The 60948-nt window shown below is 41.9% G+C and overlaps 1 protein-coding gene across 1 annotated transcript; it reads right to left on the bottom strand.

Moving 5' to 3' along the window:
* Positions 1 to 6692: 6692 nt before the first annotated feature.
* Positions 6693 to 45791, bottom strand: insyn1 (inhibitory synaptic factor 1). Its single transcript, XM_029498961.1, has 2 exons — positions 45648 to 45791; positions 6693 to 7511 (listed from the first exon to the last, which is right to left on the bottom strand). The coding sequence occupies exons 1-2, from the start codon at positions 45789 to 45791 to the stop codon at positions 6693 to 6695; spliced, it is 963 nt and encodes a 320-aa protein (XP_029354821.1).
* Between the last annotated feature and the right edge of the window lie 15157 nt (positions 45792 to 60948).

Raw genomic sequence — 60948 nt, 5'->3', positions numbered from 1 at the left:
AACAGCATTTACTGTTATTTTTTTAGTGCATCATACTGCTGCCTAACTTCCACTCTGGTGGGGTCTGTTCGAGTCATGTGGATGTGCTATAATTATCCTCCAGTGCATTCAAATCAGATTTGGCTGTGCTCAGGTCTTCGTCTCTCGCTCTCTTTTTGATAATTAATTAATGGCCATCAGGTATGTTAAGGATTTCTGCTGCTCCAAAGAGTTGTCCCTTTGATGACCTCCGCTGCACACTATCCAAATAGTTATATTGACAGGAATCAGAGGAACACTAGGAGCAAAGAATTTAGAAATTGCTCTTACTCTGCCTTCCTTTATCAGTTTCCTGAAAATTGACAGTACTGGCAGGCTGATGGATGAAACATTATCGTTTGAAGAGTTTCAGAGCTCAAGGTAAGTTTGGGTGTTTGTCCTGATAAGTGCTGAAGGCCGCGGGTTTGGTTCCTGGGCCTGGGAGCTTTCTGTGTGGAGTTTGCATGTTCTCCACCTGCTTGCGTAGGTTTCCTCCCACCATCCAACGACATATTTAGGTTAAATGGTGACCCTAAATTGTCTGTAGGCCTGAGTGTTGGTTTGTGTCTTTCTGTGTGTTGGCCCTGTGATGGACTGGCTAGCTGTCCAGGGTGACCCCGCCCTCACCCAGTGTGAGCTGGGATTGACTCCAGAATCCCTCTCAACCCAGAAATGGATAAGCTGTAGGAGATGAATGAATGAATGAATGAACCAGTGAATTTGTCCCTCATCATTCATTGAAATCTACTGAACGTTGCATTTTGTCAAAAAATACGACGAAGATTGACTTCAACTGACATGATTGACTTTCAGCTCTGACTATGAAGTACAACTCATCTCTGATCGATATCTGAAACTGCTCATGGATATGATTTTGTCCTCTTTACCTAATTGTGGACTAAACTTAAGGGAAAGCACTGAAGTTTTAATTAATTTGTGTTTATTCCTCCTGCTTTTCAAGCACCTGACTTAATGAAATCCCACAGCTATTAATCTTTTGACATACCTCTGAGCTACTTTGTCAGCAAACCAGCGCGAAAGCGCAAACGGAGCCTGACATTTGACTAATTGCAGTCATTTGAGAATGATCACTGCTATAATGTATTGGAAATGCACAGCAGCGTAACACAACATTCAGGCACCCCTCTTCATCTGGTGACCCACTTTACAGTCAGAGTGAGGAGAAAAATATTTAATCACAAAAAAAAAAAAAACAATGATTTTTTTTTTTTTCCCAAGAAGACACTGAAGCAGTCTGTGGCACAATCAATCAGTGACTGCTGCTGCATAATCAAACTCCAACTTTTTCCTCTCCCTTCTGTTTCATTGTGCGGCTGCAGAGGAATGACTCTTACCTGTCCTTGGCACCATGCGAATTGCTGTGTGCTTGATGAAGACCTCAGTCACACCAGCCAGAGAGGGGATGGGGAGGAGGGGGGGCTGGCCATTATAGCCAGAGGAGACAAGTGCATAGGAATTAATGAAAAGAGGAGAACGTGTATGAGAGACAAGGAAAGAAAGAGAGGGAGAGAGAGAGTATGGCGAGAGTAGTAAATATGAGCGATGGGGAAAGCCCCTTGGAAGGTGAAATAAGGGGCACTTGGGGACTGGCCTTGTACATTGCACCTGTCTTATCACCATTTAACTCTTATTTGTTGGTCTTACTAAACTGTCAGCAGTTCTCTGCCTTCTTGGCCTTTAACTGTAAAATGCCATGGTAATGCTGACAGGCTGCCAAACTGGATCTGGAAAAGACTGCTGCGGTTTTTTTTTTTTTTTTTTTTTTACTTTTTCCATCTATTGTCAAAATTAAATGTACACACTGAGATCTGCACTTTGCTCCATTTACCTTCCACCGCCCACCATTTCTAATATAAATTCATTGAACAGCAGTTTTCTCTTAATAGACTCTTTTCTTTCAGCAACTCCGAGGAAACTTAGTAATTTATATTTTCTGATCACGCTGTTCATAGAAACATGTTCCACCTATTCTTGCAGTCGGTGTCAGTGATGTTTCCTGTAATTGTGTGTTTTTATGGATCGATTCAATTGTGTCTTGATGTATTCCTCGCTCAGCTGAGCACGTCATTACACACATCATTTGTGTGCTATTTTATGCGGAATGCAATAAGGTTATATTTCTGAGGTAGTTCAATTTGAGGACTCGGAAGCATTTCAGCTGCAACTGTTTCTCTATCTGTCTCTTTTTCACTTGCTCTTGGAAATTGCCTCAGCAATGATTCTGCACTCCTCTGCCTTGCTCAGTCATGCCACATTTTAAGTTCACATTGGGAGATATTCCAATTATCAGACAGTTAATGTGACCAAAAAACTTCCTCTCTTTTCCCTGTGCATGCTGATCTGTTGCATGATGATGTCTGATGATGATGTCTTATGACTGGTTGTTGTACTGATGAAGTTAGTTTCCTGAACTGAACTGTTACAATCATCCCCACCCAAGTTCTGGTACAAACATTAAAAATGATTTGGTAGCTTTATTTGATCTCGGCCTTGTGGTCGCATTCTCTTTGACCTATCATAGAATAATTCTCGCCTTCTATTACCTTTCTTTGTTTTGCTTGACACACTGTTCAATCACAATGCCACAGTTTATTTGAAAGTGACAGGCTTGTCATTAACTAATTATGGTGCCAAGTCATCAGAAGGCAGCGTTCTATCCCGGCTACTTCCCAGCCCCCCACTTGCAGCCACAGGATCCTGTCCTTCATCACCTGTGAAGGTCTAATCTTATCTGTGGCTGTTGTGCGGCTCCTCATTAATCACTCCCTCTTCCCAATCAAATGGTGACTAATAGTTGATGTGGCCTTGCACGGCCATACCTCAGATGTGGGGACTTGCTCTTTAGTTGGCTGGGGCAGAATAGTGGTACAGATCCCTTGTGGCAGACTGTCACTGGCGTCTGTATGTGCGTAAACATGATGGTGTCCTCTATGCAGGCTTCAACAGGCATGTTTGGCCATGTAACTGTGTGCCAACTGTCCTGTGCAGCTGAAGTCTGACACATTGTTCTGCTGCCTCTGACCTTGTATCATCAGGAGCTGTGAAGTCGAAGCCAGACTTTGATTCGCTCGAGTTCCAGTTGTGATCTTGGTGCTATATATTTACACTGGTCAGTGACTGAAAACTTTCTGTCTATGTGTCAAATGCTAAATTATTCTCCTATCTCTCAGTTAAGACCACTTGAAGATGTGCAGTGGCTGTAAAGCAATATTATGAATGGAAAAGTCTGTGTGTGGTGAAAGTGGGTTGCAAAGGGAGGTGGAAAAGAAATAGTTTGTTCTTGTAGCAACATGATATAAATGGCACAAAGATGAAACAAATCAACCTTAGGTAGCTGTGGCCTTTAGCCAATCCATAGTAATCAGCGAGGCTGCATTGAACTCTTCGCTTCATGGACCCTTACCAATCAGCTGCGAAAACAGATCTGTCATCTCTTTTCCTCCGCTCACTGATAGAGGCAAGGGGCAGTGAGAGTGAAGTGTGGTAATTATATATGAAGGCTGGCTAAAAGAGGATGTGGCAGTGTATGCCTCTGTGTTTTTAGTGTCATAATCACCTTTTTTTAAAGCAATAGTGCTACACACTATTTGTCAGTTATTCAAGAGCGTCCCACTGGCAGTAATTAGAGGATTGATTAGGGATGTGAACTAATCCAGACCTACCACTGATGGCAAAACACAGATGGCATGACTCACTTTGCAGCCTTCTAAAAGAGATTCTGTCCAATCTTGTCTTATGGACAAGTCTGGCCTAATGACTTACAGGGAGGGATGTGTGGTGTCAGTTTGTATTGATATTCATTAATTGCTGTGACAGTGAAATATGAAATTAAACACGAGGCGATGTATAATTCAGAAAATATGACTTATCTCCTCACACAGTATGGCTGCAGATATATAGACAAGAGACAAACACATATGCACACATACACAGACACACACAACAAATGTTATGCAGTGGCATCACAAAATGATCTTCCTGGTAGGCAGATGAGTTGCCACCGGTGTGCTCACGTTTTCATAACCTTTGGATGCCTCCCATCCTTGTCCTACAGAGAGCCGAGGACAAAGCTCTGCCCTATTAGAGATGAATAATGAGCCTGTTGGCAAAATAGACATTGCTAATGTTTTGTCCAAATATCTCAAATCTCTCCCCAATGATAATGTATTCTGCACCAGTTCCAAATAGCTCTATAAATTTGAAGAGGCGAGTTTTTTGATGATATGACTTCCATGAATCTTTAGACTGGAAAGGGAGGGTGGTCAAAATTCTCTCACATTGAAATGTCTGCTGGGTGTATAAGCATCATAATAAGAGCTTAGGTTGTTTTCCTGTAATTGATGCTCTGCCTGTGTGGCGCCATAGCTTTGTTTGTTTATGCTAATGGCTGTGATGACCTGTTGGTCCCCAATCTAGCAGGGAAATGGCAGCCAATGCTTTGGGGAGTGAGCCATTGATCTCTCTTCAGTGCCTCTTTCTTCACAGGTACTTGGGATTAACTGAGCCAGAGCGGGACAAAAGAAACCATTACAAAAGCAGCAAAAAATAAAAATCACCATATTTCTTCTGGTATATGCATGTATTGCATATCAGCTTCAGGGTAAATGATGCTTGTGCAGCTTCTACCAAGTGCTCCCTTTGCTTCCCTTATATTGGGCCAAAATAGTGCAGGCTGCAATTCCACTAAGCAGTGCACTCAACAACGGGCGTACACACAAACAAAAGCTAATAGGTGGGCTGTTAGCGGATCTGCTTTGACACCTGATCATCTGTGGTGCTGTGAAGTGGGCACATCCCATGGCTGACTGACAGTGTGCCCAGGCTACTGTGGCCGGTAGGCTGAAATTGCTTTGGTAATTCTCAGCAGATCATCAGTGTGATTAGTTCATCTATGGAAACCTACTACATTTACTTTAATTCACATTTTCAACAGCTATGGCTTTTTGAAGTTCCTCAAATTATCTGCTGTCATCCCACCACAAAATGGTCTCCAGCTTCCCCTTGTTCCATCTCTATAACGGGTATTTTAAATATGTTGTTGCAGAAGACTAGTTTTTGTTTCTGCTGACTGGTCTGCTGTAATAAGGAAGAGCCTGATTGTGTATGAAAATTACTGCACATTAAGATAAGAACATGTTCAATTACCTACATCACTGTGAAATCTAATTGACCAAACTCAGTCGCAAAACCTGGACGTGTCGAATATGTTAGTAGAAGGTTGTCAGGGAAGGTTGTCTTTCTATGTGAATTCATGAGATGCTTTGACTGCAGGAGCTTAAGTCCACATTAGGTGATCAGAGGCACAAAGGTGAACTTCACAGGAGCAAGGGTTTTTCCTCTTTGAGACTACAGCATTTTACTTTTCAAACTGGAAACACAATACGAGGAAAGTGAGGGTGAGCAGACCAGCGGAGGAGGCTCACAAAGCCGTTCCCCAGGGTACATTATTATTCAGAAAAAAGAAAAATAAAATCTTTGAACAGGAACTCTTTTCTTTCCAACATTAGCTCTCACTCCTGGACACACATTTTTTTTTTAAATGTCAGTTCTTCTGGGCCACAGTTCTAATTTTTGTTCCACTCAGTGTAAGTAAATAGGTCTGACTGTGAGTTTTTGTTCACTGTTCCCAGGAGAATGGCATGCACACTCAGCAGAGAGACCTCTCACTGCAACCTCCCTCTAACATATTGATCAGGAATGGCTATTGGCGTTAGCCTTGTGAATAAAATGCTGCTCTGCTGAGTTCACTTCCTGCTGGGCCACTGCACGGAGAGACAAAAACCTTTAACAGTATATTTTGTGGAGTGCTATTTAGCTGGGATCCTAAACCTAATGTCGTCACCGGTGGGCACAGAGGAAGACAGAGAAAATGGGAAATATCACTGTTGTCTGACTGCACATGTTCAAATGACTTTATGTATCTATCTGTCTGCCTGCCATTCTTTTGTTCCAGCCTCTGCAGCAGACCAATAAGAGATCACACTGAGATGATTTATAAAATCAAGGGCAAGTAAATAGTGTTTTCTGGTCCTTCACTCAGTCGTGCTTGTTGACATCAAAAACAGGGAAGAGGCTTGACGTGTGCATCTAGAATACATTTCCCCGCTGAGCGCAACAATAGCCTTGGACATTTGAAATAAGTTGAACATGAAAAAAGACAATGTTTATACAGATTCAGAGTACAGAATGTGCAGCGTTTTGTATCCACATTATAGGAACAAGCTTTTTTTTTTTTTTTTTTTTTTTTTTTTGGGTGACTTGTACTGTTGTATGAGGAGGGAAAAGGCCCTCTTCATACTCTTCACTTTCAATTTTGAACACTTAAAATGTTCTATTAAAAATAATTGCTTTTGTAATCTCGGTCATTGTTTCAAATGATTACACGTAGGGAATCCATCTAGTTTATCTTTAAACATTATAACAGGCACTAACCTTTTGGTCCACCGTTAACGTTCATCTTAATGATCTGCTTTGCTTCATTTCATTGTGTTTTCCCTGAGCCTCAGAATGACTTTAGGTAGTCGAGTGATTTCCCATATATCATTTATTTATTTAGTAATTAATTTATTTGTGTATTAATCTATGAGCTATGTATTTAATATTAAATAATGCACAGTCCTCTTCATGAGATTTATGATAAACTTAGGGCTTTCTCAGTGGTCCTTTGTTTTCTGTTTGGTTGGAATATAGGGCAGTACAGTTTGGGTGCTTTTGTCAGAGACAGTTTGTGTGCTGCTATTTCGTAACAGTTTTTTGCGGCAGCCGGGATTTAAGAGACCTTTCCTGGGTAGTGTGTGAGCTCCTGTCATCCCCTTCACTGGCGAGGAGACATATGAAGGGTCCAGACAGTTATGGAGGAGTGAGTGCTCAGAAGAAGAATGTTTGGGGGCGACCGAGCTGGCCAGAAGACTGGGCTCGGTGTCGCTTTCTGGCGTAGCACAGCCACTCTTGTCCTCCTGTAAATCGTCCTGCTCCTCCTCCTCATCATCATCACAGCACAAGGCATGGTACAGAATTTTGTCACTGAATCGCACTCTCTCTCTTGTGCCGGAGGTTCGGGAAGTCTTGTGGCTGTGCGTGGAGCTGCTGGCCTCCTCGCTGGATGAATCTGGAGTAATGATGCGGGGCCCGTTGGGGATTGGAAGCCCGCCATTCATCTGGGAGTAGACAGATGCCGTGGTGGGGGGCGGGGTGGGGGCCTGCGTCTGGGTGGGGATGGTCCCACGGCCCATCTCTGTTCGTAGATCTCCTGGTTGCTCGCCGGGTCGACGGGCAGCGGCGCCAGCAGCCTCCAGGTAGCTGCAGAACTCCCAGCTATCAGAAAGCACATCTGCATTGAGGAAGTCCAACCTAAAGGCCTCTCCCAAACCCCGCTCACTGCTGGACGTGCTGCTGGCTGTGGCCACCGTCCAGTCATCCGGCTCCAGGTCAAAGTCAAAGTCGGACGTTAGTTTATCGATCTGACCCACCACCTGCAGTACAGAGAGTGCAAAAGGGGGACACTTCATTAAATTATGAAGAGAAGCTAATTTTGGAGAGAATTAATTCAGATCCACACATCTGTTGTTTATTTTAAGCCCAGTTAACAGTTTGACTACAGATGGTGATGGTTTGTTCACCATTGGTCCAGCCTGACCAACCACAGTGTGATACTGGTACTGGATGGATGGTGAACAAAGCAAATTTAATGCCTGCACAACACGAGTATGTTCCAAATAGAGTCAATGCTGATGTCCGCAGCTACTTAGCTTCACAGCGATAGCACAGCTCATTTTTAAATGGCCAGGTATAGTTCTGAAGAACTGCATCAGAAGGTTTTTTTTTTTCTTCAAACACAAAAATACTGATGCAACTGAAAATATAATGCATGAATATACTAATATAACATAGAACACTTTAAAGACCAAAGGTTGACCAAAGTATGAAAGACACTTAACCAGAAGTATTAATTTTGAAACCAACTGTAATATAAATCACTGTGACAGTTTACCCTCCTGCCATAAAATTTCCAGATGCTTTATATCCCCCTGATTTACCCCCCACAGGCAGGTTTAACAAAAGCTGAGATTTATTCACAGCTGCTAATAGATCTGTGTTTGCCTTTACAACTTGCCATTGCAGTACTTTTCACCCATAAATCCTTAATTGTTTGCTCATGGTTTTAAAATTGTTTTTATTGCCTCCGAGGCCTCTTGTGGACAGGTGTAGTAAATTAGCTTTATACATGAAGACAAAATTAAATATCCATTGGAATGAGGTTGGAGCATTGAAGATGTGTCCTGACTCATCATAGAGGCATCTTCACCCCAGAGAGAGAGAGAGAGAGAGCGAGAGAGAGAGAGTGAGAGAGGTGGGGTGATGATGAACATCTGGGGGAAGAACTGAAGAAGCATTTTAGATGAGTGCTGAAAGCTGAACCAATGCAGTCTGCCTGATTCATTTTATCTTGATGTCGTTCTGTAGAGCTAACAGGATGAATAAGACAAACCTGCAAGTACATTGAAGTACATTTAATACTAGTGTTTTTGTTATGGGAATTTTAAATTGGAGAAATACACATGCACACCTGCTGCATGGAAATTTATTGCGATTCATCTATTGTTGCCTCAAATTTAACCTCACTGGTTCTGTCATCACCAGCCACAGTGTTGAGTGTTTGATGAATAGAGAGCACTTCAGCTGAAATCATACTGGTGCGCTGACAACACTTAAAAATCCAAGCCCTCTATACTTGACATTTTAGCACCTTCAATCAGCATGTTCTGCTATCAACACCAAGCTATGGCAAAATGAAAACACTCAGCATACATGCACTGTTCTTCTTATAAATTTTGTATTTCCCCAAACCATTAGGCAATTAAGCCTAGATGTTTTTTGAGTTTTATTTTTTATTATTTGATCATGCAAATATTAGTTCACAGTATAACTGCATCTTAATGTATGAGTTCATGAATTTTTGGGGGGAATTTTTTTTCTGCCTCTAAAATTATTTGCAGTGTTTAGTTATCAGACTACAAATTAATACGTTGATGTGTGTAGAGTTGTAGAATTGAACATGTAGAATTAAAACTCTTATTTCTTCATCCAGCTTTGCAACAGAAAGTATGAGTCTGAGTGAAAATGCAAACACGCTGATAAGGAGCTGCGTGCTGCCTTGCTCACTAAAAGCTCAGGTGCTCTACAAGGCAGGAAGAGCTTAATGATCTTCTGCAACTAAAACTGAAAGCTATTTGAATCAGATCCGATAAATGTGCTCACTAACTCATTGAATCAAAAAGAGCTCTGACTGTGCCAACAAATTTAAGATAAAAAAACAAAAGGAGAGCCAGCTTCTTTCCTCTCCTGCATTTTATTCATACAGCTCCTCAATCTTTAGCTTTTAGCAGTGATGATTTGTGCTGTTAAGACAAACAACCTGCATGTAAATCTTGGCTTCATATGTCTGTACGCATGGAAGTGGCTCATCTGTCAGTGAGCTTCTCTGCAGAGCTGCCAGTTGTGGCATCGTACACCCCATGAGCACCTGGACTGTGCTTCTCTATTGGCTCACTGCCTGGAGGGAATCGGGCTGTGTGAATCCTCTAATCCTTGAATTACTCCACCTGTTTGTTGTGTGATTTGCAGACTTTTTACTCATGGAGTTGTTAATGCGAGACGTATCTCAGACCCAGTTGAGGCTGAATGGATTTGTTTGCTTGACATGAATGAGGAACGTCATTAAACAAATTAGTTAAAAAATAAATAATTATGTAAAAAATGCTTCTGATTGATTTACAGTTATTTTAATGAACAAAAAACGCCTGTGTATGCAAGTCATTCTTATTTAGTTTGAATTCAGACATGACACTAGACTTCAACATTGTAAGCTTAAAGTTTCTGGTTTCTGATTGTCAACTAATTGTTGCCGTTCCTCTGCAGTGGATTGGGACTGCTTATTATCCATTTGAGAATGTATCCTGGTGTTAACGGTAGGCTGTGCGGGCTCCCACTGCTGGTTAGTCTGACCCCTGCCTGCAGTATGTAGGATAATTTAGTTTGATAACTGTCTCAGCTCTTAGGGTCTGCTGAATCTTTCTAGGTCACAATGCAGCACATGCTCAATGAAGCAACAATGAAACACTAGTCTTCGCTTTTTCTTCCAGCCTGAGAGCGTGTGATGAAGGGGCTCTGGAGTGAAATGGAAGGAGCAGATTGCTTTAGCACAAAGGATGAATGAACACATTAGGAACCAGTCATTAACAATACACACAATGTGTTTGAAATAGAAAACACATAATGAAAATCCACAAGAGTCTAACATGGAGGGCAAAAGTAATTAGGAGACTTTACAAGCAGACTTTTTTTTCTCAGGAACCCCATCATATCTGTACATCAGTAAAGACATCACGTCTTTCAGAGATTATCTGTAGCAGTTGCCTCTATGGAAAAATAAAATGACGTGAGAGGAATTGTTTCCTTGCTCATTCCCTGTGAATTGTGTTTACTGTACTAACACTTAATAATGCTGTTCACATAAGTCTTATCACATACAATAATTAAAAACACATTAGATGAAGGCGCATAAGGTAAACACTTTATCATAAGCATTTTTTCTTCTTTTACAATGTTGAATTGTCTGTATCCAACTTGAAGCTGTGATAGACCTCCGGAGGCTGGCTGTGTATCCCCCATGGACTTTATGGAGCTATCACTCCACAAAGTTTATGATGCAGTGATGACATATCCTTGTGACTGAAAAGACTCCATTTGCAACACAGTTAAGCAGTAATGTATAGTATAAGTGTGGGTATAAGTGCTGCGGATTTGAGTTTAACTTAAGTCCTTAATTTTCTCTCTGTGCCTCTGCTGACAACTTCACTTACTTTCTTAACTGTAAATGGTGTCTGGTGGAAGGTACTAAAGACTGTGTCGATGGCTATAACAATATCAATGATTCTCTGGGTGTGAATGATTAGCACAGAAATTATAGCCATAAACACATAATTAGTTTCTTTTTCAGGAATAATATAGAATATGGTCTATCTGTTGTCGAAGCAGGACTGCCAAACAAGCATCAAGCAGACCTGATCTTGTTTATACAAAGCAATGACTGGTGTACAGTTGTTTTTTTTTTTCTTCTTCTTCTTTGTCTTTGTCTATGTCGCTGCACGCTGTCAGCCTGCAGCCATGAGTCAACTGTAGTCGCAGCACCTGATCAACACGGGTTCAGTCATTTCGGTGTTGTCATGCTTTGAAAGAGAGGCTGTCTCCTCGGCAGCATCAGGCGAGGGTTTATTACTGTACCTCAACACTTGTCTGAGGTGGTTGAGCCAGGTAATTGAGGGTCAGGGTGAAAGAGGGCACTTGGAGCCTTGTCTGTGATAGAAAGGTACAGTGATGGAAAAGACAGCCAAGGATAATATAAGACAGAGGCACGGTCAGCAATGTAAAAACTCTCCTAAGAGCCTCTTCTCAGGTTGAAGGGGTGATTTGGGAAATAGATTCAGCACTGTCCACTATCATTATTAGAGTCCTTCTCTCTAATATCCAGCTCAACCTGACTGGTAGCGTGATTTATTTATTGTGAGTTGGTAGCTGCACGTCTTTGTATGAAAAGACTTCTGTTAACTGACTAGCTAACGGCTGCACATTGCCCCCATTACACGTCTTGAATATGTTACTGATCTAAATGTGTGTCTTTATATGTGTTTCTAATGATCCGAGCGGAGAGGGCGTTGTGTTTTTCCAACTCGTGCCACATTACTAATACAGGAAATTTATCATGGAAAAAAGCAGTCGTGAAACATGGAAATCTGTAGCAATGTAGTTTGTACATATGTAAAAAAAAAAAAGTACATAAAGAGTGAGTTACCAAAATAAATGAGATGTAACGTCTTCACTGGGTTCATTTGAAATGCACACTGTATAAGGGAATTTTCTGTGGGTCGCTTCATTACGCTGTGTTCAAGTGGCCTCTCTCCATCTGTTCCTGTGCCACTGGTTCTTTCAGGAGTCGTTTTCAGAGTAGACAGAGATGTTTGCAGTGCTTGTTTGTTAATTATGCAGCATCCAGCATCTACCATGGCTTTGCTTTCTTCAAGGGAAAAATCTGAAATGTGTTCAGTGGAGCCATTCAAACACATCTAAGTGTTATTTCTTTCTCAACATGTCACAATAGATTTCCAGCCTGCCCCCATGCAACACTTCCAGTGCTGGAAGCGGTTTGTGCCAGTTAGGAAGTCTCAGCAATTATAGAAATGGCCTTGCACGCTGTCTTCGTAAGTAAAACGTTTGCAAATATTGTTTTAATGCAGTTAGCTCCTGCAGTTTTGCTGTTTCTCTGCACTCTGCGCCACATGCTTACTTCCCCTCTGTTTAATTCTCCTCAAGATGTGAAGAGGGAGCATCCGAGCCACTCACATTGTAGTGATATGGTTTATCTTATCCCCCAGAAGCTAATGCATCACCCAGACTTACTCTGTAAGAACATAATTACTGGATTCACGAGAAAAATAGTGCAGTTACTCGTAAACCTGTGCGATCTCTTCCAGACATCTTATTCACACTATTAGATGAAACAGCATTTTAGGAACATTTTGTCCTTCTCGTCACGCATACAATATGACCCATGCAGAATGTTCCATATCTGTGCAGCACTGCTGGCCACACGAGTTGAAAGTCCAGGGCAGATTGCGGGGCAGAAGGTGGGCTGTCTGACTGAGTCGCACAAAATAGGAAATGCACATGCCTGCTTGCAATCTTAACAGGATTGTGTATGAAGACTGAGACAGAAGCAGAGTATTTTGAACCAATAAAATATATATATATATATATATATATATATATATATTAACGTTCAGGATAAATCGAACACAAAGATGGATGACAGAAAAATTAGGCTTCTCTACCAACATATTCATACTCTCTCCCGGTGCTATGAAAATTTCACTGGAATTGTAAAACCAGGGATTCCAGTAGGCCCTGTCCATTATGAGAAAGCACATGGAAAAAAAAATGCTGCCATATTTCAAGCTTGAGGGAAATGAGTGTTTAATTCCCAATGTTAGATGTTTCTTTACGATGTTAATATAAATTACCTGCACAATTGTTCAGCTGCACATCAAAATTCACACTGAAGTCGTGTCTTCAGCTACTCTTTCAAATATATTCATGAAAAAAAGGCCTGGCCTCTTCACTGACGTTGTGTAAAGTGTAAGTTGGATTGAAAAGATGATCCCTGAGGTGGGGAAAAGTCTGGACCTGTGTGCACGTCTGATGGCCTTGTTTTTGGACAGTTCAACATCCTCCTCTAAATCAAATCAAATCAAATCAGATTTATTCTTATAGTGCCAAATCATAACAAAGTTACATCAAGGCACTTTACATATAGAGCAGGTCTAGACCAAACTCTTTATAAATTTATTTAAAGAGACCCAACAGGTCCTCTGACTACACTTCTTGTTTAAACATTAACTGAAATGTCTGCAGGCTGACAAAACATCAGAAATCCAAGACAATGTGGCTCATTGAGTCTCATCTGTAAAATTTAAAATGCATTTCATCAGTTTCTTTTTATTTGTTTCCTGGATCAGCAGAACAATACGCTACCAAACATTAACTGTCAGCATTTAGGAACTCATGTGTTTGAATTGTTCTATAGTTGTGTTTTCCTCCCTACAGCTCATGTGACACCCTGTTATGTATTATGGGACTAGCTTGTCGATAAGTCCCAGCAAAGTCAGCAGCACTAATTCCCGCAGGCTTATTTTACTGGTATATTGAGTGTATTCAAATGTAGTTGACTCCGCAAAGGTCCAGAGAGTCTGTGGGCGGGCGACATCAGTGACAAGAGAAGGGGACCTGATTTAGGTCAGGCCATCTTGATTGGTGAGATGTGTTGCATGGTGTTGGCACAGGGATGAAGTGTCCTTTGAAGTGTTCGCTGGAAGCATTTGGTGTAATTATCCTGTCATGAGAGGGGCTATAAGCCTGAGACTTCATTAGGCACATGCCTCCTGCTTTTTCACCCCCCCCCCCCCAAAAAAAAAAGAAACACTCATCTTTATCGAGGTCTTAAAGTGCTAAACAACACCGTGATGAGTGTTGGGCCAATACCTCCTGACAACTCACTAATCAAAAGCATCGTTACAAACTTACCCGCAAAATGGGCCTCATTTATCCCTTTGGGGCTTCAGAAGAGGTGGGTTTCTGCAGTTCTCGAGGCTTGGGAAATCAACCCCTTCCTTAGCCTAATTCAAGTCATCAGACTCAGCCGACTCATCCGCCTGCTGTATGGCAAATTTGGAAGGTTTAATACCATCACCTTGGAGAGGTTATGGGTTGTGCAGTCGGTGAGGCAGCATGGGGACAGCAACAGTGAGGCAGAAGATGGAGCATGCGTCGGTGCCCGCAGAGCACACTCATTGCGTCTTTCTGTGTTGAGAAGCCTAGACCCGGTAATGAGCACAAAAAGATGGTAGTGCCACGCTACGGGGCTCCTCAGTACGCCTGCTTCTCTGAGATAGCACTCGGATTAGGCCTGAGCACTTTTTAGGTCACGCTGCACACCTACAAGGGGAAAAAGGTGCGTATATGAGCGCTACCAGGCCACGCTGACCTGTTTTAATGACCGGAGAGTTTTCATTCACTTGTTTTTTTGGTTGTTTGTTTGGGTTTTTTTTTTTCAGCTATGTGAGGTCAGGGAAGGTCTAAAGTTGTCTAAAGCAACAAACGTGTTGTGTGCCTATGTTGGGTCAGGGCGAACACAGTTGACCTGTACTGGGAAAAGGGGAGAATCTTTCTAGCAGGAGAGAACACATCTCTGCAGGAACCCGGTCAGCCCAATCCAGCAGTAAATCCTTCATCCTGCTATTTCACACTGCCAATTTATCTACATGTCAAACCAGTAAAAAGATAAGCTGCAACTCTAACCCTAAAAAAACAAAAAACAAAAAAGACAGCAAAAAAACTAAAACAGAAATACACAACTGTTTGAGGTCTAAAGGTGTGTAAAATAAAATGTTGCTGTAAATATGCTGTAAATATGTTTCTAAATAAAAATATCTCAGCGTAGTACGGTAACAAAATAATTTCTGAAGAGTCGAATCCTGTTAATATCTGTCACTAGGCAGAGTGACGCAAAAATAAACAAGTGAAGTTTGACTAATAAGAAACAAGTATAGAGTCACATTAGATCGTCTTGCAGCCCATAAGTGTTGGGATGAGTGGTACTAGTATAAATAGTCAAATAAGAAGATTTTTGCCGTTATCCCCCCCAAAAAAGAGGAACCAGGCCCATCTTTAAATTTAGTCAGTTTTTTGGGTTACTTTTGTTTTTGTAAACAAAAATTCATTTTAGAAACAGAAAAGTCAAGATTTTTGGCCCCATCAAATGACTCTTTGGTGCAAATACTGAAAGTTAGGCGCTGACGGAGGAGCCAGGCGAAAAGCCCTTAGTAAAAATAAGATTTTCACACACAGCTTGCGCATGGTTGTCAGTTGTAACAACTACCAATGATATTTCAGTGATATTAAAGAAGGAACCTAAGCCAGATGATGGATGGATGCTGAGAGAGGCAGAGGAATGATACGGAAAATTGTCTTCTTTCACTGAATCTTATTTTCACATTTAATTTACTGAGCTTTTTTGATCTCTTTGCCAACTTTGTTCCACTTTTGTATCTATGAAGAACATACTCATATCTGTGAAAATAAACTTCCTCACCGCATCAGACACACTCGCATTATCACTCACATACAGTCACACAAAGCAAGCAGCTATCACACTACTCACTTTATCATCCTTGAGGATGAAACAGCAGACAACTCATTCAGCAAAAATATTTAGCAGTGGCCAGTCCCTTCAGCTGACAAATTCTATTTATGGTCGTGTGTGGAGTGATCCATAGACTTAGAATGCAGAAGAAATCTCCTACTTTATTTTTATCATAAAAAAATCCATCTTTCCAGATTTGTGCTTTGGCTGCTATCGTTGTCCTTCCCAGGCTTGGGGATAGATGCTATTGCCTAATGACAGTTTCTAAGCAGCAGCACTGGGTGTTATTTCACAATTCCAGGGGTGTAAATGGATTTATACACCCTTCACAATCGGGAAAAACAAAAAAAAAAAAAGCAAAACTACCCCAAAGGCAAAGCTTTTTATATATATTTTATAAGAGGAGAACATGTTTTTACCGTTTTCTCAACAAGATTTGTTCGTCAGATCTCAAAGCTCAGTTGGTGGTAAGGAAAATAAGGAGAGGTGAATATACAGTCTCTCTGTAGAGGATCAAATATGTGGTTGTTTAAAGCCGGGCGACTCTGTTAATAACTCCGGGCAGCATTTATGACAGCTGCCAGACGGTCTCTAGTTGTTGACAACTACATGCATTTCAACAAGTTGCATTTTTCTACTAACGCTCAAACACACCAATTCAAAGTAAGTCAATGTGGAAGATGTTTTGTTGCCCTGAGTTTGTCATATCGCAGATGGTCTCTTTATTGATAGAATTTTTTCCCAAGTTCAGTGTCAGCGTAACACTGTCAACAGTCCGTGCTGTCATTATTTGTCTTAAGGAATCAGTGACCACAGTTGCGAAACGTGTCCGAGGCCACAGTTACCAGAGCTTCAAGTCGTTATAAGCCAGAAAACTTGTGAAGTCAGTCGAAGTCAGTAAAATCAAAGCTAAAACATCTCTTCGTTGAGAACTCAGTTCCTCCAAAGGCTCTCAAAGCTGAGTTTTGCACAAGTCCTTTTTCTAAACAGCAAACTTGATCATTTGTCAGTGCCTACACATATTACTACATATTTGTATTTTTAGAGGCCAACCAATGCTCCAGGCTTTGCTTAAAGAGATGAACACTGTTTTGGATATGAAACTCAGCACTTCCTGCTGGTAGGAGACTGGAATTTTCAGGTATCCCACCCAAAGTCTTTGTGAAAACGTTTTGCTGCTGTTGTAATAAGTTCTACTTTCGTTATCCAGAGGACAGTCATTACTTGGAAATTCTCAAAAGGTCACTCATCAGGAAAACATGGACGAAGGTTGTTTTAGGCGTTTGATCCGACACCTATGTTGGTTTCTTGGTGAGGTTTCTCCGTGTTACAAATTCAAAGCTTTCATTGAATGTAATAATAATTTGAACGCAAGTATTGACAAAGTGGCAAAAATACGCCGTGTTACACACTGACATTTTGCCTAAACTTCTCACCTTGCATCTGCAGCTCTGGTCCATACTAAGCCATAATGCATTACACAGATGGTGTTTTGAATTATGTAAACATGACCCTCATCTGAATTCTGCCGTGCCTGGACTTCACAGCACTGGCTCACTGTACAACATCTATATTCCTTACACACAGGAGTCGAATATCCTGATCAAGTAACTCGCATCCATCAACAACATGCCAACAACAGAAAAAATAATTCATACACTAAGATGTAAATGAACAGCCTGTGTAGAGCAGAAAGCAGCTCCGACCTATGGAAATCAGGAATGCTTACTACCATGCTCTGGGGCCTCTCTGGTTATTAGCATGCTCTTAGTTAATGATGCTAATTAGCTGGTACTGGGCAATATATATGTGATTATTGATCAGTAATCAATGTTAATAAGTAATCATCAAGCCTTTCACAAGTATTTCATTTTAGACTGTTTTCCGTTCTGTGAGTATAAACTGACTCTGTAACAGTGTAGTGTTAGTTTTTTTTTTTTTTTTTTTTTTCTTTTCCCTTGCCTGACACTCATCACACACAGCAGCAGGCCATGACCAGCATTAGCTACACAGCATTTTTAAGCAATTCAACAGCTTTTAAAACACCAATCGACACCGTTGGACCATGAACTAGCATTGAACTGCTGACTATGCAGGACTGTGCATTTCAATTCACTACAACTGTCTTTTGCACCATTTTTCACTTTGCTTAAACTTGGTGGTGAGTTTTCATTGCCACTCGTTGTTATCGGGCCACGGCTTTGGAAGAAATGTCCAGGCTGAGAGAGCAGCGGCTAACCTTACCATTAATACAGGGCATGCAATCAATATGCTGCTGGCATTTCTAGGTTTCCTTGGCCTGCAGCGGTTATCTTAATAGGAGAGTGCTCCCATTTTCTTTTATTGTGTGAGCCCATATATCATTGCCCACCAAATATAGCTGGATCTACCATGCTGAAGTGAAAACATTGGGGCTCAGAGGGAGAAAAAAAAACAAACTCCAAAAAATTTATGCAATTTATTTTTATTTTAACTATCTCTGCCACTTTATGGCGATGGCTGTAAACGTCAGGAATTCTTTTATAGATATTTGATTTCTGCTTCATCTTTTTTGTCTTTGCTTTGTACTTTCAGACAACTGGTTTTCTGTGGTTAATATGAGCAGGCCAATGTCTGCAGTGGTATTACTCCTCATGAGCAGTGCTATGTTAGGGTAGGATGGCGTGCTGTTTGCGAAGGACTTGACATAGGGGCAGAAGCAGGATTGGAGAGACACATCTTCACACCTGGAATGATCTTGAAACCAAACACACTCGGTCACGTGTCTTATTCTGCTGAAAAAGAGAGCATTGAAGAGATGCATCTGGCCAGCAGCAAGGCTATGCAGCACTGTTATTGATGAGATTCTCAACTTCTATTAAGACAGGTAATACAGTAAAGGCCAGTAAAATCAGTAATGTCACCTCCATCCTTTACTGACAGTGATGTTTCATCACTACGTCATAAAAACAATCCTGAGGTTGTTGCTGTTTCACCAATGGGATGACTTTGTGACCATGACGTCTAATCCTGCATTTAGGGAACACAAGATGAACCTTCTATGATTTTCTACAGTTGTAATGCTTCAGTGGCTTCATGATATGTTTATTCTTCTCACACTGTTGTTGCACTAAGCACTTACTTCTCGCCACTCATAGCTTGAACGGGTCTCCTCTGACCCCTCATCAACAAAGCATTTTCGCCCTCAGGCCTGTGACTGTGACTCACTGTCTGGAGGTGTGTGCTGTTTAAAATAAACACTCCATTTTACCATGCTGTGGCAAGAGATATGCTATGATAGGTTCCCATTTACAGTGACGCATTATTCCAAGTTGTTATGGACTGTTTCACTTGCCAGCATAAAGAAAAAACTGACTCATAAAGACACCATTTAATCTAAATATAAAAGGTAACCGTAAATGTGAGATCCCCCCCCAACAAGAGGGAAAAAAAAAACTTAACTTCCACAACCCTGCAATGTTTGACAAATTTAATCACAAGTCAGTGTCTTCTGTGGTACAGGTGAGAGAACAAGAGGGAATTTAAAGTAGTGAAGACTTCAGGAGATAAAAACTGCTATCGCTCTATTAAAAAAATAATTGGAGATCGAATTTGTGTACTCGTAAAATGTTTGTTTGAGCTTTTACACCCAAATGAGCTTTATTTGGTGTGGTGCTAGTAGTTACGAACCAGAAAATGTGCCCATATCTCCGTGAAATCACCCTGGCTTCTGCTACTGTGTTCACAGTGTCGTTCTTGCACTCACAGTGGAGCAGATCAGGGATTATTCTCTCGGTGACATAACAAAAGTCTTGACTTCTATTTTTTCTTTATACAATGGAATTGTTCATGGGCACACATACGTTCAGTAATTATCATCATAGAATCACAGTTAATGTTTGCACTTGGGAAAAGTAGATGCAATCAAACAACCTATGTACTTGGACAGGTCACTGGAAACATAATTTACTTTAATAACTACCTCTTCATATATTCCAAATATCTCTCTGATCCTCGGTCACTTGTGTCTTCAGGGAGAGCTCTGTTTGCGAAAAGGTCACAACATCGGCACATATGGCCACGGGAAGTGAAAACAAAGATCTTGAGTGATGGCTCACTCCCCTCCCTCCCTGCTGCCGCGCTGAAGTAGGCCACAGATATTGGCATGACTCTCTCTCCTACTTCTTTCTCAAAACAATTTGTCTTTGCTTCTAGGGTTGTGGCGTTTCTATCTGTGACAATCTGTAGGGCGGTCGCCTCAGAGAGTGACAAAACCTGTCACAGTGCGTCACTTTTACTCTCTCTCCGGTAAGTGGCAGGGCATCTTTGAGTCTGCAGCACCTTTATCAGATATGGCAGTTCCTAAAGCTCTGCCTATAACAGCAGGCAAGTTGGAGGAGAGGCGCCGGTGACTTTAGAGGGACCTATTTGCAAACAAAATCACTGGGAGACATTCCCCACAAGGCACCATCTGGCTGCCACACATACCTGCCTCCGTCACTCGCTCACCATCACCAGCTTCTCTATTTATAGACACTCTCCTGTCCACCCACCCGCACGCTGCATCTAGTAAAAACGGCAACCAAAATCTGAAGAAACTGAAGAATCTCCTTCAGGCAATCAATCATCAGGGCGACAGATGTCAACATCTCTCTGTAATGTGCGGAGAACGTCTTCCTAACAGTTTGCCATCACTAACAATAGAAATGAACAATCAGCTGGCTCCTTGCCAGACCTTGCGGAGATGGCGAGGCTGGCAATGACCTTCTTTGTCATAATCTGAACTTTTCTCCTATTTTTAGCAGGGCTGTGTTTGAGTGAACTGAGAGATGAGCTATGGAATAGAAAGAAACACTGAAGTGTGAGGTAGGAAGTAGGTGGCGGCAGATGGTGAGAGGGCATTGGGTGTGATCTAATCTTCATTCCTGGTTGAATAGAAAAGAATTTGCGATGATGTGCGATGTCAACCGTCAAACACCAGCAAGCTGTCAGAGTTATCAATAAAGCAATTTGTTTCTTATTCCTGAGGGGATAAACTTGAATTCTCATCATTGGTATTATGTTATTGAACACGCATTCCCCCCAGTGAGGGAACAATATTGAAAGAACGAACACAGGAGTGCACTTGTAAGCTAGTCAGACATTCATTGCATTTTGATAAGGTCCTCAGTGACTGTATTTTGAATGTCATAAGAAACCTCACTTTGGTGCACTACTTTGATTAAAATGCTGAAATGCCAGATATAATTAACTTGAAACAAAATACTGCCCCACAAATAGATGTTCTCCCTGCAGGTCCATTCAGTTGTGCATTTTAACATATCCTCTCACCATTTATGCTTAATCCGAGATTTTATCCTCCCAGAGCAAGAATACATTTTAACAAAACTCTCATGTAAAATGTAGTCTTTGAATGTGAAATTAGTCATCGCAATCCAGATGTGCCAATGCGGCTCCCCATTAAGAAGCTGCAACGGCCTCTCTGCTTTCTCTCTTGTTAGATTTCGTCAACGATCTCAGGGTGAGAACAATTAGTCAGTGTGCATGGATCAAAACTTTTAATTACAAATTGAAATATTATTCATCAACTGAAAAACATATTGATTACATGCCTGAAATCTGCAGAGAATACATATATGTTCCCCCCAGCATATTTTCCTCCCAAACAATTGTCTTGATTTGCGTTTTAGTATGTGTGTGTGTGTGTGTGTGTGTGTTGATAATTATGGGTTGCAGAGCTGGCAGGGATGGAGAGAGGAACATGGTGGTAGAGAAAAGCTACCTCGCTCAAACAAACCCTCCCGGCAAGAGGAGCCTGCTAAACAAATCTCACCAGAGTGAGAGTAAGAAATTGTTTAACCATGGCAGTGTTTTATCTCAGTATTACTATTACTGTTTCTTCTCTACTGTTCTCTGGACTCATTTTTGATAGTCGGCCTTCTTGCTGTGATTGTCCAGAGGAGAGCAGACCACAGGACTGTTCTCTTCTTCAATCCACATCGCTTCATTTGCAATTGAACTATCTGTCTAGTGATGAGAAAATAGAACAAACTTTCAGAATGGATGGATCTGGATTGTCAGGCTTACACACAGTATAGTGAATGTGAATGAGTCCATGGCAGCCAACCAGGAATATAGTTTATTGTTATATACATCATCCATCCATCAGATTTCCTCCCATCTGCCAGAGTCTGCTCTGCTATCTCAAGAGGAAAAACAAAAAACAAAAAACACATAAGGCATTGGGGTTTTCTACCTGCATTCTCCAGGAACATTAAAAGGCCCAATTATCACGGACAAATAAGCAAAGTACAGTGAAGGTGAAGGACAGGAGAGGCAATTTTCCATTCTTTTCTCCTCTCATTTCATCTCTTGCTTTTATGCTTAAATTGCCTGCCCATAAACAGTGGGCCCATTGTACTGTGCTGTTGACACAAATTGGACGGTGTGAAGAATGGAGATGTATTGTTCCATGTAAGGCATATTCATCTTTTCAATAAAGTTGGCACTGGTGGGGAAGAGGAAGTGTGAAGTCAGGCGCAGCCTGTAATTAACAGGTAGAGGTATAGTATGCACGATTCATCGAGCCATCTGTGGGGAACATTTGTGAGAATCTCCACGACTGAGCTCCTCTCGCGTCTTTGTCTTCAGCAGCGCCTCTCGGTGACCCGTTCCTCTATGTGCTTAGCCTGCCAGTGAATTTCCTCCTCCGGACCTACTGTAGTTCCTGTTTGCAAGTCTGCATGATGCAACAAACGGTGTTCACCAAGGCACCTTCTGATGCAAGATCTTCACTTTTAGCACACTCTTCACCAAGGTTCATGGAAACATTTGAAAAGGAGGCTGCATTAATAATCCATAGATTGTATGTCCGTACGTAAATGCAGCACCAGCCTACAAATGCAGGTCCTCGCTCGGCCACTGTTTTGACACCTTTCTGGATTTCTCCCTCTCTCCTTTTCTCTGTCTATCTCTCTCTGGAAACGAGCTTTGATTGATGACAACAGAAGGAGTGGTGAAATCTGAGGGCTGGATGGAGAGATAACTGACTGGCTGAGAATGACTCAGTCTGTAGCAGAGAGTCAGCTTGCTGTAGCCTGGAGGAAAAGAGTGAGACAGGAGTGCAAGAGCAAAAGGGAGAAGATATCACGGGGTAAATGAGGCCTTGCAGTTTGGTAGGGCACATAGCTTCATCATCCTTGGCTCATGTTTGGGAGGCAAACATGACTGGGCTAATGTTGCTTTATTTGAGAAGAGAAACACCACTGACAGTCAGAGTGATGCGACCAAATACACAGCGGGGCCTTGCCAACAGTATTCTATCTAATCAATCTGCTGCGGGAGGACAGAAACCGCACACAAACATCATGCACTCGCGCTAGAACACACACCCACAATTGCCATCCGCAAAACTAGAGTATACGCACACACTCCCGTGTACACAGCCAATCTCATATCTTCTGGCAGATACTCATACACCCACGCAAACACATGCATCAATCACCTGCTCTTTTCTCCCCTCTCAAATAAAAGCACACAGACACACACACACGTTCAACAGCTACGTATACGGCACACGCCAGTGTCAGTCAGTCTGACTGCCAGGCTGCCTCTCGCTACCTTGATGCTGATGGGAAACAATGATTATTCTGATGGCAGCTTGTACATCTAACCTTAGGGTTATAGTTTTATTTATAGGCCAACAGTAAACCCTTAAAAATGTGTACTGCAGCTCGTACTGCATCTCTGACATCATCAGGAAAATTCCCTCCTGTGTGACCTTGGCGTTTAAGTGGCGAATCTACACAGATGCAGAGTGTGTGCTGTGTGATCGAGTCAGTCACGGCAGAGGAAAATGGCCCTCTCCCCATCCCCTTTTGTAGCCATCATTTATGCTTCATGTTTTTTTGTCACAAGGTGATGGCTGCCAATGATGTCAGAGTGGCAGCGGGTGCAGTGTGGACACTGGCGTCGGGGGCTTTGGCGTGCTCTCCCTCTTTAAATAGCCCCAGATCTAATCTGCAGACAGCAGCAGAGTTCTGACAGATCCTGCCTCGGTGCCTCCTCCCACTAGGTGACACATTCTTTATTTATTTTTCTTCTCCGCTCTGGTATTCACTCCATGGAGCACTGGCCCCTCAAGCTATTGTCAGTTCCGTTCTCCTTCCATGTCTGAAAAACCAAATGGATTTATAGGGTTTACTGTCAACCCCTCCCTTTTTTGGAGCTTATAAATGTGGCACAGTCTTCTATTTCCACTCTTTTATTTCCATGCTCTCCATCCTTTTATGATGGTTCGGCCTCCCTTCTCATAATGGGACCCTACTGTTGTGGCGCCAGCTTAACTTTGTTCAAGACTGTCTTTCACAGTCTTGACCTGTGTACAATATAGCACACTTTGTCTTCGGCACCGTATAGGTGTTACAGGGCAGTCACGACCGCTTGACTGCTTTTCCAGAGAGTAAGATGGAGAGCATATGAGACTGACCTCCCAAGAAAAACAACAGAATCAGTTTCACTCCAGCAAGTGCCACATAATGATATATGTTCAAGTGAAAATCAAACCCTCCAGCAACTGTAGTAATTATGAGCAGAGCAAAGGAGAAAGTCAGACAATGTTTCAGAAATCCCACAGAGGGGCCAGTTTGGTGGATGGATGAAACAGCAAAGCTTAACATTGTTTTTTTTTTTTTTTTTACCATCTTCTGCCATAGCCATTTTTATTATTGAACCGTTAAAAATTAACTTATCTAACCTTCACAAGGAATGAAGAGATTTTTTTAACCCTTGCAAAGTACATATTTTGACCTAACCCATGGATTTCCTTGGACCCTAACCAAGTTATTTCAGTGCATAAACCTGACCAAACCTTAACGTATAGTCTTGTTAGACCATTTCTCACACCATTTCTGATTTGGGTTAACCCTTTTGATCATCAGATCAGAAAACACTGGTAGTTCTGGTTGAGTATTATTCTGGAAGCCAGTGAAGATGCTGTCTTCGTTGGAGAACTTGGGTGGCTGTCACCAAAAAAAGGCATTTCTGACACTTCTTTAAAATATAATGAATTTGCAGTTCTTCAAAAGTAGCTTCACCGCTGGCCACGTCTGACATTATTCTCTCCAGATCAGTATCTATGTGAATATCACGCATGCTCATAGAAATGTCACATCTTTCTAGCTAAGGTCACAAAGTTGTTAGGATGTCAAAGCTCTAAGCTATATCTGTCATGAAATACATTAATACATGGTAAATTGTTGGCTTTAGTACCAGCGCTCCCAAGATGTACTAAATCTTTTTGACTCCATCACATGGAACCTCAGTCTATCTTTCAAGACATGAGAACCTAATTATGTGGCAATAAATGAGTGGAAAGAATTATACAGTTCATCAAAATAAGACCATAATAATAATTCACAAAGACAAGCTGGTGCTTCAAAAATGTGCTCGAGCAATCAGCATCATAACACAATGTGTGGAAGTGCCTGGTGATGAGTAATATGATCGTCACCGATGCCATGTCCAAGTTTTTCCAAAGGCTCTAGCTTTATTTCTTTTTGTGAGTTCACCCTCCGCTCTCCATACAGAAGGTTCAGCTGCAATTCATAATTCCCGACAGGTTTCACCACGTGACTTAAGTGTTTATCCACAACTAACCAGCACCAAAAACTCCAAAGCCCTGGGATAATCCTGAGGTGAGGTGGTAGTCTCATCATGTGGTGGCTTATATAACCACTTCAACATAAATACTGTGCATAGGCTATTATCGCTCTGCACACCGTGCTGACAAGACTGGAAATTAGCTAATACATAATGCCACACCATATCTATGCACTGCATTTAGTATTCAAGTGGCAGCAGCAGCTGTGTAGACTTTGTTAGGATGAAAGAGAAGAAAACAAGGAATGTGGTTTTACTTTATGCAATTGTGTGATGACATGGTGAAATCTAATTCTGCAAAATATTCTCTCGACCCCTCTCACTCCATGCACAATTAATTTAATACAAGCTGGAAGCATAAATCCAAGATAATTATGCTGTGTTCAGGACACCAGCAATGAATATTTTCATCTTCTCAGAACTGAAGAACAGCAGGAGACAGGTAAATTAGTTTTGTTGTATTATTATGTAGATGCTCATGCATTCTGCAGCCTCGACAGGATTCTGCAGCCGAGGTGTGTGTACATGTGTGGTGTTGGGTTAAGGTTATTAACATTTTCTAAAAGCAATAATTAGACTATATTTTACGTTGCGAATGAAATGACAACATCTTAACCTCTGCAGGTTTTCCAAACCATACTGGGTCTTGAGCAGTGATCCCGTGGGGCGGGACTTTGTTAATGATCAAAATGTAAATGTAATCGCAGAATCCCCCAAACACAACACAAGCACAATTAAAAGCACAGTCGTCGGAGCTGGAGAGCGGCCAGCTGTTCTGGGTTAATAGATGGGCTTGGCCAGACGTCTATGAGGTGACCGCGAGTTGGCAGCCTGCTGGATAAGGTTGCAGATTGTAAGTGGACATGTACTTTGCTTCCCTCTGTGTGCAGTTGTCACTGGACATGATGAAGTACCCTGAATCTCCCTCCTTCTCCGTCTTTAGCTCCCTTGTCTGGCCCTAATTCTAACCTTCGCAACCCTTCTTTCTCTCTCTCCAAGGCCGAAGCCAGCGCAGTGCTGACACAGTGGGTACCGTTTCCCTACCGGCCCCCCTGACGTTATACCCAGAGTGGAGTGTCTTTATTGACTCGGGGGAGTTCAAGGAGAAAGAGAGCATCCGATATAAAGAAAGACACAGATAGGGAGAAAGAGACGACAGGGGGGAGGACCCATGCCCTTTGATAACCCTTAATCCATCTCTGAAAAACAAAACACATCCTAACCGGTGTGTACTTAGTGTTCCCATATTGTATTTACTATTTACTGTGTCAAGTTGCCTGCAAACCAAGAGTTAAACCAGTGCAGAGGCAGGCGAGATCGGCTTTGACCTGGAATGACATGAAATGGTATGCTAAAATATGTACATTGCTCTAAATATTCACCCAGTGTGTCCCGGTTACAGCTATTTCTTATTACAGTACTGCTCTGCTTAGTGGTTTCATTTGGCATGCGCTCTCATTTCCACGGGGGGGGAAAAAAAAGAAGAAGAGAGAACAAGATGGTGGAAGGAGGCTCGGCCAGCCACAAATGTTGCTGTAGCTTTTCTGGACCAGAGTTGAGTTATCGATGTGGAACAGAAATGGTCCGAAATGAGCAGGAGGACATATTGCCTCATGGGAAGCCAGAAAAGCTTCCAATGCAAAGCACTTAGGGTTGCATGAATTATGGATGTCTTAATGTATGTTATTAAAAATCAAAGACTGACACTTGTAATCTCGTGAAGATTGACAAGCTGTTCAAAGCAGGGAAATCGTCAGAGCCACAGTCTGTTTTATAAGGTTGCAAAAAAAGTTTGTCCACATCAGCACTGTTGGTAATTTTTGGAGTAGCACAACCTATATTCTGAAATATGATTGACTGAAGAACATAAAATGCTGATTTTTCCATTTGCACCTCAAACACTTTAATTATGAATGCGAGTGTACTGTACCTACTCAATAATTTATGGAGTCAAACAAATGACTGATTTGGCCACAAAAAGTATTTGCTCTCTCTAATGCTAAATAGAGGGAAATCAGAGTATGTGACTATGGCAATAAATAATAGGTAATGTTTGCTGAGTTTCTGATAGATCCCATCAAAATGCATATGAAATATTCATTTAATGGGTCACACTTTATTTGGATATTCCAGTGGTGAAAATAAGCACCCCATCAAGTGACTTTAATGTGTCACTAAAATGCTTTGGGTGTTTCAAACGCTGCTCGTAATTGTGTGAGAAGTAGTCAATATATCTCTGGGCCACAGTTAAACTTATGGTCAGGGTTACTTCAGTAGTACAGTGTCCTCTAAGCCTGAAAGCTTTAATGCAGTAGAAACGGGAGGAGGAATACGGGAGTGGAGTCTCATGCTGTTCTGTCTTTGGCTTTGCACTGACCTGATTAGTATTCTGTCTGCAGCGTAGGACACTGGTCTAAATTTAACAAATAAAAAATAAGGAATAGGACTCACCCTTCCAACTTGGGGAGAATAGAGCTGAGCAGACTTGAACTGCTCCTGTACCTGCTAGAGGACCAATGTTTGTGTGTGTGTGTGTGTGTGTGTGTGTGTGTGTGTGTGTTGTTTTTTTTTTTTTTGGGTTGTTGTTTTGTTTTGGTTTTTTTTTTTTTTTTTGCCTTTGGCCACAATTCTGACACTTGAGCAACAGTCCTGTGACTGGCCTTGATTGGGTGCTTCTGATGACATGCCTCAGTGCTGCTGGCAGGGTGCTTTAGGCACACAGTTAGACCAGCACAGTCCTGCTACTGTACTGCTGCGATCCAGCTCGGAGCTGCAACATCAATGAATACTTACTCTCTCAAGTTGCAGGGCATTAGGGAGGCACTTTAATCAGCGGCATGAATAAACATGGAAACAAACATGTATCTCAAGAGCTCTCGTATGCAGAGTTGATATTAAGATGGCTCCATCTGTGGCTTTACAATTAACAGTTGGCCAGTAACGAAGGGGCAAAAACAGGGTACAAAAAAGATGAATGCACTAGATATGTATGTCAATGCAGCATTAGCTTTTCGCCCCTCGTCCCTGAATTGTCACTCTGAACATGCCACCAAGTGGCCTTGGATAGCGGAAGCAGATGCTCCTGCAATCAGTGCAGTCCACCCAATTCATTAGCCTCCAGATACCCAGCGCTGATGTCAAAAACTCACTGTTCTTTTCCGAGTAATGAAAGTGGCAATAAATGCATAGCTTTGTTGTGAGTGGCGGAGAGTGGAAAAAAGACACTGAGTGCATCTATCAATTAAATGACAGGGGCAGAGTGTGTGCTGTGAATTCAGAGAATCCGATGGCCTATTTTTCCTCTCTCATTGGAAATCATCAACACTAAATACACCAATAGCAGAAAAAAAAGGAAGGAAATCCAATAAAGTATAAAATTCATGGAAAATACAGCCAGTGGCTGTCACAAAAGTTTACAGCAGGTTTATCGTCAGAAAAATTCCTCACCGCTCCAGAATGAAGTCTCACTGTTGAAAGTTGCTTGGGCTTGCTGTGGTGAAACCTTTCATCAAATAAATAATTTTTTTTCTAAATTGAATTACTCTGCCAGATTGTTTCTTTCTTTATTGTCCTCAATACTGTAAGTGGCCAGCACCTCCCACAAAGTACAGCATTGTCTGCAGCAGTTCAGATGCATGAAACACTTCTGACAGTTATTTTGACAATGTGGTGTGAAAGGAGGATAAGAAGGAGGTGGGTGGGCTGAGTGACGATGTTGTTAGCCGAGCCAGCGCTTCTTTTTCCTTCCTTCCCTCCTTGAAGCTTGTTTTTGCCTTTAATGGCTCAATGCCCCTCTAAGAGATGATGCCCGAGGCTACCTCTGATCGTTTTCTCTCTTTTTAGGTTCCTTTTTTTCCTTCCTAGGATGATTAGTCTGAAATGATCTTCGTCAATTCGAAACAAAGGACGTGTGCATTAAGAAATGTACATGAGCAGAAAAAGTAAAATCCAACCGAAGCTTCTTCATAGATCAGTGGTTTGAAGCCAGTCATTCTAATATAATGTGCTGATATGCAGATTTCCATGCACAAATCTCGCTGCATTGTGCTGCTCAGACGTTGTTTATGAACGTGTTAGTTCCAGGACACAATCGGTTCACAAAACCCGAGACACAGCAGCCCTCTTAATACTTGATGTTCACCAAAGTTACGTTTTGTAACTTCTGGCTGTGCAACTAAGTTTGTTATCCCTCATGGATATTCAGTTTTGTCCTGGAGCTGGAGATCAATAATGTATCCTCTGCCTCCACAAGGCTGACTAATTTAAAAAAACAAAAAAACAAAGAAACATGTTGTATGCTAATCCCCTTTCCTACGTTTAAACTGGTTTAAAGCCGATACCAAAAAAGTCAAAGATTTGACCTTTAGTTTGAAATATAAAAAAAAAAAAAAAACATCATTGTGTGACAGAGCCACAGTGATGTCATGTCTCCATCCGCCGTCATTCAAAGTTATCCAAAATACCAGATTTAGCACGCTAACCAGCTAGCTCTGACCCGACCTCTGTTGCAGTTCCACTAACTAACTACACTGTACCTGAGTCAGTGTGGACCTCCATTCTATCTCTGAGGAAAAAGAAGTTCTCCTTACCAGCCTGGACAATTTGGCAAATAAGGGACAGGTATCAACAAGTTCATTTGTTGATACTCGTGATCTTTCTGGTTTAACAGCACCAACCCGGACCGCAGAGAAAATCTTTGGACGTGATCTGATTGACATTACAGTAATAGAAAGGGAGAAAATGAACAGGTTCATCTGGGTGTTATCTCTACATCAGTGTTATTTAGAGTTGGAGTTTTGTCCGGCTAGTTTCATCAGTAACTTTTGGTTTATTTTGTAACTGATGACTGGAAATTGAAATTACAAGACTCTAACAGCCCAAGTAAATACACTTAACTGGTTCATTTTAATTTAACTGCTTTACATTCCTGTTTACGGCACAAGGCAGTGCAGACCAGGAGAGGAGGACGGTACTACCGATGGAAGTGGAGCACATGGAATGATGTTAAACATTTAGCAAGCTGTTACTATGACACTAAATGTATTTTATAACCTTTTAATACAACAAATATTTTGAACCTAAAGTAGCTATAGCTTATGGTGGTTTGATGTTTCCCCCCTCCTCCCCAGCTAACACTCATACATATGTATGTTGCTGAGGCGGACAGGCAGGAGTGGGTTGAGAACAGCATGAGGCTGTGTTTTGCACTGTGTTTATCTAATTGCCTGACCACCAACAGCTATAGCCAGATTCAAATTCAGCACTAAATGTTTCCTGAGCTGTTCTCCACTTTCCAACCCCAAAGCCAACCTCCCTGGAGCCCCACGGAGGCGGGGCAAATGGGCCGTCCGCCTGTGGCGAGTAGAGACCGCAGTCAACCTTTATCAATCCGTCGATCCGCAGACTGTCAGAGTGAATTTCAAAGCATCAAGCCCCCGCTACCTCTCCTGTGGAATTTGGCTTCAGAACTGTTCCCCAACTGCTAATGTTTGTCCGTGTAATTAGACTGAGGGAGATGTAATGGTGTCACTCTGCTCCCAGTGTCCAAATGCGCTGCATCTGGTCAAGCAGAGCAGAGAGTGTTGACAGAGCGCAAATTCTCAGAGCGGCGCTCATCCTGGAGAGCCACAAAGTCTTTATATGTAGGTGTCAAAAAGACAGGCTTTGCCTTTTTTGGCTACAGGCATCAGTTGGGAAAGCCTTGTGTGAGATTTACATTCGCAGCTATGTTATGTGCAAAGGTCATACTGTCCCCTGCTTGTGTCAAAGTGGAGTACTAAGAAAAAGTTTTGAAACTAGATTCCCTTGCATGTCTCTCACTCTTTTATTTTAGTCCTCTAGAGACACATGACTTCCCGGATGAGCACACTATTTTCCTGGACTTCAATGACAAAAGAGTAGCTCTAAATGTCAAAAGAGGTTTATCTTTACTTATTGAGTTTCTATTCAACACTTTGTTTGAAGTTCTAAACCAATCAGTAGGAACAGCATTAACCAAGAAATGAAGCTCTGCAAGGATAAGATCCTTTTTTCGGGAGAATCAAAGTGGGGCATCATCATGGCAACTTAGCCGAGAATACAAAGCACTGTGGGAGTTTCTCCTGAGCAGAAAGAGAGGGTACACTGATCTTAGCTGAGTGGAGTGATAAGTGGGGAAATTAGCTTTTCATTTATATAGAAAATGTGGAGAAATATGGCTATCAGTCACAGCATTACCTAGAGTCCCCTGAACCTTTCTGGGAGGGTCATTGTCTTATAGTTCGTAGTTTTATTTTTATTAAAGCAAAACTGATTGCTGTGTTGTTGCAAGCAGTTAGGTCTTCGTCCATATATTTTTAACATTGATATGCATTATTATGTTTGACCAAAAATATTTAAAGATTTACTTTTCTCTTTAAGATCACATAGTGATAATCTTCTAAAATATCAATAAGTTTTGAAATGACTGCTTTAGATTTGGTTGTTTGCTAATCATTAAAAACTCTTTCAGGTCATAGTTTGAACATTTGGTGATGGAGCTTGTGATTCCTGATATGAATTAATTACCAACGCACAGTATTATGTGTTAGTTGTTATTTATTTATTTGTCCCCAAACTGACTTTAATGTTCATATCTTGTGTCTGAATCTTACCATGGGACGGTACCTACTCTATGAATGTTCTCTCTTTACATATGTATAGAAACATTCATATATACATACATATGTAAGAACAATCAAAATATATCTGCAACTATCTGTTTCTTTCCAATTTTAACCAGTATCTCAGCGGATGCACTTACTGTAATTCAGCACTTCTCGTCAGCAGTGCCTTGTAAAATGCCTTAAAGTCCCAGTAAGATGAAAAATAATTTTTCCATTTCGTAAGCTAATTTCCCATGTAAAAACATTTACATTGTAATAAATGCCCCCAAAAAGTGCTCTTTTAAAAATGCTCTTCTGGTTTTAAATCAAAATCCAATTTGAATACTAATTTAGTTCTCGTGCTTTCTGGAAAACAGTGTCTTCACCGCATGCAACACCTTTAGCCCTCCATCACATAAAAATCTTTTCCTCTTCCTAACTGATATTACATTAGATTACATTTGAATGAATGATGCATCTGCACATAATATTCTGTATAAACTAAACATACAGTAGTAAAAAAACAAGAGGCTCTGCAGTTGGCTTCTTCCTTTTTTGATGTAGGCATCGTCTTTATATATATATATTTTATTTTATTTTATTTTATTTTTTTCTTTTCTTCATTGTAGAAACTTAAAACGTGTACAGACACATCCCTTTAAAGCACGTGCACCACAACAAATTTCACTAATCACAGTCCATTTAATAACGCCTCCATTTAGGTCATTTTAGATGTCATTGACTAAATGTGGAACAGAGCTATTTTTGGCTGTTACAAATGACTCCGCAAAGCAGTAGTGATGCCAGACAGATGGATCTGATGCTTCACTGGGGCAAAGGACTTGCGAGATTTCAGCATCGGTTAAAAATAAGTGAGTTCTGAGGGGAAAAAAATACAAAGACAGGAACGAAGACAAATGTTTTCATGCTTCTTTGTGAACCCTTCTGAAATACTCTTTGTTAATGGCCTCTCTAGTCGGCTCTCTGAGCAAAGGAAGGAATGACAGGTGTTAAATAACAAGATCCAGCTTTGTTTGTTTTTTTATTGTTGCTGTTTTTTTGTTGCATTATTGCCTGCAATTGACTCCCAGCCAAAGAATTAGAGGATGAACTGCTGACCCTCGGGCTCATGCACCCCAAAGAGGAACACGCTCCCCCTCCCGGCCCTGGGCATCCAGGCTTCAGCTCTGAAAAAGAACTGTTGTCTGCAGGCCAAGAGATAAGCCTTCTCTCTGTCTGTCTCTCTTTCCTTTTTTCCTCTGTGTCTCCCTGGTTCCTGCTTTCTCCCCCTCCCTTTCAACGTGCTGCCAACCCCCCCGCTACACACACACACACACACACTCACTCCCCTTTTCTTGGTCACAAAATATTTCCCCTGCACACACAGACACCTACACAGACTGCGACGGACATCGGATGCCCTCCTGTGCTACACCCTTGTCCTATTTGTTTTGTGCTGACAAAAGTCTCCCCACTCAAACTCATTAATGGACGACCTGTGTATCTTCACCCTCACCTGACTAAAAGTCCTGACTGTGGGCAAACCACTCCATCAAGCTGCCCTCTTTGCCGACATGAACAGCTGATTCTAGGAGTTATAATTCCAGCTATGACCTTGATAGGCAGCATGAAGGTTATCATTTCAGCATCACTATGCTTCATCTCTCCTTCCTTCCTCTTTCTAATCCATGTCAATGGCTCCAAAGCCAAACAAGGACAGGCACTAAACATTAGGTCAATTAGTCACGTAGTTTGCCTTTTGGCAAGTCACAGATGCACACAGAATTGGTAATAAACCTCAAGCTGCAGACCAGGACTCTATGATTTATGCGGTTGTGCCAGAAAATTTAGCACGGCGGGGGTCACTGCAGTCATGATTAACCCCAAGTCCTTGGTCACAGACAAATTTGCAACACTTATTTCTTCACACTGGACCACACATTGTATTGATCATCGCACTGGATCCATTAAGTGTTGAAATCTTAACGTTCTATTTTACCTTTAAAAAAAAAAAAAAAAAAAAAATGAGGCCAGAATGTATTTATCCTGAGATATAAATGTGCTCATCCTCATTTCTCAGCAAGTGTTATAGTAACTTATTGAAAAAGACACTCCATATCTCATTCTGTCCAAAAAGTCATTCTTAGCGTCTCCATCAACCTTCTCATTTCTACTCAATAATCTGTGCTCACTCACTGGAGGCCACAAAACTGAGTCATAGTTGAATTTGGGACAGTGGAGAGGCTTTACTTCTTCGACTCTTCGGCTGCCTAGTACTTTCCATCCATGCCACACTCAGAATGCAGAGATGGATTTTGCTGTGCCGCAGTGATTGGAGTGTTTGCAGAAATGACCACGTTTATGGTGACTAAGCATGCAGGACAGATTTAATCCATTGCGCGTGTGATGTGAGCTAAGGAGACTAATTGAAGAGCTACTTCCATTAAGTGAGTCAATCAAACCATATTAATTTCAACCCTGGAATACTTGACCACACAGAAGTGCAGGCCTCGTTGGGCAGGGTCAAGGCATCCACCACTGAAATCAATGAGTCCTGCCGTTGAGATGGTTGTTTTCTACTGATGTTTGTCTTCGCATTAATAAAATTAAACATGCAATTCACCTCCTAGGATTGTTATGATTAAAGGTTGAATGAGGGCAGTCGGGACAAAGGTTAAGCCTGACAGCAGTCATTCAACCTCTAAGTCCTTTTGAGCAGTTTCTGCAGTAACCTGAACAAACTGAAACAGCTGAAATGCTGAATTGATTTTAAATCGGAACGGTTAGCACTAATTTTTAATTCCAGATACATCTGCAGGTTATTTTCACAGTATATCAATGGTTTTGTCTGGGCTATACAACGTCTAAAGAATTTAAAAGTGCCTGATCTTTTCAGTCTGAATTATAAGAAAGAAAGAAAAATGCTCCTGTTTGAGATTGGAAACAATTCACCTTTTGGATATTTGCTCACAAAGTCTTTTAAACTATTGATTGATTATTAAATACAATGAAATAATTTCAGCGTTTTCTGCAGCTCTAATTTTATTGGATTACAACATCAAATTATGCTGCATCCCTTCATTAATATGTCTTCAAAAACATCTTTAGTTTTTTAGTTTTTCTTAAGTGGTCACATTATATGCCATAAGTTTTCCAAATTAAAATCCCATGATTGTAAAAGATTTTGTCAGATTTTGACAGACCTGCTCACCCTGTTGCTCTTACCCTGTCATCCAAAATCTTATGTGAAGTAATGTTGTGTTTATGTATATCTGATATCATACATTTGTACTAGATTTATGTTTCAGTTGCCAAACAGCTTAATGGTGATTAAAAACAAAAAAAAAAAAAAGATGGTTGTAAAATTAGCCAGAGGCTAACGGCTTTAGACAATTCTTTTTATCAGCTTCCCACAGGCCTGTGATCATTTACAACAGTCGACACACTGCAAACAACAACCTGCAGAAAGCATCACAATTTACACAGAAATTAATTAAGATCTCTGGATGTATGTATTGAGGAAGTGATTGACATGGGACATGGAAACGGCAAACAATTGAGACAGTTATTAACCCTCGGAATTTGTCAATGTATTCTCATCAGTCAATTAATTTTTTTTTCCAAACTGCTTTTTGCATAATCACAATTTTTTCCCCGTCTAATCAGAACCAGTCCAGATCATCCTGTGGTCCTATCCCCAGTTAATATCATTGAGAGTAACCGCAGACCAGAAAGTCTAATTATATTTTTCACCCTCGTAGACCTTGTTCTATCGTCTACTTTGCATAAAAGTCAGAAATCTCTGGCTTCATCATTTTGGTCATAAACTGCCAACTGCACAGGTGACCACGCAGATGACAAAAAGTATTAATCACCCAAACAGTTTGTTGACATATTCTGTCCCCGTCTGCTCTTCACTCTGTGTCGGAATAATTAGCCTGTCCTCTCTGCTGTGCCTCTTTCATCTTTTCTTGCCCTGCATTAGATGTTGCGTTGTCACGCCACTGACAGTGACAGTGGTGGCAGGCGTCCATGCCGTGCCGCTGGCAGAGTGTGAGCTGCCAGTGCAAGGCGATGAGAGAACGGGGGTGGGGTAGTCTTTGAAGGCACTCAGCATGGTTTTAATTTTATGTCTTACATCTGAGATTCCAAGATTTTAAAGGTGCTGCCCATTGCAGAGAACTACGATGATTGTGGTTAGATATGCAGAAAATCATAGTGACAAAGAAGCTTTTCATCAGCTAAAGGAGGAAAAAAAAAAAAAGGTGAGGGGGGGATTCTTGTCTCATAAATGCTCTGAGTCCATACTGGAAGTATGAATCCTCCACCTGCAGCCTCAACACCTGCTACACCAGCACTGACTGGCACACTCCTCGTCCATGTTGGATCGATGGTTTTCCCTTGGATAACATTCCCAAAGCAACCTGATGCCAACAGCTAGCAGAAAAAAAACCAAAACTGCAGACATGTAGGGACCTATACAGTCATTGGCCACAGTCTCCCTAATCCCCTTTAAGGCACCCAACTCCCAGCATGCAAAGGTGTTTCCAGAGCTTCCTGAACAGGTGTCACGCCTTGATGCAGCTCTGTGTGTCACTCTGTTTTACTTGGCTTGGTTTTCTACGTGAATGTTTAAATTAGGTGATTCATAGGTTTAGTACAACTGTCTATGAGTCACTGTCCCTACAGTCTCCAGCTCCAGTGCCGCAATACTCAGTTGGCTGCATTACTACATAGCAGTGATATACATACTAAAAAGTGCTACAGTGCTTCAGGCTGGCACCGCTGTGGACTCTACCGCCATTTGGAAATTCAAACGTTCACTTGGGTAATAAATGAAAACAAAATAACTGAATCATTTGGTAAGGCAAGCCCCACTCAGGTCTATGATGCAGATTAGTTATGACACCCCTGGCCACGCTCAGACACCCTGCTTAGATATTCAGACAGACAGGCTCCTCACAAAGTGAAGTAATTAATGACATTTAAATGTTAAATGGATCTCTGTCTAGTTGGCATTAATTAGGTGGATTAGATACAAATCCTAGTAAGTCAATCAAATGTTTTGGCATTTCTAAAGTTCTGTTGCTCACATGGCAAGGTGCATTACCTCTGTATCGACCCATTGCTTCCACCAGCAGTCCACAATCAGGGATATTAATACGAATGCAGCCAGTCCCTGCATTATTTGCCTGAACCTGCAGATATATCTATTACCTGCACTGTTTCCAAATTGGGGACAAATTAGTCAGAGAGAAAAAAATTATTTTACCAGTTTAATTCACAAATGTTGACATGGCCCCAGACCTAGTAAACCTTACGTGCAAATACTTTATTACTTCTGGGTCTTGCTTTTAGAGCAGTTCCTACTCCCAAAAAGCTGTGCCAGTTTAAATTTCACTAGACCATTTCTAACATTAGGCAAACAAAAACCTAAAATTAACCATTTATTCATGAGCAGAGTGTGTACTAGAATAGTTTGGGGGAAAATTATCCCACAAGAGCAGCATTATACTGTTTGGCTTGGTAGAATAGTTTTCAAGGACCAAATTGAGCCGTACCAAACAAGAGGAGAAAACTTCATTCATACTTGTGCTCTGGTGCCATTATGCTATACATAGGCATTTTGTGAAAGTCAAACTATACCATCATTGACCAGGAAAATGAAAATAAATAAAAATACGAACATGGAATATGGAATTATTCAAATGTAATTATCCCGTGTCACTCTACAACCAAAAGCCCCAAATGTCCAATGACGGACTCTTATATATATGACTGATATCTCACATTATTTTAGAAACAGACAGCTGGATAAATAAAAAATAAATTCATGTTTATTCTTAATTTGCAGTTTTGCTGTCTGGACTCTAACACAATCAATATCGAAACGAAGACAGCAGATGTTGTGCTAACATTTATAGACCCTAAAAAATAAATTTTCCCATAGCAGTGAGTCCTTGTTTTGTCCTCTGTGTGTGTTGTTTTGCCACCACATAAAGAAATTATGCCTGGGGAGATTTGCTTAGTAATAAATGACTGGAGTCTACACTAATGTATAACTCTGACAGCTTCCTTATAGAATCATTTGACTTTTGTGTTTTGAGATAATAAGATCAAAACTCTGCACAGATGTACTTTGTAACAAGGTAAACAGAAGACGGCGTTGTTCACAATCCCATGGCATGTTTTCTAAAACACATCGGCAAAACTAAAATGCTTCAATGAATTTTCCTCCCTCATAAATTGAACACAAAGACCTTGCAATGATTGACGCGGGACTTTTAATGTGAAAACTACATGAAAATGTTGATTCACAAGTTGTCCTGAATGTTTCTCAGTGTAAGTGCCTTCCGGCATGATTATTTATTACATTTATTATATTAGGCTTACTGTTGCATTTGTGACAAACTGCTAATGCAATTTGGACTTTTTCATACTTTGTGTTTGCTGTGCTGCAACAATAAAGTGACACATGCATGAGTATTTTGGAACTACAAAATAATTGTACTAGAATTTAAGGTGCACCTGAAATCTCAGAAAGGAAAATCAGGAAGGACATGCTCCAATATGCATATAGCCTGGAAATCTGTTAAAAGGTGTGTGGGGGGGTTGACATCACAGGATACGGCTACTTAGTTGTGTGCCATCTCAGTTCAGCTGTTTCTGCTGGTTAAGACTGAACAATCTAATTCGAAACTGGGTTGATTTATGATGCATCACAGACTACGGCTAAAAATAAAAGGAAGGACAAAAAAAGCCTCCCAATGAGCCGTCAGTATAACACAGTTCCAAAGATTGTAGCTGGATTAAGCTGCTGCACTGGTGAGTGGGTTGGCCCACGCTGCTCTGACCACTTTCGTAGGCTACGAAAATATAGTATCTCTTCAAAATCAGATCACATTACTAGGTTTGTATTTCTGGTATGCATCACATGCATCCACACTCTTAGTGAAGTCGTATCTCCACCTGATAAAAGACAGAGTCTGATGGCCTAATGGAGAGCAAGCCGTCCCTCTGCGTACTGTATGCTTTGACACAATGAAATGATGTAGCTATTCTTGGAGGCTGCTTGTGCACTTCGATGGATGCCATTTTTCACACCATTAACTACAGCCTACTGGTTTTATTCACAGCCCAGAGATAGGCCAAAACAATCCTAAACACGCCCACGAATGTGCACAATTGCAACAATTGATCTAAACTGTTCCACCCAGTCTGTCGCAATCCTGTGCACCAGGAGAAACCGTTATCTCCATCCACCCTTCATGTCGCTCCCCCTCCATCTCATTCTCTCGTGCACATTCTGTTTCTTTGCCGTGCCTTTAGCGCTTCGAAAAAAAAAATATTCTTTCTAGCTCTATCCTTGCTGAGAGACAAGCTGAAGGGTTCGAGGCTGAATCACCAAATACAAACGTGCACAGTGAAAAATTTTCACTGCTTTATCTGTAACTAGCCCACAGTGGACATGGTAGTTGACAAAAATCAATGAGGATGACGAGTGCAATTTTTTGGAGTGTTTACCTCAGCAGAGGTCTAACCTAAAGCCCTCATTACAGTCCATGCTGAGTGCGGGGCTCGCAGAGGGAGGCAGTGCTCAAAGGGCCAGCTAATCCAGTGGGTGTTACAGGCATGATGGGCTCGTCAATAGGCTAGGCCTGCATCCTAAAGAAGCTGGAGCTCCACAGCAGAGCTTGGAATGAGAGGCTCAGGGGAATGCTTTGCATGGTGCAGTTTTATTCTCGCCACAGCTCTCAAGGTTAGATGCCGCTTAAGTCTTAACCCGTTGTTTACCGCTGGATTTCGATTCTGCACTCAGCGTTACTTATAGGTGCTGGGATCGACGAATTACAGATTATTTTGTTGCTGCTACAGTTGCAAGCCAATCTTGGTAAAAGCATCAGCTAAATGTGCAATATGTTTAATATCCTGTCTTGCCATTGAAGCAGAGATGGGCTATATTTGTATCAGATTATCTGCTGCCATGATGTATTCATATAGCAAACGCAAGCGTCGGAAGCCATTTGAATTCAGTTAAATCAAAAGTTGATCTGACATCCTACTTCAAATCCCCAGGCAGTGTTTCATCCGTCATGAGAATAATTGAGCCTCTGATCCATTCCAAGACCAGACAAATTTATGTGGAGCTTAGCGTAAGGCAGCAACACAGGTGTGGCGATAGCGAGGTGTTTTGTATGCAGTGAAGAAGAGATAAGGCTTGAGGTGCCTTGTTCTTGTTGTTTTCCTGAGCAAAGAGAACTCTGCTAGAGGCTCGTCACCAAGTTTAATTTAGGAATTTAATTTCCACACACAAAAGAGGTCAGGCAAGGAGGAACAAATTGACAGACGCAGTAGGTGCGTACTTGTCATTTCTTCCAAATGGCTTTTAATGAGAAGGAACCCTTTGCCCCAGGTATGTCAAGTTGAAGGGTACTTTCCTCTGTGAGTGGTTAAGCTTTCACTGTTGCCCACTGAGTGTTGTTGGCCTGCAAAGACAGCTGGTGTGCATGTTCACAGGCTGTAGGCTGCGCAAAAACCCTGCCTTAATCTGAGGTAAATGGATTCTCCAGTTGAGATCACTGGTCTGTGGTCAACTGGGCAGTAAATGCACAACAATGGTGGCCAAAGTGGTTGCTTTGTGGGAAAGGATCCACTGGGACATTGCTGTGTGACTGACTGATTGTAATTTCTCATTTGGACAAACACAAAGTACCGTAGTCTTCATCCAGGTTTTTCAGCCAGATGAAGTCACTTTTACGGGTTGATTAAAATGGATTCTCTCTCACAATGAAAATATATCACACTTATGCACATGCACACTTTTCCCTTTATTTTTCCAGACTCTGTATTTGTAGCCACTTCATGCATTGGGGTGAAAACTGGAATTTGAAAGTACTTGGAAATGCTATATTATGTGCCTGCGCAGTGACCCATTTCCCTCAGCAATCACCACATTTCCTAATAACTTTACCCTAAAACATTCCCAAAAATGTTTCTCCAAATGCTTGTCACGACCGTTTGGTGGAACAAGAGTGTGTTTGCTGGTGTCCATTATATTGTAGTTTTTTCAGTGAAAGTCCACGTGATTTTTACCATGGATAAATGTTCTGAGTGTTTTTCTTTGGCAGTTTTCTGTCCCCTGCCTCGCCCAGCAGCAGCATCAGCAGGGGGGTGGGGATACAGAGTGAAGCAAGGATAGTGCCCCTGCAGACGAAAAATAGCCTTTTGATTTCAGTTTTTGTCTCCCAACCCCTCGCTGGCTCGTTGTTTGGCTCACTGATCTTGGTGGGGGGGGGGGGGGGGGTCATTCTTTTGGACACCTTGCTACGCAGTGCAGCATTTAAGCACGCCTCACACATGAAAGAGTTCTGCTTGATAGCTTCTCTGATCACATCATTTACATACATGTTTTTCAATGACAGATTTGGTTTTCAGAACTAATGCCCTTAGTTGACAGCCTGGCCGACGGGATTGTGTGGCTTATTATCGGCTGGTGAGTAGAAACTCCACAGAGCGCCATGTTCGGGCCTCGTGTGTTTGACTAAGCTTGCCAAGCCGAAAGTTGCATCTTCCAAAAACAAGCAAAGTTGAAAATGCGGCAACTGCGATTTTCTGTAGATCAGAAACAGTTTGATCTACAGAACACACTTTCAAAGAGCCCTTATATAACGCCAAAACTGCACGGATGGCTGGTGTCATTAATGAAGATGTTACTCGGTACTTCATCCCTAAAAAGCTGACATGCGGAGGACGTATTTTTCAACTAACACCAGTGTTTTCCTGCCGCCTCTCCTCCTTTGTCTTCGGGCTGCTTGTTGCTGAGTAGAAGCAGTTTCCAGCAGAAGCGAGAGGATGTACAGACAACTACCACAAGGCCGACTGATAAAGGCCGGTGTTCTGGACTTGTTGTTCTCTGCTACCGATAATTGCTCTTTGTACAGCTTTTATTCCCTCCTTTCATTTTGGGCTTTAATTCTAAAAGCCCTGTTTGCCTTGTCTTGAGACAAGTCAGCTTCAGCTCATTGTATGATTTTGCATAATAGCTACATCCACATAATAAATCCATTTGCTGTTTGGTTCTGTGCAAAGATGTAGCTCCCTGCCAACGCCCTTCACTCCTCAGCCCGAGCTACGGCCTTTTTTCCTTTAGCTCTTCATTAATTCCTTTCAATTTACCAGTCCGTACGTCTCCAATAACCAACATGAGTGCACTCCTGCATTTCTGTTTCCTCACTTGCCTTTGGTGTAATTTGGTTTAGTGCATTTCACTTGGACTCTGCCTTTAGTTCAGTGTCATTTTTTCTCTTGTTTATCCTCAGACTTCTAAGTCCAAGGTTGACATGATACCTAAATGAATTATTTCCTCCAGAGTTGCCACTCCTGCCAGTGTTATTATTGCAAATGGAGTAGTTTATCAGTATATTACCTTTCGATGTCCTTCCTTTAGATCCTTCTCATTTTGGCTGTCATGAAGCCTGTAATGGATTCACAAGTAAGACAGGCTGCATTTGAGTGTAATAGGATTTTGAAGGGAGCAATTTTGAAAAACTGCGTGCTCTGTGCTGCATTTCTCCTTGTGTGTAAAGGAGATTCACTGCTTTTGAATGCAACATGGACAAAACATTGATTTTATTTGAGAAATATCCTGTTTTATGAAAGATTAGGATTTTAATATGTTTCTATATCTGCTAGCTTGGAGGAAGGCGACCACTTGACATGTGTTCCTAAGTCTGATATTTCAACTGAAGGCAAAAACTATGATGAAAATGCCTTCAGCCAAATAGTAATTACATACATAGCATATTGACTGAACATAATTTCAGTTAGTTGTGCATCAAGTAAAATCTAGAGACAGTCGCATACTTGGGGATCAGAAAACCTGAATGGATAAAAACTGCTCAATGCTGTAAAGATTTAACTGAAAAAGGACAGGCCAAGCATCCTTAAGTGAAATTTTCCTTGCTATTGCTTTTTAATTTAACATTAATTAGTGCTCATTTCTCAGGTCCTCTCAAAATGGCTGACTGTGTAATGAGCATTAAAATTCAATGGAAATGGACGATCATCAGTGTTTTTAATGCTCAATATTTCTGAATGCCATGAACTGGCCACACAGGCAACTATTCCCATTTCCATGACAATGATTAAAGTTTAATGCCAGGTTCACCGCAGGGTTCGATTAGACTGTGCTGAGTGTCGCTTGCAGTGATTCAAACTCTGGTAAAAACCGTGAATCTATTTTTGTCATCATTTAAGATGTGAGTTGGGCCAGTCCTCCAGGGAAGGGATGTTTAGCAATGAGAATGATGAATTCTGGCAGGCAAGAAAGTAAGACCCATGGGTGACCCCTTTTTTAAGACTACAGTGCCTTTATGTGGATAGCAAGTCACTGCTGGGTGAAGATCAGTGGAGGTGAAGGTCCTCCTGGAAGGACATTTCCTTGCCATTTTGACATGACTTCATTTTCTTTGTTCATATATTAAATTGGTTGTGTTTTCATGTAGTCGTCTTGTTAACAGTGCCTATAAATATGAATTCTCAAATACTATATCATGCTGAAGATTAACCTTATTAACCTTATGCTTTGCTAAATTTGGACTCAAGTTAAATTCAATTTAAAAAGTAATTCAAAAGAACAGTGTAAATCTCTCTTTAAATATTGGGTAGTAAAAATGACAAAGATCTACAGAACATACATTTTCATAAGATTATGATAAGCAGACAGCTAAAGTCAGTCCATGCTGTACAGAGGCGTGGACTAAATCATCAACACTGCAGGTTCAGAGTAACGCGATGATGGACAATCAGAGATTTGGATGGAGGCAAATTCTCTTGCAGTGTGACTAATCGTGGTTGTAATGTGGGATTCTATTCTCTTTTTTGATTTGACTAGCTCTGTGCATGTCCTGAATAATGAGACTGTAGGTCTGTGATCTCGAGCTATGAAAGCAGCACTCTGAAGTAAGAATAGTAACACGCCAGTAACTTAATTTCTTGGCTCTGGAGTGGCAGCTTTAACTCCTCAGTGCACTGCAGTATCTCCAGCTCCCCAAAGACCTGGTGGCTGATAATCAGTCATTACTGCTCTTTCACTGAGTTATTTATTCCACCACATTCGCCTGACAATTCATCATTTATTTATGTGACAGTTGTTATCTATTATGTTGTTCCTTTCATGTGGCCAGGAATGAGAGATTTTACGGAACATTAGGCTTCCATGCATCCGATGGCGTTTACATTGACCCCGTTTCTTCATGTCCCAATAATGGTCTGCAATCTTACAGGGCAGTTAATTGCAGGATATTGATACCAGCATTATGACTGCCACAGCAGCTAAAATGATTTCTTAGCCATTTCAATATGTAGGAATGTGGTCTCCCAATAAAAAATGGCATTTGAGCCACTGTGCAGAGGCCTCTCTAATGGGGTCTGGGATAAGAATGGTAATATGCGTCGGAGCTGGCAGAGGCACAGGCCATGTTTTTGTTTATAAATAGCTCCAGCCAGCATTATTCCACTTGCAGTTGTCCCATAATCATCAATCACTCCTGCACGCAGGCCGGTTTATCCTGCTCACCAGAGAGAAGGTGCACAGCGAGCTGTGGCCTTGCACCTCTAACTGCGCGAGTACATAAAGTAGAGTGTGGGACAGAGGTAGGAGTCAGGGAGGAGGGAGGGGAAAACACTCCTGTGTGGTGTTTGAGTGAGTTATGGCAGCTTCATCATGGCTGTTCTAAACCGTCCTCCTTCAGGTCATTATATGCACCCAGTATTTCACTTCTTTTCAACACATCTAGAAAGAAACACACACGCACGCACACTTCCCCTGCATCCCTGATTGGATGAAGGGATGTCTTTATCTCTTTCTTTGGAGGAGCTTTGAGAGAAGAGCTCACAGCTTTGAAAGCACTGCAGGGGGGAGATCCCAAAGAGATGATGAGGGCCATTTTGTAATCTCTCACACGAACAGATGTACTCTCAATATCAGCCATCACACTCATATTTTTTTAGTCCCAATGCTTGTAGATAGATGCATGTACGAGCACATGCACACATTCAATATCTCTTTGCTGATCCTTGTTCAAACTGTGTACTGTAGACACACACATACACACACACACGGAAATCTCAGTGTTACCATGGCAGTTGCAAAAATACAGTAGGAATCCAGCTGATCCTTAACAAAATGGTTATATAACTATTGCGGCGCTAAGTCTTGTATCTTATCTAAGCTTGCCTCTGTGTTTCCTTTGAGCTCGGCTTTGCTGCCCGTGTACCTCCCACAGGACACCCATGAACACATGAAGGACATTTGTAATTGCCGATCAGCAATTGTTTGATTGGAAAAAGAAGACATTCTCACTGTGGTTGTAATCAACAATATCCTCCAGTTACAAAGAAGAAAAGATCTCATCACTTTCAAATCTTAATCAAAATCTCTATGCTGGGAAGAGAATTTCACACTTAGTTAAATGCAGCCTACTTGAGGAGCACACCCACCTGGCACCCGTATTCACTTCCTGCCTCCACTGCCTCCTCCTCACTAAATCCCCCCAAAAGCCTGATAAGTGTAAGCTGATTTTGAACCTCACCTCCCGGAGTTCCTTGGCCACATCCTTGAGCTCTTTGAGAATGCCTTCCAGCTGGTCGATCACCATCTTCATGTGGCTGCGGATGCGTTCTCTCGGGCTGGGGGTCTCAGAGTTGTCCCGGGCCGGAGCTCTGCTGAGGGACATCCTTTACAGGGCGACGTGGGGCCAGTGGCCAACAGGCTGATGGCGTGGGGGAGCCGAGTCGGGGTCCATGTCTTTGGCTACAAGGAGCCTCAGTGCTACTGATCCGAACAGGGGCCCCGGCCACGCAGGGAGACCTCAACATCTTAAAAGCACCTGGGCAGCCAAAACACCTTGCCTCGCCCGCACACTCGGCACAGGGTCACACTCTGACATCCATCCCCTCTGGTAGACGCTCCCAAAAACGAAGAGAAAATGAGCTCAGGAAAAGTCAAACGCAGTAAATCCATGGAAAAGGAAGAGGCAAAATACATGGGCTAAAGCCGGCATGAAACTCTTACATAATCATATTGAGCCAACTCATCTAATGTGTCATTGTGTACGTTTGAAATTGTTCTCGAAGAGATGCTGTTTAAAATACCTGTCTGTGCAGGAAAGAGACTCGCTCCTTTTTCCACGTGTCCTGTACAATCGTTTTACTTGTGGAACACAGTGACATAATGGCAGGCTAAAATACAAAAGAAAAGGGATACATATTAACCCTTTTACTGAGTGAGCTATCCAACAGAGATAGAAAAATAGAACTCCCAGCAGAGGCTCAATTTTCAAAATTATCGTGTTTTACAATGTTGGTGGCCAGCGGGGACGAGATTTGCTGCTTAACATCGTCACTCGGGGCTTCAGTCTTTACAGAGAGAAAGGACACATCCTGTTTGGAAAAAGGGGATATTCCTCTGTGCAGCGTTGCATTTCCTCCTCCAGGAGAAATAAAAAAGATTCTCAGTAAAAACTCAAATATTAAAAAAAAAGAAAAAGAAAGAAAAAAATCATCAAAATAAACTTTGCCTCACATCCATTTTCTTTGCAGATGATGACTTTATCATGTTGTCCTTCATTTCTTGTCCATCAAAGCGAGCAAAGGTTGGTGTCGATCTTTGCACAAAGCGTCCAGTCCCCCCCCCCACCCGCCACCCCCCCAAAAAGCAGGGCTTATTCCGGGTGGCGTGGGATCAGAATGAATTGATTTCTAAGCCAGCGGAACGTGACTCGTGATGAGAATTTGTGGAGGGATAACAAAAAAATCATGGTGCCGATGACACACAGTTACAGGGGGGCTGGAAGGTGAACAAACACCTTCCTCTGGAATCTGGGTGGTAGCTTGTCTTATGCAACAGTGCTCTCCAAGTCCTCTCACAAAACACTGACCCGCAGCAGTCCACAGGGGTGTGCCCAAAAACCAAAGGAGCAGAGCGAGAAAAGGATTCTCTTCTCGCCTTCAGTTGTTGCTAAGGGAACCCAGTCTGCCTCCTTGTGCTGTGATTGGATAATTATTTTACTTCTTATCCGTGTAGTATATGGTTTCTCTCTGAACTCTTCTCAGAGAGGCAGCGAGCTCCGTGCCATCCAGCAGGACGCGATAAATCCCATGAAAGCTTCCCAGAGGAGCCCCAGAGAACAAGCAGGGGGGAGAGCTTCTCGCCAAATCTGGGGTGATGCCACTGCCACGGGGAGAGCTGGCCAGTAACACATGGCACCTGGACAGACGGGAAGGAAAACAATCACTTATTCTCTCGTGTCTCATCCTTCTCCGCCACCCCCCCTTCCTCTTTCTCCACTTCATAGCAGGATGAAAAGCAATAATAGAGTGGAAGGAGACTCAAAGATGGACAGGAATGAACTGCAGTGATCTTTAGCTGCTGTTAAAATGCACCTCTTGCTTCAGCAGCACTTGTCTCATCTCCACACACACACACACACACACACACACACCTACTCACCTTTGGTGTGCATCGCTGTGCTGTTGCTACGCCCAGAGCTCACTGTCCACTCACAGCAGGATCATTCAAGCTACACACAACCTGCTGGATCTTTAGCAGTCCCACTGTCGCACACAATAACATCTCCTCTTCTCACCACCTTGCTATTCTCTCTTACTCTCTTTCTCTCCTTTACGAGTGCGCGCACACACACACACAGTACTGTCTCTCCCTCCCTCCCCCACTTACTGTCTTAACAGAGAGAGAAGCTTCTATCGGCAGGGTTATTTCACTCTGAGGCTGTGGCTCATCAGAGAAGGAGTAGAAGTGGAGGATGAAGCTGTGGAGGAGGAGGAGGAGGCAGGAGGCATGAGGTGGGAACGATGAATGGCCCTGATGGCACTCTGAGAAGGGAGAGAGGAAGCTGAGGATGACTAAGAGCCAGAGTGGTGAGCTCGAGCCCCAGTTTTGGATTGTGATGCCTCCGCGGCCGCTACCATCACTCTGATAACTGCGCTGCTGAAAACACGCCACCCGTCATCCCTGTCAGCATTCGCCTGCATCGGGAGGCAGCAGACAGAGAGGCTGAGCTGCTTCTGTGAAAAAGGAGCGGTGTGATTCCAATGACAGCCTCTCCCTCTCTGTCATCTGCCTGGTTTTCTCTCTCTCTCTCTCTCTCTCTACCCCCCTTTCTGTCACTCTTTCTCCATCCCCTTCTCTCTGCCCTGCGCCCTCACTGTGTCCTCTCTGACTGCCGGATGAAAGGAAGCTGATGCCAGAGTTTATCGTGGAGCTCAGGTTCCTGCCAGCACCACTCGACTGCTCTGCTCAGCTCCGTGGAGGAGGGACTTGGTGCTTTAAAGGCACAGAGTATTGCTCAGTCCCTCCTCTGCCTCGCTCATCTACTGTCCTCGCCTCTCCTCTGGCGTCCACACTCCCTCGCTATCTCCTCTCACGCTGCCTATCCGGCCTTTGTCACAGTTCTATCGAGGCTATTATATCTCTCTTAAATCGAGATGAAGTCTTCCTCTGCCACCAGCCAAGAAGACTCTGGGGATGGGGTGTCCAAATATCTTGAGCTGCTACATCATTAATATACAAAGCAGGTTGGTGTTTGATGACCTCATCTGACAGAGAGACAGAAATAGGGAGGGAGGGCCAGCATGACTTTTCCTCTGCTCCATCCTCTTCATCAGGATGTCTTTTTTTTTTTTTTTTTTCAAGACACTGCCCTGCATTATTCCACCAGAAGCAATTACTCTAATATGAAATTAGTTTTCTAAAGGAGATAATGTAACCATAAAGCACATTCATAAGGACAACTTCTTGAGCAGTGCACAGCAGTTACCAGGGGGGTTTGGCAGATAACTGTAGTGAACAGCCAAAGGCTCAATGCACTTCTTAGCATAATTGTAAGGAGAAATGCAGAGTGGATTCAGGTTAGGCCGATCTTCCATGCAGATGAATTTGTTCTGGGGTCCTCTGTGGTTTCTACTACCAGGATCACAGACGATACGCTGACGCTGCAAGGCTAATTGGGGGAATATACTACAGTATAATTAATTCCCTTTCGCGTGTTTTCTTTGATTAATAAATGATCGAGTTTGTCTTTTAAAAAATATAAGATAAATTCCTCATGTGTACCATGTTACCAAGTACAGAGTGTGGTATGTTTTTTCCATCATGAAATTTCCAGGATGTCACATTAAAGCTGGGGCTCTTGGTGGATTTTTGAATCAGAACGAGGGCTCCTGTACCTTTCCCAGCATTTCCACACGGCTGGTGCAGCACTGCACAGACAAGCTTCTTCTCACAAACTGCTCCCTGCAAGAAACAGGTGTCCTTGAGCATGTTCCCTTTGTAGCTTCACTGCTTTAGTCTCTCTGCACATATGGGAGGCTCCCTTCTTAGAACACAGCAACAGTTTGCAGTATTTTTTTTTACCCCCATCGTTTCTCCATCTTTTTTTTTTTTTTTTTTTGGCATTGCGGAATACCTTTTTTGCTTGGATATTCACAGTGTATTTAATAAAGCTGTCCCTAAAAGAGAGAATGTCTACCAAATGACCTCTCAGTGGTAAGGCCCAGGTGCACAGTGCTGATAGCTTCATGTCACTGATGCCTTCATTGGAAGGGAATTGGATTATTCCCCCCTGTAAAATATATTTTTTTAATGCTAAGGTCATCTCGCCTCGTGAGTTTTACTAGGCACCTGGAGTGGGTCCAACAAAATATTGGTTCCACTTAATATTTCTGCCTTGGATTTATTGTGCCATGCCGTTTATGGAGACATTTTATAGAACGTAATTTTTTTCTCTAGTTGGGCACAGGCTCACAAACAAGCACAAAGATGCATAAACACACTAATACAGCCAGGCGCGCACACTCATAGACCCACAAAAAGACACATCAAATACACACACATAAACACCAGGCAGTGTATTTCGGTCCAGGGGAAACTATATTGGTAATTTGGTAGCATAAGAATAAAGCTGGGGAGAGATTTTATTTGACTTGCATTGTTTACTTCCCAATAAGCTATCATACTCCTACTCATTTGATACAGCGAGGATCATAAGTCTTTCTTTTTTTTTTTTTTTTATTACTCTTCTTTTTTTTGGCTACCTTCCTCAGTTTCTCAGTTCATAGTTGTTCGCACAGGAAGTGCAAAGGATTTATTTTTTATAATGGAACGTAGAGAGCTGAGCAACAGCGATCAATACAGATGCTTTATATTCTCTCTGTGTCCGCACAGCATATGGGCTACATATGTATGATCACATGGACAGGGAAGGTGAACTTCAGAGCATTGTGGTTTATTTAGGAGCGTGTATTCAATATGTAATTCAGAGTGTCTTATCGAAAAGAAAAAAATTGATAAATTACTGGGCAATTAGGTGTTTACAAAGCTTAACACATGTAGGAAGACATCAGAGGCTTTGTCCCCCTGACAGAATTTGTTGACTTCAATTATTTCATCGTTAACATAATGTCAGAATGCTCCAAGGAAAAGTTTGACATTTAGGGAAATACACAGACTTTCTTTCTGGCCAAAAGTTGGATGATGAGATTGATACCGCTCGGTGCAAAAACTGTAAAGCTATAGCAGCTGTTATCTTAGCGTGAAACAAATATAACAAGTAAATTTGCACTTCATTGTGGAGGATCTTTGGGTACACACAGAACCACCTGTCTTCTAAAGGGGATTCTGTTCTTTTACGTGCTTAAAACAAAGCCATGTTCATCAGCAGACTAACTAATTGCTGCTTCTTGGCGTCTAAGAGTCTTTGCCAACATTGCTCCTGCACTAATCTTTGAACTTCAAGAATTTGTCTGCATATATGTCTGACATACATCCTCAGAATGTGCATAGTTGATAAGTCAGTCTTTTTCTGACCTGTGGGCGCCAGATTTGAAAGTGACTTTATTTTTCCTCTTAGACTTTCAAATATACAGCATTGACACCAACGGATGCTTCTTAATTGTCAATTTTCTGGGTTTTGAATCTCCATGATGTTTTGCACCCAAAAACTTGCATGCTGGATTCTCTCGGCAGCAGGCAGACATAACGTTGGGTGTCTAACATCACCAACAAAATCCGATCACCTGATTCCTCATTCCTGGAGACAGCCTAGAAAGCACAATAGCCCTCTTTGCATTTTGTTAACAGATAAGCCCCAATTTGGGGTATTATCCCTTTAATTAAATCTGCATCCATTATGCCTTTCTTCCACTGGCCATTGTGTGGCACTGTGGTGTAGTTGTGAGGCGTTGCTTTTTTCTCTGCTCTGACTGAGAGCTAAAATGGTGGATGGCCAGACTGAACAGATGCATGTTCTTGGGGTTCGTCTGAGGCGTTGAAATATTTATTTTGACGTGACACGGCTCCTGTGTGTAAAAGTCACATGATAACATGAAGCAGAGTCAAAATGGAAGGTGTGTGGTGGCACTTTTTACCGCTCACTCAACACATAATCTGTGAATAAATTAAAGATTCTTGGCAGTCAGTTCACGTTGAACAGTATTTATTTCGAAGTATGTAAAGTCAGATGATTTCCACTGATAGAAAACACAATCACTAAGAGGTTTAAGTATTTTTCCATATAATCTTTGTCGTCATAATTCTCTAGTTGCCCTTTTTTTGGCTTTGTGAAAGCGAGAGTGATGATTTATGGACCAAAGGAATTGGAAGGCACATCTGGCATCTCCAGCATGCATGGCCAAACATAGACATCATGCCCTGTTTACGATTCCAGTTGTGGCCTCAATTTCACACAGACAAACACTAACGGACAGAGAGCTCAGAGGCCCAGCCTGTCTTACAACGACACCAGTCTCTCCTCTTGCCTGTCTGCTGACCTTTTGATATTTCAGTCTGAGTCCTGTTTGTGTGTGTGTGTCTGTGCGCGTGCTTTTTCTTTTCAGTAGTTATGCAGCATGCAGAAGAGCAGAAGCTGTCTCAGACCATAACACCCTGTGATGGATCAGTGCTCTTACACAATGAAATGAATCACAAGTGTTTGATTGATTTCTCATTTACTTCCCTCACCAGTGGTGGAAATATGGACCGAGCATGCAGCTGTTCTGAGGTCCCTGGCCAGTGAGAGGCCTCTGGGCTCATTTTGAAGAGTGGCCCTGTGTCATATTCAGGACATGCCTCTGAGCTGAAATTACTCAACAGCCCCTCTGTCTGTTTATTATGGATCAATGCCGACCTCAGTAATTTAGATATGTCTGGAGAGCAGAGAGAGTGAGAAAGCGCCTCTGTGTGTGAGATAGGTTTATGTTTGTTATGGTTGTGGTCACGTGTATGTTCAAGTAAAGCCACACTACAAATTGCAGAAAGTGCCTCTTTGTTAAAACTGAATTGTCAGTTTCCATTCAGCTCCCGTCTGCATCATCCTCACAGCTTGAACACGCATGTTGAGCCAACCAGTTAACTGTGACGTCGACGCAGCTCTGTTGAGGATGAGCAATGTTATAGTTTGGCCCCGCCACGGTGGGTCAGTGTGGTTATCGCAGCAGAAATGAAAATACCAAAGCATCATATAGGTCCCATTTGTATATACCGCCGCTGCCTCAAGGATATGAAGCCATATGCAGCACGAAACCGGACTGCATTATTCCGTCAATAATCTCCAATCAATAACCAGCCGCTGGATGATGTATCACTTGTTAAAGTATTTATTGTTGCATCTGAAATATAGATTGTGCATTTTTTTTTTTTTTACCAGCTTTTGTCGGTCAAGTAAAAACTACAGTTTATTAAACAGATACCTTCTCTCACCACAATAGAAGCCATTACCCATCGGGGGTTAGGAGATGAGGTTTGAGAGCTCATTTGGCCTGATTACAGTTCTGCATTGGCTGCTGAGAAATGTGGGATCCATCGCAGCAGTAGAAAATGGCAGTCCGATAGAACGTGGTAGGAAAATGTATATCAGGTGTACATCATGTCAAAGCAAATCCAGCCTTTGATCAAGAGTAAGAAGAGGAAAATATATTAGAGAAATTCAAAGCTTCAGGTCATGGAAAATATCTTTTATACAAGATTACGCAACGTATACATGTATGAAATATTCAGCAGCTGAATGTAAAATGAGTTTGTGCAAGCGTTGTTTTCGGTTCATCATACGCTCCAGTTTTCGATTCATGCAGTGATTCCTTAGTTGACTTTGGTTTCCTGCCAGCTTTTACTTGCAGTTTACAAAATGTCCAAAAATTTGCATAATTAATTAGTCTGGAAAACTAGTTCACACCTGTAGGTCAGTGACAACATGGAGAAAAGAGAAGAATGTTTACAGTCAAAACATACAAACCAATTGTGTGAGATTCCTGAGAGACGCTTGGGTCACATCATCTTTTTCTCTCTGTAGCACGCACATAGACAGATAAACACTTCCCCCTCTGGTTTCACATGCACATTTCTGTGTGCGTGCGTGTGTGAAGACAAGCCATACAGGTGCAAATATCATCCCCACTCTGCTGAACAAAAAGCTGAATAACAAGTCTGCTTTTACATTAGCGGTGACAGTTGGCATCTCAAACTGGCACAGCCCTTGAAACTGGATGAGAGAATGTCACTCAGAAATAGTCTCAATACAATTTTTTTCCCTGCAAATCCTCTGAAATTGTGCTCGGGATAGGACATAAAGGTTGAAATTCACAGATCAGAAAAACGAAGAAAACATAATCCACAACAAAATTTAATCCCATTGTGTTTTCCCATTTGTTTAGTTCTATTACCAACATATCAGGGCTTTCACAGTCAACCCAGTGTTATCTGGATCTTTCAATCTGCTCCTTCCTCGCTTCCCCAGCGTGTTCACTTTTCTCAGGATGCCCTCTCTGTCTCCTTGTGAAATGCTAAGTAGTCGTCCCCCTTTAACCCTGCTCTTCTCTCACAAGTTAAAGTATCTTTGGTGTGTGCTGTCTGCCAAGAGCTATAAACAAGTGTAATAGAATTGCAGAGGGGTTAGTTGAGATAGCCGATTGCACATCTCTGTTCACCCGTGGCTCCCCAGCCTTGTGCTAACAAGCCTGGCAGCATCATTGCAAATTCATAACGAGTCGCACCAATGTGGGTCATCTGTGCTGCCTCTACATCTTCCTTTTTTCCCCTTTCCGCTTTTCCTCAGCATTTTTTTTTTTTTACACCTGTTTGCCTATTTCACAAACATTTCTTTCAGCTGCAGTAGTTTTTTTTTTTTTTTTACAACTCTAACTCACACACAGGAGACTAAAATTATCCCTAATGCATTTGTCATCTGTACAAGCAAGATCTTAATTAAGTAGAGCGCTCTGAAAAAGAGACTTTGGAAAGACATTTAAAAGGAAGCTTTTGAGGAGTGTTGCCATTTTTCTTGTGTCAAGTCGTTTTGATTTGTTGTTCAACGCAGTGGATCTTTGGTTTCCTCTGAGATTTCAGACAGTTACTGTAGAGCAGCAGCGAACTGCTGTTGTGACAAAGATGTTTCCTCAATGTTGACAACTCCAAGAAAGCTGGACTGAAATGACAGAAGAAAAGGAAGTATCTCTTCTGTATGTCATTTCTTATTTATTTAATATAGTCATATCATTTGCACAATGGAGTTAAAGACGATATCTGGCTATTTATACTTTCACGGAGCTGTTGTACTTTGTCATATTAAAGTTAGTCATGCCAGCTGATGGATGTTTTGTGTTCTGAGGGTCAGTGTAGAAGCTGTCGCTCAGAAACAGGACATTAAAATGCATAAATTCTTCACCACGTGCCTCTGCTATCTCTTGAATGCTGTGTACACTAATGGCTGGTGTGCATTGTACAGGCCGGCAGCTTGCGATAACTTTTACAAATATGAACCAAAGACTGAACTCCATGTCTCGGCCCACAAACCCCTATCTCAGTGTGTAATTCAGCTGTTTACTGCACCAATGACAAACACATCAGACTAAAACATTTTCATCAGTCGTAGTAGCACATCTCAGTTACATTCAGAGGTCTGTCTCATGATTCTGTGCTTCTCTCCTGCATCTTGCTGCTCAAAGACATCTTCACCGTTCTCCCTCCTCGCTCAACAGCTTTTATGATTAATATTCATGTCAGTGATGATGCAGTCCTGTAATTTGCTGTCTCAAAACGTCTCAAACCTGTTGCTGATCTTACATTCAGACAATCCTGCACTGTGACGAACAGACTAAAACATATTGACGTGACAAAGCTGAGCAGAATTAAAATGAATGTAAATGGGTACACTGATAAATATGTATGACAGTTGTCAGTTGTTTTGCTACAAAAGGGTTTATGAAAAGCTGCTAGTCAATGAAACTCGGCATCACTAATGTTGTGACCAAGATGATTAGTCAGACAACTTTTTCTGTTGGTGAGATGATGAACCAGTGTGGTTTGTTTGCTTATTTGGCACAGCTGGCTCTTAACACCACCGAAGAAATATTCAGATACACAAGTACAGTTTCTAAAGGCACCTGCACAGCTACATATTAATGTGTACCTCAGATGGCTGGTTACCCATCAAAGTGACCAGAATTATCCCCAATACGAGTGCACAAATATCCCAAGGAAGCTGCTCCCGTCTGTGCTCCAGAAACCTGAGCCTCCATCAACGGGCAAAAATCCCCCAAATTATAAATACAACAGCTGGTCGTCAAGCCTGCCTCCAGAAAAAACAGCCTACACAGGAAATGACATGGCATCAGATTCATCCGACATCATTTTGTTATTAGTCTATTTTTTTAGCTTAAAGTTGCACAGCTTTTTTTAAAGCAAGGAATAATAAATCTCCAGTTCTTGTGTGGACTGGAGAGCAGAGAAGTGCTGTACGCTAAATGTAAGCCAGATATTCTCATTACATACAACTTCACTGAGATACAGATCAACCCTTGAGACTGATTTCCTAATCAGCATTGACAAAGTCCTCACAGTACATCAGACCCAACCTTCAGGTGCTGGCTAATGATGCCTTTCTAATTCCTCAAGAGGAATCATTAGTTTATTCAGATATTTATGGGGTCTGAAGGGGAAGATGTGTTCAGGCAGAGGATAGGAGGATTGCTCGGATAAATGTGCCAGTGAAAATATGAATATGAAAATATACTGTGATCCAGGGGCTGAATTATTCAGCTCGGCCCTGATGCCTACTGCCACTCTTGTTTCTTTGCCTAAGGCGGCCCAAGTTTTCCTTCTCAATGCTTTAGTATTGAATCTAGTCGGAGGCAGGCGAACGCTGCTATACTCCACTTAGTATTTGCACAGTAGCAGTCGAGATCTGGTGTGAGAATGCAGGCAGCTATAAATTAAACAAATCAATGGAGCAATGTGTTATGATCTCCAACACCCCATCAAAATAAATGACCTGCTTAGATGTTGTGCGTGGAAAGATCTGTTTTGTGAGGGGAGTTGATGCAATATTCAAATTCATGGGTTGTATCTGAATCTACTGAAACTCCTGAATTATCTCATGAATAATAACCACTGGAGTTCAGCTCAAAACAGAACCCGCCAACTGTGTAAATGTCTTTTATTTTTATAAACAAAATGGTGCAAATATGTATTAACAAACTGTATTATTGTTCGTATTAGAAACAGCAAGACTCAAAGAGAAACACAGCCAGAGCATTTTATCATGGATCTCACCGGACTGCACGCCAAAATGGTGGCGTATTGACTTATGAGTACTCAGGAGTTATTTCTATGTTCTTGCATGAGAACTGGTGTGTCAGGCCACACCCAGCTTTGAACTCGACCTTCATTTCAATCTCAACTGCACTCCCGAGAAGTTTCCTGTGAGCTTTCTTATGTGTGTCTGCATCTATTCCTGTTGTTGGATAAATTCTTATGACTTCAGTTTTCTTGGACTAATGACATTCCCATCTGCTTCAGTTATAGTCCTTCATGTGCTAATATGAAAATGCTAAACTGAGGTAGGAGACATGGTAAACGTTTCACCCATAGAGCTGAAGTGCGTGCCTACGTGTCGTCTGAGCCGCTCAGTAGTGATGAAGCATGCGCTTATTTCTACCCAGATCACATTCACTGTACATATTAGTGGTACCTCCGTCTGCGGTCTCTGTACAACAGATTTCAGGGCAAGCGGGGCCTCCGCCCTCAAATTTTCCCAGCTCTCATCAACACATCACATAGACAGAGTGCCTTGGCCCCCTGTCCCACCCGCCCCCTCGTCACTGACTCATCACAGCCACTCAACATGTGTCAGGCTAGCCAGCGGCCTCCATCTGTCTCCCCTGGAGCCAGCCAGCCATGTCCATCCTAGAGAGCCACACAGGCAGAGAAAAAGTAATTCCCAAGACAAAGTGCATTATGCCATGCAGCCGCTCCCCTTGAAAATGAGAACTCCATTTGCAGAGCGGGGGTATTCTAGCAGGGCGGCTGCTGTGTGTGTGTGTGTGTGTGTGTGTGTGTGTGTGTGTGTCACACAGGCTGGGAAACATGAACCGGCCACGCAGCAGAGAGCTGCATGGCTGTAGACAGTGGAAGGAGATCTGTCATCTTCAGCTGCATGCTGACATGATGTTGGGCTTCTTGAACCTGAAGAACATTTCACTGTTTCACTGCATGTGTAGTGTATTTGTTTTCTTTTGGCCGTGGGCCTTTGTGTTGCTTCAGTTGTGTTTTGATTTGTTCAGGACATTGAGAAATGATTGATAAAAAACCTCAGTGTTTCCTGTTACTATGTCTGCAAAGCGTCGATTCCCTGTATCACTGCCACAACTGTTGACACTGAACATGCTCAGTTTTGTGGTATCAAAGTGTTGTCCGTACAAAAGGTGAGAGTTACAACTATAAACAAGAGTGTTGTCTTTTGCTGTGTTGTTTCAGGCTCGTGCACAAAACCGTTTGTGTGGAAACAGGACACTATATGATCCAGGATTATTGTTGCCCACATCACAAATACATAACACAATATTACAAACTAGCACAGCTCTGGTCTCGCAAAAATGTTTGTTTTATTAACGTCATTGGACATTTTATTAAAGGTACGATGAGGCCATGACTCCCATTTGGAAAGTTTCATTATCTCAGCTGTAGTTTTTAAGAAAAATCACAGTTGGAACTTTTGGGAAGCAAAGAGCACCGCCCAGTTTCTCTGCTGTGACATCTCTGCTGCCCTGTCACACACACAAAAAGCTCACCCACAGTAACTCAGCGGGGAACCAGAGCAAAAAATGGCCAAAAGATTAGTACCCACTGTGCATTGTCTTCTGCCATTTGACATGTAAGAAAACCCGAGTGCATGGAACAGACATTAATGCCTCCATCCACAGTGCTAATGAGAGCGTGAATAACATGGACAGTGATAAGGGACGTGGCAGTGGGAAGTCTGCTCGGCGCTGTTGATAAATGGGTGTAATTTTCCTTATTCTAGACACGTGAGTAATGAGTTTTTAACAGGCTTCTTCATTCGTAGTCAAGCACTCACTTTGGGTTTTATCTCCCCAAACTCATCCAGAAATGTAGCTTTGTTGATAATAAGTTAACGTGGAACCATCGCCAGACCCGCAGCTGTTATCACGCTTCTTGCAACAACTTCGCCAGGGCAGGAGATTTCTGGATTTAGTGTCAATTTTGGAGTTTGTTCAAAGGAGTTTTACTTAAAAGTGTTGATATATTGGTAAAACAGGGCTACCCTGTTTCTTATGATCAAGTAACCTTCAAGGCCTGTACTTTTCTGCCACGTCCTAAGTGAAGGTAATAACTTAAGTAGTCTTTTTGCTTGAGTAAGAATATATCACAATTTGATTAATCTCTGCCTACGGTGGAGATTGTCAGGAAAGATATAGGGATAAGGGTTAGAGAAATACAGGAAGCTGAGACACACGCACACACACACACATTGAAGAAAGGAAAAAAATAAAATAAAAATTACTGCCTCTTGCACAATGACAGCAAAATAAAACACTCATGAAACTCTTATCGGTGTTCTGCTTAAAATTAATCTTGTAGACACTGTTTATTTTCAAAGGCAGATTTTCTTGAAAGCTCTCAAGGCAACTAAGGTGGCATCGGAAAAGGTGACTTCACTTCAAACTACTGCCAGTGAGCTTATTTACTTAAAAACAGAATTTCAAGGCAGAATACAAAATTGAAAGCCTTAATAGTTTTTTTTTTTTTTTTTGCAGAGCTCAGTCACAGCTTCCTCTTTGGATATGATGGTGCAATTTTTTTAGAGATAGGAAAAAAAAAAAAAATCATTGTTGCATGAAAGCATTGCAGCATGAACTTGCCTTTCAGAGGGTGCTGTCATTCTCAACGCAGATGTAATAACTGGGATGCATTGCACTTTTTAGAGATTACTGCGAAAACAGTAGCAGGTTGTGCCTATCCCTTTTTCCCCCTTTCAGAAATGGTATCACTGACATTTTGCGATTATTTGTGATTAAAGTTTAAGAGCGGCGGGATCATCTGAAACCAGATCTTACCGTGATCTTGAAGGCTTGAGTCCTCTCAACGTTGCTGTCAGTTTTCATAACTAACAGCTGAACCTGACAGGTACTGCTTCCTCTCCTGTTCACGTTGCTCTGCGTATTACAGAGTGCTCTGTGTTGATGCTAGTGGTTTTTTTCCTACGGAGGGAGATGAGGCCGTAAGGGAATCTTGCTGACACACAGGATGAGGCCAGTTTTTCATATGTCTAATAATCCCAAGGAGGGACCGTTTATTATCGCGCTGTGTGAATTCTATATATGCTGTGCATTAATCACAGACCTCTCTGGTTGAAGGTCTTCTCAGTTTAGTTGGTTTATTGTGTTACTGAGGTGCTAAATGCACAAGTCTTGGCATGTTTTTCTGCATGTCCGTTTGAATTATTCAACATGGCTGTAAGTTGCTGTATCTCTGAATTCACACGGTGCATGAATGTGTGCATTCTAAACCAACAACTGCCGGCATTCATGCTCATTCCTGAGAGGAAAAGGAAAGAGGAAAGAAGAGCTGCGTTGTTCTGTAATACGTAGAGGCTGAAGGCACGCCATGATGACTCGTAAGTGCATGATGGCTGCAGCAGTGGGGAATATCAATAGCAAGGATACAAAAGTGTGATTGTTTGTCAGTGTGTGTGAAGGTATTTGTCTCCTCCTGAGGTTGATTGCATGGTGAATATATTCATTTCCATCTTGTGGCTATGTAAGTTGGCGCTATTGACATGTATGTATTCCGATAGCGCAGGCTTGAGGATGTGTGCTGTAGATGTGCTGCAATATCCCTCCTCCTTGATACAGTACTTGAGCTGCAGGCTTCCCACGAAGACAAGAGGGCTCCTAGCAGGGCGCAGTCATTGAACAGCAGAGTCTGTCACTCAACACCAGGACTCCCTCTTTCTCCTCACTGCTCATACGCTGCTCTCCGCTCAGCTGTCTCTCTGACTGGCAAATGATGAGAAGTGACAGCCAAACACAGTCCTGCGCTTAGCCACAGCTTTGGAATTGAGTCACCATGCAAAGTAGAAGCACCCCCCACCCCCCCCCCCCCACCCCCCATTTCTCATCACACAAACGTGCACACAAGCCAGACATGTTTACCTGCAGACTTGCACGTTAAAGCGCTCAGTTTTTAAAGTAATTCAAAGGATGTATCTTTTCATTTTATATTTATTCGTTTTTTTTATTACCTTACATGTTATTCAGCAAAAAAAAAAAAAGTAATTAGTTGCTGAATAATGCACTACTGTCCAACAACGAATTTTACTTCATATCACATCTGCACACACTCATCCTGTATAATGGGTCATCCACCCACAAGTGGGAGACACTCAAATGTCACAGCTGATAATGAGGAGTCGACAGTTACATCATAGCGAACAATGTGTAATGATTTCAGGGAGACAAAATGTTGAACTTAAGTGTTGAATTAAACAGTAAGCATATGTGGGATCATTTTACTACGGTGCT

The sequence above is a fragment of the Echeneis naucrates genome, chromosome 3 (assembly GCF_900963305.1).
Source record: "Echeneis naucrates chromosome 3, fEcheNa1.1, whole genome shotgun sequence".
NCBI classification, from domain to species: domain Eukaryota; kingdom Metazoa; phylum Chordata; class Actinopteri; order Carangiformes; family Echeneidae; genus Echeneis; species Echeneis naucrates.
The sequence above is the reverse complement of the archived record's forward strand: the minus strand, read 5'-3'. Positions and strand labels throughout refer to the sequence as shown.

What these genes read in the sequence shown, in the direction of transcription:
- insyn1 (XM_029498961.1), bottom strand. Translation starts at nt 45,791, where the DNA reads ATGTCCCTCAGCAGAGCTCCGGCCCGGGACAACTCTGAGACCCCCAGC. An exon ending in TGGCCAAGGAACTCCGGGAG is followed by an intron (nt 7,512 to 45,647) that starts GTGAGGTTCAAA and finishes TCTGTACTGCAG; the next exon opens with GTGGTGGGTCAGATCGATAA.